This window comes from Schistocerca piceifrons, chromosome 2 (assembly GCF_021461385.2).
Source record: "Schistocerca piceifrons isolate TAMUIC-IGC-003096 chromosome 2, iqSchPice1.1, whole genome shotgun sequence".
Lineage (NCBI taxonomy): Eukaryota > Metazoa > Arthropoda > Insecta > Orthoptera > Acrididae > Schistocerca > Schistocerca piceifrons.
This window is the reverse complement of record NC_060139.1, coordinates 152,411,472-152,483,560: the sequence shown is the minus strand read 5'-3', so window position 1 is coordinate 152,483,560 and position 72,089 is coordinate 152,411,472. Positions and strand designations below refer to the sequence as shown.

Sequence of the window (72,089 nt, the reverse complement as noted above, 5' to 3'; positions counted from 1 at the left end):
CTGGAGGCCTCATATTAAGCTGTAAGAAGAGTTTCAATGAAAAGACAGAAAGCCTTAGCTTAAAACATTTCATGCAAAATTCGGGTGAATGCCCCATACAAAAGCATAACAATATTATGCCTTAAGGGCAAGAGAAGAAGATTAATTTAAGAGATATTAAAACTCGACTGAGGGCCGCACATCAACAAATAATTCAACGGCTTAAGACCTAGAAAGAAGAGTTTCAATTTCAAAAGGCAGAAGGCCGTATCTTAAAACATTTCATATAAAATTCAGCTTAAGGACCCTATAAAGAATAACAATGTCATGCCTTAAGGACAAGACGAAAATATTAATTTAAGAGATATTCATACTCGGCTGAAGGCCACACATCAAACAAATAACCAAAACCAAGACAGGGAAAGTACTATGTAACACACAAGGAACGGCGCTCAAAGGTAGAGTGTAGCACTAACGCCCGTTTAGGTGAGACAGGCAGCCTGTCCAACGACTTCTTAATCTGAAGGCAACCCTACCGACAGAGAGCCAACTGACCAATCAACAAAATCAGTTCCGCTGCACGCAACCAGCCAAACGCCCACAAGATTTCAATAGAACGACACACAGAATACTGGCGTTCACAACGACCAACAGCACCTCAGCTGTCGAACTACACGCCGCAGTGGACCGCAACAACACGACGAGGAAAATACACTGCCGAAAATTACGTCAACAACCAGGGCAGGTAACCGGAACGTCAACGGCCACAAGGCAGAAGATACCGCAGGTCAACTTCAATAGCGGAGAATAAATTACGTTAAACTCGACAGGAAGATGGCTGGAATCTTAGCTGACTTGAATTGACACACATTGTTGCTCGTGGGAATGTCCCAAACGCGACAACCAGGAACAAACGAAGAAATGTAAGCAGTTGAGGCTCGATAGTAGGTCAAGTGAGGACTCAACTTTCATGTCCAAGATCGGTGGGTGACGAACTTCGTAGCTCTCGCAAGCAGCACCTCACACTCCAACTGCTAATGCACACCGCCAGCGGCCCTGGCCAGAGTACGCGCAACGGAGACTTCCTTGCTGCTCCACGCCAACCGACCGACTTCCAGACCCGGAAGCGGTCAAAGGACCAAATATACGTCGGCCGATGAGACGACCAACCGAACGACCAACCAACGGTCGTCCCACTCCAATCTCCCTCCGTCGGAGAGTTCATGTGTGTCGTCAGCGGTCGGCGAGCACTGGCTGTCCGCGCCTCACCAGAGCTTGGTCCCCGACTTCACTGCTGCTGCGTCCCGACTACACTGCTGGTCCGTCTCCAACTGACTGCCAAACACACGATGACCCGGAAATACTATCGGTCGCTCCAGAGATGGTACGACAGTGCACTTGTCGATACGTGCTGCTGCTGCCACTCACGGGCAAGTAAGGCAGGAAGTCAGTGACGACAGTAAATGGAATAAGAAAACGAGGTGGCAGTACCGTAATAAAAGATCACAAACCAGAAATGGCATGAACACGAACCGTGCAAGGCTCAATAAGAACTTATGGGCGAGGGAAGAATGGTTGACACTATATGTCGGGTGACAGTAGTTGTATTGGTAGTCCTATGAGTAGTTATTTGTTATGATGCTAGTTAAGTCGAAATATTGTTTTTCCATCATGTTTACAGTTGAGGTAGTCTCACATTTGATGGATGGTTATCGCTAATTACTGAACACTGCCAGTTGTTAATGTTGTTGCTCAGTTATGTATAAGTTATTAGGGTAGGGGTTGGATTTTATGATTTTACTAAATGGAAGATATTTTTGTGTGGAGTGTCTTAAAACATACTAAAGGATCATTACAGGTATTGAGACGCCCGCTAAACCCGCTGGGCAGAACAAGTAATAGGATTGTGGAAAGGGCCAATGGTTGATGTCAGTTTCTGCTTCTAATTGTCATTTATTGTAATTTAGCAACTCTTTCACGGCTGAAGACCTCCAACAAGAAATCTTAACAAGATAATAATTCAATCAAGATAGCAATAAAATAATTCGAAAACAACATACTTAACTACAATACAACTGGCTGAGGACCACAATTAATTTCCAAAATTTTTGAATATATTACCGCAAATCTACAAAGGCAGAAGGCCAACAAGAACTCTTTAAAAAATCAAAATTCAATTAAGATAGCAAAAAAAATAATTCAAAACCAAAAAGGCAACATATGCAATGTGCGACACAAATGGTTTAGGGCCAAAAATTTCAAAACTTCAGAATATATTACCACAGACCTTTAAAGGCAGAAGGCATGTTTAACAACAAGAAATCTTAAAAATCAGCAAGATAAAAATCCAATTAAGATAGCAATAAAAAAAGAAGCAACATGTGCAAGGTGCAATACCAATGGCTGAGAGCCACAACTAAACTTCAAAATTTCAAAATATATTAACATAATCTTTAAAGGCAGAAGGCCGCAGTGTTTAAGCTTGAAAGATAAATTTAAAAATTAATTTTGCAAAATTTTAAGAAACAAAACAAATAACCATGATCCTAAAATTTAAAATAGCTGACAACAGACCGGTGGCACTCAGAAGGCCTCCAGGGAGGTCGTCCTGCCCTAGTTCACTTAGGTGAGACAGGTGGTCAGCCCAACTATACTTGATCCGTCGGAACCAACCAGGGGACAGCCACGGACCGACCGACACAACAACTTGCTTCCTGTCAATCAGTACATGAAACCCCAACCAGCAATGTTACAAACCCACAATGGAGTACGTATTAGCTGTCAAAACTACCCACCATGATGGACAGCGACAACAAGTGAGGAAAGGACGCTACCTGAAATTACGTTAGCGGCCAGGGCAGGCAACCGGAACACTAACGGCCACTTGGCAGAAAATTCCGCTGGTACACTTGAATTTGAAACACGGTAATACTTAACTCGCTCAAAATAATACTGCCTGAACTTACGTCAGTGCCCAGGGCAGGTAACCACAACACTAAGGGCCACAAGACAGAAAATTCCACCGGTGCACTCAAATCTGAGTCGACCAGAATAGGTAATTGCACCGCATGGCGGCTAAATCTCAGCAGTAGAACCACTCGGTGTTGCTCACCGGAAAACCTCCCGAACAGCAAACAACCGAAGCGAACCACCACAACATGAACAGACGTGGCTTGGGTAGTGGAAACCACTACTCAACTTTGACGTCCTGAGTCGGCGAACCACGAAACTCGCAGCGATCGGACAGCTCCACACACGCTCCGACACTGCGCAGGAACTGCCAGCGGCACCAGCCGACTGCACCGCGCGTAGATAACTTCCCTCGTCCGCAACAACCGACCGACTCACTCCAGACACCCTTGCCCGAAACTGTATGCACTAAATCAAAGATGGTACACGGCGCAAATATCGATACACATGGCTGCTGCCACACGTAGAAGGAAGAAGAACCACGACGTAACCGCGACAAGGGCGGGAAACCAAACACAGATAGACAGCGAAGTTCACGAAAACGCATAGTTGGGAGAGAGTACGGCTCAGGTATTATAAATATTTTTGTTTCCTGAAAGTGTATGTCTGTTTTGTAGACGTTAGCCTCCGCCCGAACACCACTTTATTCTAAATCCTAGGTTTCAATTCTTCCCATGCAACATTTGCGAATATAACAGGGAAGACACACACACCGATCGTTACCTACATAAGAATTCGAATCATCATCCTAGGCAGAAGAGAGGAGTCATAAAAACTTTAGTGGACAGAGCTAATAACATCTGCGAGCCAATTTACTTGCAAGATGAATTAAGCCATTTGCGAACAGCTTTCAAGACAAATGGGTACACTGACAAGGAAGTAGATCGAGCACTCCACCCTAGAAGAAAAGTGTCCGAAAATACACGAGAACAACAACCTGTCTGCTGGAAAAGATTTTCTTCCATTTATTCATAACATCACGGACCGTATTGGTAAAGTTTTGGCCAAGTTTCAAGTGGAGAAAATCTTTCGACCTACCAAGAAAATTAGTGAAAGTTTAAGATCGTTGAAAGACGCACGACACCCCTTAGCTACCCCAGGTGTGTATAAAATTCCGTGTAGCTGTGGCATGGTTTATACTGGAACAACTAAAAGGAGTGTTAATACCCGCCTAACGGAACACAAAAGGAACTGTAGATTGGGACAGATTGAGAAATCAGCTGTAGCGGAACACGTTTTCAAAGACGGTGATCACGAAATAAAATTTAGTGAGACAAACGTGATAGCTAGGACCTCACATTATTATTCTCGCATGTATAGAGAAGTTATAGAGATCTACAAGCACGGAAATAATTTCAATAGAAAAGAAGAAGGATTAAAACTAGACAAGATATGGCGTTCGACTTTGTATCAAGGAAGTGACAATAGATTACCTGTAATTGAGAGAGATGGCACTAGCCTAGCAGCCAGTCGCCGACTCACCTCAGAAGATGTTGCCCGCAACCGGCAACGAAACGTCAGGAAGGAGAAGAAGTTTTATATATGGACCACGGCAATTCAGCCCGGAAGTTTTAATTAATGAAGACGCCGGCAGTGAAAGCTTACATGCTATGAGAAGACGAGGGTGGGTTGGGCAGGGGGTGAGGGGGGAATCAGTGGAACCAGTAGTACCCTCGGCCACGCAATGCAAGGTGGCTCGCGCTGAGGCAGCCGTAGATACCTTCTCCTCAGAAAAGAAAAGAGGTGTCCCTGTAGGCAAGCACCTTTGCGCGCTCGTCTCTGGCCGGCGCCACCTGCGGGCCGAGGCGGCCGCCACGAGCCGTCGCGTTGGTCAGGAGTCGGCGCTCCGGCTAATGAGTTGGTCGGGCCGTAGCGGCCGGAGGAAGAAGAGGCGAGGCGAGGAGGCCGCGGAAGCAGCGGCACACAGCGAGGCGCCGCCGGCGCGCAATTAGGCGGTGGGCGGGACGCCCGGGGGCGGCGGGGGCTGCGGGGGCGGCAGCCGCGGCCGCCATTGGCCTCCCGCAAAGCGGCGCCCCCCCCCCCCCCGCCTCCGCGCCGCCGCCGCCTCAGCCGCCGCCGCCACCTTGCCTTCTCGGCGCCGCGTCCTCTCCGCCCGCTTCCGCGCGACCTGACGCCTCCCACCGCGTGGCCTCGGGGGAGGACCGCAATACCGCCAAATGCACCGACCCCGTCACAACGTTAAGCAGGCTCTCCGTGCGAATGAGCACATCGACGAAAATGTGTCTACGCATTTCAAATGCCTTAGACGCTACTTTCTGTTCCGTTACGCCGAAAGACCTACAGCCTTTTGGGACTGAACAAAATTTCCCGCGTCATCGTGATCATCATCATCATCATCATACCTGCTTTTGATCTGGACATCCTTGCCTGTTCCAATTTCAAGTTGTATGAAGGTGAACTTTCCATCTCTTCTTAAAACGCCCAACATTCCTTTTCTCTTGAGGTGTATGTTTGTGTATTACGAAACATCCGGTCTTACAAATTTCCTTTTTCTGACAGACACACGTCCAGATCGTCCACTCTCAGAACTCTGCCATCTCTGTCCCCACATCCACCACTGCTGGCAGCTCACCTCCAACTGCACAACGCTACACTCTCTTCACATCCAACTGCCCAACACTACAGTAGAGAATATTCCAACAACGCAAAACCGCCACTGGTTGCACACAGCACAGTCAGTGATTTTTATACAGAGCGCTACATGGCGTTACCAACATAAAAACGAAGATTCCAGGTTCGTATCCTGGCAGGGTCGCCATATGAAACATCCAGTCTTACAAATTTCCTTTTTCTGATGGACACACGTCCAGATTGTCTGCTCTCAAAACTCTGCCATCTCTCTCCCCACATCCACCACTGCTGGCGGCTCACCTCCAACTGCACAATGCTACATGCTGTTCATGTCCAACTGCCCAACACAACAATAGAGAATATTCCAACAATGCAAACCAGCCACACGTTGCACACAGCACAGTCAGCGATTTTCATACAAAGCGCTATGTGGCGTTACCAACATAAAAACCTAAACAGCCTACTTACAATTAATTTAGGTATTCGTTCTCTGAACATCCTCTGAACGTGCTGAGGCAATTTCTTTCTGTACTCCTCTGTTTTCTGAAGTATGCTTTTGACGCCCAGTCCATTCCTAATTTCACTATTTTTTATTCCATCTATGAATTTTTAACCAGCTAGAGTGTCATCTCTTCCGCCTCAACTCTCCTCTTTTGGGTGGCGGTTTACACTCCAAGTCTGTGAACCGTACATTAGAATTGGTACTGTCATCACATTATAAAGTTTTAGTTTTGTTTCTTTCCTAACTCTTTTGAGGAGAGTACGATTTATATAGTACCTGCCAACTTCTGGAATTTTTGCAGTTTGTATTCTTTCGTGTGATGTATGAGACCTCACATCTCAGGCTTTTAAAAGTATTTATTTGTTCTACGGGCTTATCATCTATTAGCTTAGTTTTATCTTCACATATTGTCGTATTGTAATCATTTGCTACCTTGTGCAATGCCCAAATTGATCTCTGTTATCTTCTGAGTCCGCTAAGATTATCTGATCATTTGCAAGCAGTAGTGTATTTATAACTCTTTGTTAAGCATATAATGGTGCACTGCTTTATTTCTGCCATGTCTTCATGATATCGTCTATACATATGTTGAATAATGTGGGTGATAAAGGACACCCTTGTCTCACTCCATGTCAGATGTTTCTCGTAAACGGATTTCCTTTTTGTACTTTGATTTTGTTGTGTTATGTACATACTTCGAATTACACTTACTAGATGCTGGGATATACCTATACCATTCTATTCTAAAATGTAACTCTTTCTAACTTTGTCAAAAGCTTTCTCAAAGTCAGTAAAGGATATACACTCCAGGAAATGGAAAAAAGAACACATTGACACCGGTGTGTCAGACCCACCATACTTGCTCCGGACACTGCGAGAGGGCTGTACAAGCAATGATCACACGCACGGCACAGCGGACACACCAGGAACAGCGGTGTTGGCCGTCGAATGGCGCTAGCTGCGCAGCATTTGTGCACCGCCGCCGTCAGTGTCAGCCAGTTTGCCGTGGAATACGGAGCTCCATCGCAGTCTTTAACACTGGTAGCATGCCGCGACAGCGTGGACGTGAACCGTATGTGCAGTTGACGGACTTTGAGCGAGGGCGTATAGTGGGCATGCGGGAGGCCGGGTGGACGTACCGCCGAATTGCTCAACACGTGGGGCGTGAGATTTCCACAGTACATCGATGTTGTCGCCAGTGGTCGGCGGAAGGTGCACGTGCCCGTCGACCTGGGACCGGACCGCAGCGACGCACGGATGCACGCCAAGACCGTTGGATCCTACGCAGTGCCGTAGGGGACCGCACCGCCACTTCCCAGCAAGTTAGGGACACTGTTGCTCCTGGGGTATCGGCGAGGACCATTCGCAACCGTCTCCATGAAGCTGGGCTACGGTCCCGCACACCGTTAGGCCGTCTTCCGCTCACGCCCCAACATCGTGCAGCCCGCTTCCAGTGGTGTCGCGACAGGCGTGAATGGAGGGACAAATGGAGACGTGTCGTCTTCAGCGATGAGAGTCGCTTCTGCCTTGGTGCCAATGATGGTCGTATGCGTGTTTGGCGCCGTGCAGGTGAGCGCCACAATCAGGACTGTATACGACCGAGGCACACAGGGCCAACACCCGGCATCATGGTGTGGGGAGCGATCTCCTACACTGGCCGTACACCACTGGTGATCGTCGAGGGGACACTGAATAGTGCACGGTACATGCTAACCGTCATCGAACCCATCGTTCTACCATTCCTAGACCGGCAAGGGAACTTGCTGTTCCAACAGGACAATGCACGTCCGCATGTATCCCGTGCCACCCAACGTGCTCTAGAAGGTGTAAGTCAACTACCCTGGCCAGCAAGATCTCCGGATCTGTCCCCCATTGAGCATGTTTGGGACTGGATGAAGCGTCGTCTCACGCGGTCTGCACGTCCAGCACGAACGCTGGTCCAACTGAGGCGCCAGGTGGAAATGGCATGGCAAGCCGTTGCACAGGACTACATCCAGCATCTCTACGATCGTCTCCATGGGAGAATAGCAGCCTGCATTGCTGCGAAAGGTGGATATACACTGTACTAGTGCCGACATTGTGCATGCTCTGTTGCCTGTGTCTATGTGCCTGTGGTTCTGTCAGTGTGATCATGTGATGTATCTGACCCCAGGAATGTGTCAATAAAGTTTCCCCTTCCTGGGACAATGAATTCACGGTGTTCTTATTTCAATTTTCAGGAGTGTATATGTGGACTGGTTGTATTCTTAGTGTTGTTCCATAATCTGGGATTGTGGAAAACGCCGAGTAAGCAAGACCTTCCCATCCGAAACCCATTCCGTTGGAAAGAATTGTTTCCGAAAACTACAATCTGTTTGTTATTAGCTTTCCATCTGTTTTGCATCCAGAGTTCTGAAGACTAATAGTGTGACAATGGCCACGACCAAACAGGATTGCCTCTTTTTGCCATTGTCAGGTGCTTATATTTGCAGCTCTTTCAGAACAGTGTGTCCCTGAAACATAGATGTCTCACTGATTGATACTGCCTGATGCTCACGAAGAGACTTGCACTCACGCTTAAGCACGTGGCCTGGTCGCGCCACCATATGTAAGGGCTTAGTGATTCATCTGTGCGTCCACATATGGCGACTATTTTTTTTCCTGTGAGTTTACTTTGAAAATAATGAAAAAACGTAAACACTACTCACGGATTAAGCCCCTACTCTGACAGGCAGATGCTGGCTACAAGGCAGTGCGAGGAGCGATATCTGATCGTCAGTCCCTCCTATCGTTATTAGCGTTATATATCCTGAGGACACCGCTGCTTCTTTATTCAAACGGCTTGTCGTTTGGACTCACAAGTAGACCCCTTAGCGGACTTCCCTACATCATAAATATCTGAGGAGTTATTCGGAACGCGGTTCCTTTAGCACCGAAGGCAACGACGCAGCCGGCCGCTGTGGCCGAGCGGTTCTATGCGCTTCAGTCCGGAACCGCGCGACCGCTACGGTCGCAGGTTCGAATCTTGCCTCGGGCATGGTTGTCTGTGACGTCCTTGGGTTAGTTAGGTTTAAGTAGTTCTAAGTTCTAGGCGACTGATGACCTCAGATGTTAAGTACAGTGCTCAGAGTCATTTGAACCATTTGAGCAACGACGCAAATTTCTTTTTTCCCCTCTCTGAGTTTCTCTGTTATTTTTATTTTTCTGTCAGATCGGTTGACGCGGAACTCACATGTCGTCTTCTCAACGTCTGTCGATGAAAGCTTGCAGACCCTCAACATTTCCATTCTCTCTTCTTTGCTAAGTACTGGCTAACTATCTGAGCTATTGATATTTGTACAGCTACTTTCCTTTTCTCCAAGGGTATCTTTACTTTTCACACAGGGGGTATCTATCTTTCCCCTAGTTATTCATACTTCTAAAGCTCTACATTTGTCCTGCAGCCATTCCTGTTTAGCCATATTGTTCTTTCTCTCAATCTAATTATTTAGACGACTGTATTCCCTTTCACCTGTTTCATTTGTTGAATTTTTGTACTGTCTCCTTTAATCAATTACCTTCAGTATCTTCTATGTCATACAGAGATTTCTGCTAGCCTTGCATTTTTATCAATGTGATTATCTGCAGCCATCCTGGTACCGTCCCTATTTCATCTGTCAAAGCTGTTCATTCGTCTTCTGTTGTATTAATTTCGCCTGTTTCATCCCAGTGTTACCTAATGCTCTCTCAGAAACTCTCAACAGTCTGTGATTCCTTCAGTTTATGCAGGCCCCATCTCCTTCTTGCCATTTATTCAGTTTTAATCTCTAATTCATAACTATTAAATTATAGTCAAAGTCCCCACCAGGCCCCGGAAATGTCTTATAGTTTAAAATCTGGTTTCGAAGCTTATGTCTTGTTATTATTTAACCGACGTGAAAGAGTCTCTCGTGATTCTTAAAGCGAATGTTAGCGATGATTGAATTATGATTGTGGAGAACTGCCAAATTGTACACATTCCCACAACTGCCAATTTTACAGGAGCTTGTCGTCAGGTCGTGAAGTCGAAAAATACATGGTTTCGAGAAAAAAGAGGACTGACCGAACAACAATAGTATGGGTGAAGCAACGAGCACACACTCAGTCCTTGCATATCAAACAATGCCGGACAAAATGGAAGGGCAACAAGTGGTGATTTCATGCGGTCCTAAGCAACCTTTTTGCGGAGGATAAACAATAAATTTTGTGATGCCTTATATGGTAGTCGTCTCGTGGGCAGATTTTTGTACATCTGTATATGTTACCAGTCAGTGTGGACGCATATTCCGCAACGTTGAAGGAGTTTTCCGTGGTGGGAAGGAATGGAATGGCGTTCAGTCGGCCTCGTGAGGACAAATGGGTCAAATGACTCTGAGCACTATGGGACTTAACTTCTGAGGTCATCAGTCCCCTAGAACTTAAAACTACTTAAACCTAACTAACCGAAGGACATCACACACATCCATGCCCGAGGCAGGATTCGAACCTGTGACCGTAGCTGGCGCGCGGTTCCAGACTGTAGCGCCTAGAACCGCTCGGCCACCCTCCTAGCGAGGACACCTGAATCGCTTCTTGAAGGAGAAATAGTGACTTCGGTTTGGGAAGTTTGAGATTAACGACCGAAAAAGTAAAGTACTACTCACAATTTGACTTCCAATGAGGATGAAACAGTCAGGGCCTGGTCGCAGAGTTATTATTAGGGTGATGTTGTTGAATGCTACTGTTGTAAACTGAGGCAAATTCTTGAAGGAACAGCAACTATTCGCAGTAATTTTCACATGCAACGTCTCTTCGTATTGGGGCTTAGAGCCAGGACATTCATCATCAACTGGTGAGTTTTGCTGTAGAGAACACATAAACCTTTTAAATGGACAATGAAGTTCGCACAGTCTCCTCCTTTTTGTGCAAAGAAATAATAGTGTTTAATGTAAAGTTATTTCTTATGATCGTATATAAATTATTATTGTAACAAAATTTACTGTTCTCCCAAAATGGATAAAAAAACCTGATATAGTGAGAAATTAGCTACAACTACAGAGGCTCCTCCATGGATCATAGCTTTACTTTCATTTATTTTATGTAACTGTTTCTGTTTTGTCCGTTAATAAAAATTTCGCGACGATCTGTTCTTTGCTTGGATGACACATACTCTTAAATTTCATCTTCTGACGATGAGCCTGCTAGGGCTTCGAAGCCAAGTAGTGGAGAAATAAAGGTTTCTTCAGAACGAATAAAAACAAGTTTCCGTTTCTGCAGTAATAATCCCCCACTTAGAAACATTTTATCTACTACTTCACTGAGCTGTGTTCTGTTCCTAATTGATTCATATTGTTACCAGATTCCACGAGGATGTAGACTACATTGAGCTGCACAGACTATTGTGTCAATTCTTACCATCTACAGTACTCATTTTTACTAACGTGCATAACGAGGGATGTTGCGATGTTTCTACAAGACAACTTCACGTATAACAGTCTTTTTAAAATGTAGGTCATTGGTTTTCAGACTGGTTTCATACGGCGTACTACTTTTTCCTGTCTTGTGGCAGTCTCTTCATCTCACAGTAGCACCTGCATCTAATCTCCGCGTTCACACTGACGGAAAAATACTGCAACTTCATAAAACATTAATTAATATAGAGTAATGAAATTTTGGGGATACATTTGTCCAGGTAACATTTGTAAGTGTTTAACATTGTAAGATCACAGATTAATGTAAGGGTGAGAGAAGTAATTTCAAATGTTAATTGCTTGTGCATTAATAACCGTCAGAATTCTGAATGCAAGCATGCAAACGAGCTGTTTGTGGGATGTACTTCCATGCCTGTTGCACTTGGTCTGTCAATTTAAGGACACCTAATGCTGGTTGTCGAAGGCGCTGGAGTTACCATTCATTGATGTCTCACGTGTGCTCGATTGGAGACAGATGTGGTGATCTAAAACGCCAAGGCAACATGTCGACACTCGGGGAGGGTGTTGGGCTACTACAGCGGTACGTGGGCGAGCGTTATCCTGTTGGAAAACATCCCATGGAATGCTGTTTAACTGCAGCACGACAGGTCTAAATACCAGACTGAAGTATAAATGTGGTCAGGGTGTGTGGTATAACCAAAAGAGTGCTCCTGCTCTCGTACGAAATCGCACCCCAGACGATAACTCCAGGTGTAGGTCCAGCGTGCCTAGCACCCAGACGGGCTGGTTGCAGGTTCTCAGCTGGCTTCCTTCAAACCAATACACGGTCATCACTGGAACCGAAGCAGAACCTACTTTCATCAGAAAATGCAGCAGGCCTCCACCCTGCTCTCCAATGAGCTCTCGCTTGACACCACTAAAGTCGCAAATGTCGGTAGTTTGGGGTAGTGGAATGCACTCTACAGGGCGTCTGGCGCGGTGGTGTCGCTTAACCGATTTGTAACAGTTCGTTGTGTCACTGTGGTGGCAACTGTTGCTCAAATTGCTGCTGGAGATGGAGTACGATGCACCAGAGCCATACGCTGAACGCGATGGTCTTCCCTCTCTGTAGTGCCACGTAGCCGTCCAGAGTCCGGTCTTATTACGGCCGTACATTCTCGTAACCACCGGTAAGAGCAGTCATGTACAGAGGCTACATTGCTACTAAGTGTTGTGACTTGGCAAGACAGCCAAGTCACTATGCGAGGAAGCCGAAAGGCACGCGTTTAAGCTCACGCAGGCTGGCGTGAGGTCTGGAACAGTTAAAGGATTTGAGTCTAGCAAATAAAGTACGTAGCTGCTGGAATACTTAACTTTAATCCATAATTGGTGAATATCGGTCTGACGGTACATGCATCACAAGATAAATAGCAAATGATAATGGCGCCTTGCTAGGTCGCAGCAAATGACGTAGCTGAAGGCTATGCTAACTATCGTCTCGGCAAATGAGAGCGTAATTTGTCAGTGAACCATCGCTAGCAAAGTCGGCTGTACAACTGGGGCGAGTGCTAGGACGTCTCTCTAGACCTGCCGTGTGGCGGCGCTCGGTCTGCAATCACTGATAGTGGCGACACGCGGGTCTGACGTATACTAGCGGACCGCGGCCGATTTAAAGGCTACCACCTAGCAAGTGTGGTGTCTGGCGGTGACACCACACTAAGCTTTCTGGAATATCGCAGAAGGAACATCCAGCTTCTCGTATCCGTATCACACGACCTCGTTCAAACTCAATGAGGTGTTGACAGTGGCGTCTTTGTCGCCTTAAAGGCATTCTTGACTTCCGTCAACTCACTACGTCCGTTGTCAAAGGTAACTAACTCTCACGACCGTTACAGAGTGTATTTTTAGCAGACCCGATTTTCATCCTCATACTGGCGTTACTAGCGCAACTCTTACGCAAATACAGCGAAATTTGGATAGAAATCACCTTTAAGATGTAGAAACACTCCTACCACCTTTCGTTTATGTCGCACAACTCCTTCCCGTTGTTGGGATTTTTCCCGCCTGTGTGTTTGTTCCACATAAATTAATCTCTATCCTCTTCGTCATTATGTTTTTACTTCGACAGCTCTCTCTAGTCCCACGTCCTACCATTCTGCCCGTTATTCTAGCTAGTGTTTTTCACATACACTATGTGATCAAAGGGATCCGGACACCTAGCCGAAAATGACTTACAAGTTCGTGGCGCCCTCCATCGGTAATGCTGGAATTCAGTATGATGTTGGACCATCCTTAGCCTTGATGACAGCTTCCACTCTCGCAGGTATATGTTCAATCAGGTGCTGGAAGGTTTCTTGGGGAATAGCAGCCCATTCTTCACGGAGTGCTGCACTGAGGAGAGGTATCAATGTCGGTTGGTGAGGCTTGGCACGAAGTCGGCGTTCCAAAACATCCCAAAAGTGTTCTATAGGATTCAGGCCAGGACTCTGTGCAGGCCATTTCATTACAGTGATGTTATTGTCGTGTAACCACTCCGCCACAGGCCGTGCATTATGAACAGGTGCTCGATCGTGTTGAAAGATGCAATCGCCATCCCCGAATTGCTCGTCAACAGTGGGAAGCAAGATGCTGTCTTAAAACGTCATTGTCGGCCTGTGCTGTGATAGTACCGCGCAAAACAACAAGGAGTGCAAGCTCCCTCCATGGAAAACACGACCACACCATAACATCACCGCCTCCGAATTTTATTGTTGGCACTACACACGCTGGCAGATGTTCACCGGGCATTGACCATACCCACACCCTGCCGTCGGATCGTCACATTGTGTACCATGATTCGTCACTCCACACAACGTTTTTCCACTGTTCAATCGTCCAGTGTTTGCGCTCCTTACACCAAGCGAGGCGTCGTTTGGCATTTACCGGCGTGATGTGTAGCTTATGAGCAGCCGCTCGACCATGAAACCCAAATTTTCTCACCTAGCATCTAACTGTCCTAGTATTTGCAGTTGATCTTGATGCTGTTTGGAATTCCTGTGTGATGGTCTGGGTAGATGTCTGCGTATTACACAGTACGACCTTCTTCAACTGTCGGCGGTCTCTGTCAGTCAACAGACGAGGTCGGCCTGTACGCTTTTGTGCTGTACGTGTCCCTTCACGCTTCCACTTCTCTATCACATCGGAAACAGTGGACCTATGGATGTATAGGAGTGTGGAAGTCTCTCGTACAGACGTATGACAAAAGTGACACCCAACCACCTGACCACGTTCGAAGTGAGTGTGTTCAGCGAAGCGCCCCCTTCTACTCTCTCACGATTTCTAATGACTTCTGTGGTCGCTGATATGGAGTACCTGGCAGTAGGTGGCAGCACAATGCACCTAATACGAGAAACGTATGTTCTTGGGGGTGTCCGGATAGTTTTGATCACAAGGTGTATTCAGTAAGAGGAGTGGGCCCCATGGGCATCATTTAAGAAAGGATTTTTCGATATTAAGATGGTAAATAGGGGATGGAAGATTTTTTGAAAATATGTTGCTATTAAGGCAATTTTGGAGCTAAAACTAAGAAAGCAGATATTTAATTTCTCGGTCAGAAAAAAAAGTGTTTCCACTTTTCAGCATTTATGGATATTTTACCCCTAAGAGGCTGAAGCGACCCTAAATAGGTGAAGTAGGAGATGAAAATCTTTCATTATGAACGCAGTTTTAAAGCTAAATCTATGAAAATTTATCTTTAACTTCTCCGTCAGAAATAAAATATACGTATTTGATCAGTGGTTTTGGAACTTCGACGACTAAGGGAGTGAAAGAGGAGATGAAGGTAGTTATGGAAATATTTCATTGTGAAAGCATTTTTGAATTTAAATCTATGAGATTTGTATTGGGCTTCTCCGTTAGAAAGAAAATGTTTCATTCTTTTTAGAAATTCAACCCCTATAGCGGTGAAATAGCGGATGAAAATTATTTCAAAAACGTATTGTCATATCAAATCATTTTTAAAATTAAATCTATGAAAACTGATATTTGACTTGTCTATTAGAAATAAAGATATATGTGTTAATTCGAAAGGCAGGATTAACGAAAACGCTTTTTGGTCAGAAGCAAATACGGAAAAGACTATGCTGCTATGACCTTCATTAGTGTGAAAAGTTTAGAAGGTTCTGCAATTTGTGAACTAAATCAAAGAAAGCTATTTAAGAGTCGGCACGACAGACTGGGTTTGTCAGAATTGCGTAGAAAGAGAAACGGTCCTTAATAAACAAATTTTTCAGCAGGTCTAATATGTGTTTATTAATTTTGTTGTAATTCAACTCAAACTAATCATTACTGATGACAAAAGAGCTGCCACGTTTAAATGCGATTTCTTGTACCCGTTTGAGATGTACAGGTGCACTATTTCTAGGTTGTTGATTTGTATGTGATCAGTATGAGTATGAATATGTAAATTCAATTAAATTAAAATATTGTGAAAACCTTATACGAAAATTGCTTTATTAAATTTTAATAACCTGTTAGGGGTTAGTTTGTGTAAATTAGGTACACTGTTGCTTAGTGTTTATATTTACGAATGAGGAATAGGCGTAACAATATAAAAACTCGATTAAAGAAAAAAATTAAAAAGCATGTGCAGACCATACGAGGAAGCAGCTGGCTTTAAGATATTTACTGATAAATCAAAACCATACCTTTCCTCGTTATTTTCTGTTTGGAACTGAAAATTTTGTAATGCGTTATGTATTATTTTTACCAGAAGGAGAAAACAAGGAAAATTTAAAGACTGAACCATACTTAATGCCATATCCTACATCAAATTCAGTCATTTGAGAGTATCCTATTCCTCAGGTCAGCTACGGCACAGAGGAACACTTGATTCCTGCCCGTAACTGGTTGTGGTTAAAGCATACATCCTCTTAAGTAGTTATGTAAATATCACTACTTTATTTAAGTACTTACAGGAAAATTTTATGAGGTTTCGATACAGGAGAAGCGGTACCAATAGGTAGAAATGCTGGTACAGCGTAATGGTTCATTCAAGGGCGAATAACTAAGTAACAACACGCTTCTCTCATAAAAAATCAACAAGTAACGCTTACGTCATTATTGCAAACAGACTGATGGGAGACAGTCACTGGAAAACATTTACAAGAGCCATTATGTCTGACATGTTAATTACAGAAGGTGATTCAAAAGTCAGGTCCCACACGAAACACACGGTGAACCAGAACGCCACGTACAAACATTCAGATATGGTATCATGGAAAAAAAAGAATGTCCATTAAACATGGGCTCTAACATTGGTGCGCATTCGCAACTGTGAAACACATCTGAATATGTGCACACTGCTCTTAAGGTATGCCCTTGAGGAATACAGAAATACAAGTCACTTAGTAATGAAAGTAACGGGGTGTTGAGGGAAGTTAAGACGAAATTAGTACCTGAAAAATGTAAAGAAATCGAAAAAGAAATTATTGTCGGAAGGACTGACTAAGCATATAGAAAAAACAAAACAACCTTCGGTGAAACTAAAAGCAAGGATGGTAACATTGATAGCGCAAAGGGAATTCCACTGTTAAATGCAGAGGAGAGAGTGGATAGGTGAAAATAGTACAGTGAGGGACTCTATGATGGGGAAGACTTGTCTAACGACATGATACAAGAAGAAACAGGAATCGATATAGAAGATTGGATTGGATTGTTTGGGGGAAGAGGCCAAACATCAAGGCCATCGGTCTCATCGTATTAGGGAAGGACAGGGAAGAAAGTCGGCCGTACCCTTTCAAAGGAACCATCCCGGCATTTGCCTGGAGCGATTTAGGACGATCGCGGAAAACCTAAATCAGTATGGCCGGACACTGGATTGAACTGTCGTCCTCCCGAATGCTAGTTGAGTGTGCTAACCACTGCGCCACCTCGCTCGGTGATGTAGAAGAGATAGGGGATCCGTTATTAGAATCAGAATTTAAAAGGGCTTTAGAAGACTTAAAGTTCAAATAAGGCTGAAGGGACAGATAAATTTTCATCAGAATTTCTAAAATCACTGGGGGAAGTGTCAACAAAACGACTATTCACGTTGGTATGTAGAATTCATGAGTCCGGCGATATACAATCCGACTTTGGAAAAAATATCATCCACACAATTTCGAAGATTGCAAAAGCTGACATGTGCGCAAATTATTGCAAAATCAACTTAATAGATCGTGCAGTTAACGGATTATACATGCAAGCTGCTAACAAGAATAATATGCAGAAGAATGGGAAAGAAGATTGGGGTCTGTTAGATGACTATCAGCTTAGCTTTAGGAAAGATAAAGGCATCAGAGAGGCAGTTCTGAGGTTGCGGTTGATAATGCAAGCAAGACTGAAGAAAAATTGCTGCACTTTCTTAGGAGTTCTCGAACTGAGTAAAGCGTACGACAATATAAAATAGTACAAGATACCCGGAACTTTGAGAAAAATAGGGGTAAGCGAAAGGGAAGGACGGATAATATGCAATATCTACAAGAGACGATAGGGAACAATCAGACTCGAAGATCAGAACCGAAGTGCTCGGATTAAGACAGGGTTCAAATGGCTCTGAGCACTATGGGACTTAAACTTCTGTCATCAGTCCCCTAGAACTTAGAACTACTTAAACCTAACCTAAGGACAGCGCCTAGAACCGCTCGGCCACCCCGGCCGGCATAGACAGTGATGTAGCGTTTCGCCCTACTGTGCAATCTATACATCGAATAAGCAATGACTGAAATAAAAGAAATTTTCAAGAGTGGAATCAAAAATTAAGGCGAAAAGTTATCAATGATAAGATTCACTGCCGACATTGCTATCCTGTGTGTAAGTGAAGAAGAATTGTAAGTTCTAATGAGCGGAATGAACAGTCTAATGAGAACAGAATATGGAGTGTGGGTAAATCTGAGAAATACGAAAGTGATGAGAAGTAGCAGAAATGAGAACAACGAGAAACTTAACATCAGCATCGTTGTTGACGAAGTGGATACAATTTAAGGAATCCTGCTGACTAAGCAGCAAAATAAATCGTGACGGGCGTAGCAAGGAGGACATAAAACGCAGACTAGCACTGGCAAAAAGTGCATTCCTTGTGGAGAGGGGTCTACTAGTATCAAACATAGGCCTTAATTTGAGGAAGAAATTTTTGAGAATGTTGTAAAACTGAACAGAAGAGAACTGAAGAACTGTAGAGAAAGAGATTGCAATACATCCAGTAAATAACTGACGATGCAAGTTGCAAGTGATAAGGCTGAAATTTCAGAACTATGTAGTTCAAGTTAACAGCAGCGGTTCTTCAAACAAAAAACAATTGGTTACTGAAGAACAGATTTAGTAGTACAACTGCAGTTGTGTCCAATGAAAACTGCCATAACGTTCAACTTTAACAATTAACCACTTTTAGGACCAGGCGTTATACACTTCTACACATACGGGAAAACGAAACAAATTTAGTGATACTCGCAGAACGTGAAAATTAGGCTAGTCAGCGCTGTATTCCATGCTAGGAAGCGCAGTTCACGGCTTATATCTCGTGATGGCATGCGCCACACAGAGAAGAAGGAAGGGTTGAACCCTCAGCGACAGCTAATTAGCCGCGAGAGGGCCTTTCTTGCGGAAAGGGCGTCAAGACGACATTTGGCGGCACGCCCTCAAAGGACACGACTGACGGCTGTTTGTGGCCCGTACTACCGCTGTGTGGGGACGCAGGCGGCGGACGAGCCAGCGTGCGGCTACGAAATACTCCCGATGATGCGTCAACAACGTCGAAACAGAAAACAATGCCCCCAATTCCGGAAATACACACACACACACACACACACACACACACACAGACACACACACACACACACACACACACACAGACACACACACAGCCACACACATACACACGCATACACATAGAGAGAGAGAGAGAGAGAGAGAGAGAGGGAGGGAGGGAGAGAGGGAGGGAGAGAGAGAGAGTGGAAGAGAGAGAAAGACGTGGGAGGAGAGAGAGAGAGAGAGAGAGAGAGAGAGAGAGAGAGAGAGAGAGAGAGATGGATACATGTTTCCTGTGATTTTCTTAATTTTTTTCAGGCCAATATCGTTGATAGTTTCTTAATCAGATTGCGGTTACATTCTTCCATTAAACTTCTTCGAAAAGAGATAGTTCTTTGCCTCTTACTACCCCGTTGTCGACAGAACGTTAAACTCTAACCCATGTGCCTTCTTCTAAACAATTTAAGGAGCACTCTCCCGTATGCTGACATTTCTCATAGACACAAACAATACTGCAACGATGGTGAAAAACGGTTTCATTATGAAGTGTTGATAGATTTGCCCATGAAAGAAATCATTTTTCTCGATATACATTTTAATTTCACAAAAAGCTCTAACTGCCTTTTCAAAGCTTCCACAGTTACAAGGCTACTCACAATCCGAATTATCTTTAAAAAATAAAAGTTTTTAAACGGTGATTTAGTTAAATGTGTATTTCGTAACTAAAGTTAGTGAATACTTTTGCTCTTAAACCCAATGAAACACGAAAAGCTAAAAATGTGATAAGAAACATTAATGCGGTAAGACTCTAAAGAAATAGCTTTCTTTCAAATTTCACTGAAAGATATTTGGTATGAACACGGCTTGACGGTATGCACTTAATTAATCAGAAAATTAAGCGCAGTATCGTCGTGACTTTTAAGAAACAGGAACTTCCAGATTACACTTCCGACTACTTCCACCTTGTGGAAAAATCTTAAACACTGTATTGTTTAAATATCTATATTTTATAAAAAAATGTGGGTATGTGTTTGTATATCTATGTTCAACATCTCCTCCTAAACTACTTTATAGATTTCAACCAAACGTGGTATGTGAAAGAAGCACTGTAAGGGTAAGAATCACCTGCCTCTCAAAGGGATGGGGGTGAAAAATAAGCGTAAAGCATCGAGTGCAAGTACCCATACTGTACTTATCCATTATTTGAGAATGAGAGTACGAAATGACTGCCAATAAACTTTACACGTAATTTCAAACCTACAGAACATTTTCTTGCTTGCATGCTTAACGTCAAATATTTAGCAGATTAACTGGCTTGTAAGATAAGCATCAGTTTGAGGTTATTTTATACAGGGTAGTTCTATTCTTTAAAGACTCGGGGTTTTACAGGTTACTTACTATCTGGAAAGAGGCACTTTGGCGTTAAGAACCTCCTGCATCCCGTATAGGCGAGAGTGAAAATGGGGTGACACTGTAGCATAATCCAGGAACATTTGGAACAATTTCAACCTTATTTCTTTGTGACGTGACATTATTTGTATAAAAAATCATGTGGCAATAGGATATCTCATTGCCAATAGGGATGGAGTGTGGATGAGGAGGTATGGCGTAAAAATGTTCGAAAATTCCCGTTGGTATTTAATTTCTACACTTGGTTTACTCGGAAAACTTTCGAAAGTATTAAGTGCAATTTCTCTCTTATCCGTACTGTTCAGTGTGTCAACCATACCGTCAGAAAGAGCACTGCAGCGAGTCAATAATTTTGTCAACGTCCTCGGGAACTAACATCAACCCACACGGCTGAATACCAGAGCTGAATTTAACGGCCTCTCTGGAGTGGTGTGGCCTAAAACAGTAGAGAATCAGTCATAGATGTGGGAAATATGCGTCACATATACATCTCGCTCCTCGGCAAGAACAGTGACACAACTAAAAATGCAGTACTGGAGAACAATCTACTTAAAGAATTCTTTAATACTTATACTGAAATAGTATAAGCTTCCCTTTAAATTTCAGGTAAGTATTTCTTGCAAAAAATTCCGTTACAGTCCATACAACAGTAATATGGTCATGTAGTCCCTTTTTGATCGAATGTGGGGTGTTACCAGGTAATTATTGATTAGTTCTTTGAGTTGTGTCACTTTTAATGCCTACCTAAAAACTCTTCTTTTTGTTATGACTCCTCACGTAAAAATTTTGACACTTTCCCACCCGAAATATTTCTTTTTTACTTACCAGTACTATAATATAATGCATTTGAATCTTCATCGGGGAAAATTAACGCTTAAGTTAGAACAGAAAAGGAAAGACAAGTTGACATCTTTTATTAGAAAAACATAAAATGCAAAATTATAATTTATGATAACTGATACAATTCAGTAAGCAACATCAATTAGGTACAAATGAAGGTCAGGATTTACCGACAACATAGAATAGTAAATGGGCTCATTTAATGTAGAAATCCTTGTCGCCAAGAAAAGAGATTCTGTACGGACCTTCTTTACAGAAGAAATTTCCATTTTTTCCCCTTGTACGGTGCAATGCACAAAATTTCATAATACTTACAACGGCTGTAATGGTCAAAACAGTTTCGTCCTTCAGACATGCATGCATGTCAACGCTCAACAGACACTATCCTTGCCGCGGCGAAACAGAAAGTTGGCTACAACAAAACTGACACAACTGCCCCGAAGTGGAGAAATAGCGCGATGGAAATGCGATGTTTTTCGTGCAGTTTGGGGTACCTCACACATATCTGTCAGTGGCATCCACTCAGACACACACACACACACACACACACACACACACACACACACAAAGACCACACACACACATACAGAGACACACACACACACACACACACACAGAGAGAGAGAGAGAGGGACAGTAGGTGGGCAGAGACCGGGGAGGTCAGGACAAGGAGAGGCAGAGTGGTGGAGGGAGGAGATGGACAGAGACAGAGAGCAGGATAGAGAGAGAGAGAGAGAAAGGAAGAGGTGGACAGAGAGAGGGAGAGAGAGAGAGAAGATAAAGGAGGAGATTGACAGAAAGAGTAGACAGGAATAGTTGGGACTAATAGGAGACTAGAATAAGTAAATAGCTGGGCAACATCGGGATTCTCAGCTATTTTATTATAAAAATGGAATCATCGGGTGCGGACGGCAAAGAGAGCACCCAGCGCCCTCTGGGCATAAATACTGGACAAGATCCTCCAATACGGCAGTCTCGGATAGCACCGAAATATTGTGCCAGAGCGACACAAACATCCGGCAGTAGACCCGATTATTCCACATGTCAAGATCTCGCCGGGAAAGCCTGAAGAGTTACAGGATGCAAAATGGTTAGCTTTGCTCAGGCCATCACATAAGGGATGGTTATCACGCTATGTCTCTGTATTTGCCGGTGACGTGTGAGTGTATCTTGGTCTCGAGTCTGCAAAAAAGATAGGTACCTGCGATGAGATTCTCGAAAGTGAAGTGAGGCTTGTGTGGGGGAAGGTGTGGCGGTGAGGATAATCGCAATTTGGTTCCGTGCGTGTGTTGTATATTCCTGTATGGTTGGCGGAGATAGCGCCTTGACAGCGCACTCTGGCAGATGCAACTAATTGAGTCGTCGAAAGTCGCGGCTCAAATTCAGTTTTCTTATTTGTACTTATAGTTTTTCACACTACCTTGAAGCACTTTACAGTCTTTCTGGTTGTCCATCATTTCTAGATTATCGTTCGTCAACGGAAGGGAAACCAAATTCTTGGTGAATTTTATCAACGTAAAATTACCGTGTACCAAATAAATCTCCTTTACTTCACGTCTATGGTCACAAACTTTTTGTCATCATACTACCGGTTTCGGTCTATAATGACCATCTTCAGATCTGTTTTATAAAAACATGTCCTAATACGAGGCGTGTTTTTTAAGTAAGTAACGTTTTGAAATTAAAAGAAAAAGACGTGCTAAGATATCGCAATAATTTTATTTTTACATGAAAGCCTGTACCTTAATATAATCACTGACGCCATTACAGTCTGATTCTTCCTTGTTTACGTTGTGTACTGAGTGTTAAGATGCCTCCGATAATCGTGAGTCACGCCGACTGTGAAGTGCGGGTTGTTATAAGATTTCTTAGTGCTAAAGGCACAAAAGCGATCGATATTCATCGTGAGATCTGTGCAGTTTACGGAGAAAACATTAGGAGTGATGGAATGGTAAGAAAGTGGGTGAGAGCATTTAAAGATAGTCGCACAAATGTGCTAGATGAACAACGGAATGGGCTTCCTTCGGTCGTTAATGAAAGTTTGGTGCAGGAAGTGGACAATAAGGTGAGAGAAAGCAGACGTTTTACGATTTCCTATTTGCGGGATGACTTTCCTAATGTTTCTCGTAGTGTTTTCTATGGCATTGTGACCGAGCACTTGAATTACCGAAAACTGTGCGCACGTTGGGTACCGAAAATGTTAACGGATGTACACAAAACCAAACAAGTAGACAGTGTATTGACTTTCCTTGAGCGGTACCACAACGACGGTGATGACTTCTTAAGCCAAATTGTTACAGGCGCTGAAAGATGGGTGGCATACGTCACACCAGAATCAAAGCAACAGTCTATGTAAGTTGAAAAGGGCATCGTTTTGCTGCAAGACAATGCCCGTCCGCATGTGGCGAATCAGACCAAAGATCTCATCACATCTTTTCGATGGGAAATTCCAGATCATCCTCCATACAGCCCCGACTACCATCTGATCCTGCACTTGAAGAAACACCTGGGCGGTCAGCATCTTCAACACGATGACGAAGTCAAAACAGTTGTGACGCAGTGGTTAACAAGTCAGGCGGCAGACTTCTATGAGGAGGGTATTCAAAACATGGTACATCGTTATGACAAATGCCTCAATATTGACGGAAATTACGTAGAAAAGTAGATTAAGATACAGGCTTTCATGTAAAAATAAAATTATTGAGATATCTTAGCACGTCTTTTTTTTAATTTCAAAACAGTACTTACTTAAAAAAGATGCATCGTATAATGGAGCAATAGTGGATTTTGTGTTTAACATTTGACGATGCCACTGTGTCCCCAATATTTTAGGACATGTTTTTGTCAAAGAGATCAGGAGATGGTCATTGCAGACCGAAACCGGTAATCTGGTGACAAAAAGTTTGTGACCATAGACGTGAAGTAAAGAATTTTTCTTCTGTATTCGGGTCACTGTTCAATTCGCGACCATGTCGCAGCTTGTGATACCGTTTATGTGTTCCTATAGGCAATAACTGTGTAGAATTACTGTTTGACGTTAGTGAGTATCAAAGAAGGAAGATTAGTGTTTAATGTCCAGTCGCCAGCGAGGTCATTAGAGACGGATCACCATCTCAGAGTGTTTCAATGATGAGGAACGAAATCGACCGTGCCCTTTCCGAAGGATGCATCCCGGCATTTGCCAGGGCGATTTAGCAAAATCACGGAAAATCAAAATCTGGAAGAGCGGATGGGGATTTCAACCGCCGTCCTCCCGTTTGCAAGTCTCACTTGATTAATTAATCGTATTAATTACATGTTTACTTTATAACCACATCAAGAATATATAATTCACCACTTGACACAGCAATGTAATAATCCTACAATTCTTGCACAGATCGTGGTTTTTCATCTCTTGTCACTTTTTAATCCCTGTGATTCACAGAACCACGTAAACTGAACTTGTTCAAGGTTTTACAGGATAATATTCGTACGAGTTTGGCTGTGTATCATTAGTAATCCTACCTTAAATACAAGTGAGCGAGATGTGAATTCGTGGATTAACTACCATTCTTCTGTCAAATAAACCCTGTATCTTTTACACTTACTTCAGTTAGTACTGTCAAAGCCTGTTGAGTCACGTGATGTTTTATACTTTTGTGGCGATTTAAATTGGAATAGCATTACTGCACTGTTTTTGTACACATGTGTTAAACGTAGCATTGCGTTTACCTATGTGCCTCCGACAGATCCTTTCTTAAATTTGACTTCCCCAAAAGTCTCATTTTCAAGTTTCATAATTTCCTAAACATGTGGAAATTTAATTTGTCGCTGTTTAAATGGAAAGATGTCAATGATTCCTTCATATTTTCGTATGTTAAACGTACAACTGAATATACTACTGCTTTCTTTTTAACGTGCAACGAGACATCAATTCCGAAAGGTAGGATGTTTATTTGAAAACTACGCTATATTTGTACACTACTGGCCATTAAAATTGCTACACCACAAAGATAACGTGCTACAGACGTGAAATTTAACCGACAGGAAGAATATGCTGTGATACGCAAATGATAAGCTTTTCAGAGCATTCACACAAGGTTGGCGCCAATGGCGATACCTACAACGTGCTAACATGAGGAAAGTTTCCAATCTATTTCTCATACAAAAAAAGCAGTTGACCGGCGTTGCCTGGTGAAACATTGTTGTGATGCCTCGTGTAAGGAGGAGAAATGCTAACCACCATGTTTCCGACTTTGCTATAGGTCGGATTGTAGCCTATCGCGATTGCGGTTTATCGCATCGCGACATTGATGCTCGCGTTGGCTGAGATCCAATGAGTGTTCGCAAAATATGGAATCGGTGGGTTCAGGAGGGTAACACGGAACGCCGTGCTGGGTCCCAATGGCCTCGTATCACTAGCAGTCGAGATGACAGGCATCTTATCCGCATGGCTGTACCGGATCGTGCAGCCACGTCTCGATCCCTGGGTCAACAGATGGGGACTTTTGCAAGACAACAACCATCTGCACGAACAATTCGACGACGGTTGCAGCAGCATGGACTATCAGCTCAGAGACCAAAGCTGCGATTACCCTTGACGTTGCATGACAGACAGGAGCGCCTGCGATGGTGTACTCAACGACAAACCTGGGTACACCAATGTAAAACGTCAATTTTTCGGATGAATCCAGGTTCTGTTTACAGCATCATGATGGTCGCATCCGTGTTTGGTGACATCGCGGTGAACGCACATTGGAAGCGTGTATTCGTCATCGCCATGCTGGCGTATCACCCGGCGTGATGGTATGGGGTGCCATTGGTTACAGTCTCGGTCACCTCTTGTTCACACTGAGGGCACTTTGAACAGTGGACGTTACATTTCAGATGTGTTACGGCCCGTGGCTCTACCCTTCATTCGATCCCTGCGAAACCCTACATTTCAGCAGGATAATGCACGACGACATGTTGCAGGTCGTGTACGGGCCTTTCTGGACACAGAAAATGTTCGACTGCTGCCCTGGTCAGCACTTTCTCCAGATCTCTCACCAACTGAAAACGTGTGGTCAATGGTCGCCGAGCATCGGGCTCGTCACAATACGCCAGTCACTACTCTTGTTGAACTGTGGTATCGTGTTGAAGATGCATGGGCAGCTGTACCTGTACACGCCATCCTAGCTCTGTTTGACTCAATGTCCAGGCGTATCAAGGCCGTTATTACGGCCAGAGGTGTTTGATCTGGGTACCGATTTTTCAGGATCTATGCACCCAAATTGCGTGAAAATGTAATCAGATGTCAGTTCTAGTATAATATATTTGTCCATTGAATATCCGCTTATCACTGCATTTCTTCTTGGTGTAGCAGTTTTAATGGCCAGTAGTGTAATATTGAAGGCTTCTAAATTGTGTACAGAAGGCTACGGCATTCTGCTGCACTGAAAAATAGTATATTTCTTCATCCCGGATCCTTGCAGTGTAAATACTCCTTGTAAGAGGAGTTTCTGGTTACTCGTTTTGAATGCCACTACGTCTAAGACCGGACTAAAGTGACGCTGTGGTAATGGCGCACTGTATCGCTGTGGGCACCACAGGTCCAAGTATAGTGCCGTGTGGCACACTTTTGTTTACCCGACGTTACATTTAAATTCGCGCGTGGAGTAGCGTGTAGCGACGCGTGCGCGTGTTGCAGGCCTGGCGCACCACCTGGGCATGGAGACGGGGCCGTGGGCGCTGGGCCGGGGTCCCGCCTACCCGCACCCCTACCTGGGGGCGCCGTGCGCCGCGCCGCCGCCCGGCCTCCACCCGCCGCACTTCCCGCACGTGCTGGCGCTCACCGCCCCCGACCACCTCTCGCCGTCGCGGCTCGCCGCAGGTAAGCACCACTTCTCACTACAGATGTCTACTGGCTGTTCTGACTATTGTAACTAACCTGTTACTGCGGGTTATTACGTTATTATTGGGAAAGGAAATACTTGTTGCTTGTGAAATTAAAGTGAGAAGATTAGGGTCGCCACCGACTCCAACCACACATTAATCAAAGGTTTGGCCGAGTCGAAAAATAAATTAATTTTATCACAGACCAAAAACTCATAAAAATGCATACGTTGGGATATCGCTCATAGGGGATGCGACGTAATTAATAGTATTTCCCGTGCACTGTCCACGAGAATCAACCATTTAAAATAAAACAGCGCGTTCATGAACACAGTGCAGAAGATCAGCTCCCAGCAACACATCTGAAAATAAGACTTGATCTAAAGCATTTGTTTTAAAATAAAAGGGGAAACTAGTCACTGGACCTGTGCGTAAGGAAACGCGTTGGATGTGCTGACAGGAAAGCTACGAGGTGAGTGGCTTAGGTGCAAAAACGTAACCTCGGAATGCAAGAGAAAACTGTGTATAAAATCATTTATTCCTAAGATATGAATGTGAGGCATGTACACAATTCCAGGTAACATTAATTCCTAAAACATTAAAGAAAAGCATCGATACATACACCGTTATAATCTACAACTAAAATCATTGGTGTGAATCGTACAACTGCCGTTGCCTGATAACTGATCGCAATAACTCGTGAAACGGTACACGTTTCGCAGTACACCCACGTGCCCAAGTGGTTTGTGGAGATGCAATTTCTAGGTATCGTGGCCAAGTTGCAACAATATCACATCACACAATCATGAACAGTTAACATTCTTTAAAACAAACATGAGACCGGACAGTTAGCGGTGACGGTAGCCCAACAAACTCTAATGCTCAACCACGTGGTCGGCTCCCCACGGACGAAAGATACCTAAAACAAGGAAAATTTACGAGAAGGCAAAGCTATTAATATTTAGAAAAATGAAATCTTATACAGGCACAGCTGAAGGCAAACAGACATTTATACAGAAGCGAGTGCTCACTTCTTATCGACGCCTTTGTGTGGCGCTCTTCCGGTGGATCCAAGTCTGCTATAGAAATTTACTAAAAGAAAAATCTGCCAAAGTTTTGCATTTCTTGCTGCGACAACGCAAAGCAGTCTTTCAGAGTTGAAAAGCGAGACCAAAAGCTAACAGCTCTCCCCTCGCCAAGTAACAACGCGCCACGCGGTCAGTCTAACTCACCATTCTTCGACTGCAGCACAGCTGTGGACGCTTCCCGTACCAGCGGCAGACTGCCTCCCTTTTACTTCTCCAGCCTCTTTCACGCTCCGCGTGGCCCAGAAAACCCAAAGATGCCATTTCCGCCACCAACCTAACGCAGGTGGATTTCTCACAAGTAGAGCAAACCTCTTTTCCTACTTGACCACTACGAGAGTTGGCTATTCTGTACAACTGCTGCTGAATCTGTATGACTATCGCAGACTTTCTGCAGCAGACTACGCCACCGTCTGGAAACGTGACACACAACCACATTCATTCAATCGCACCATTATGAGAGTTATGAGCAAAGAGAAACAAGGAAAAGAAGGAGAAATGCTAGTGAAAATGGGTTACCGGGCTAATGAAAGGTGGCTACAGGACCCTTTCACTATCTTGTAGTCAACTTTTGGTGTAGTTTTATGTTGTGGTGGGTTCATACTAGCCAACAAAGTTTTACTTTCTGTCTGTAACTGGCATGATAGCAACAAATATTTATGTTTTCAGAGTTCTGATGATGGAAATGATAATGCAAATGCAAGACTAGCTCTCTTTTTTAAAGATGTGATACCTTCGCGTTATTCCCTATATACGAGCGTTATTCGGAAGTAAGGAACCATCGGTCGCGAAACGAGAACCATAGTGAAAATCCGCTGAAGTTTTTCACAGGTGTCTTGGGCAGTGCCCATAGATCGCATTGCGTCATTCTTTTTAGTTCTGAGCACACATAGAGCACATAAAGATACCTAGAACAATAGTGCCTCCCGCCAAGTACGAGGGCCTGGTGAGAAATTTCGCCTGAAGCTATGCAGCCAACATTACATAACTGTCGTGCGTTTTCTTCTTCAAGACAATTCTCAGCCGCATTCTGCAGGAGAAGTGAATATGCTCCTGCATCGCTTTCAATTGGAAATGTTTGATTACCCACAATACAACCCGTAATAGTCTCCCTCTGAGTTTCATCTCTGCTCACATGAACCGCTGGCTATAAAGACAACGTTTTGGCTCAGACAACAAGCTGTAGGCCAACGTAGAGAATTGGCGGAAAGTATTGGCGGCTGCCTTCTGTAACGAGGGTACTGGAAAGCTGGTACAACGCTTCGACAAACGTCTAAGTGGGATCGGTGACTATGGAGATAAGTAGCTGGAAGTTGTAACTAATTGTTGCAAATCAAACAGTTTTGATTTTCACTTTCGTGACCTATCGTTCCTTACTTTCCGAATAGCGCTCTTACAATGAAGAGCCAAAGAAACTGGTACACCAGCCTAGCTAGTATCGTGCAGGCCCATCATGAGCAAGCAGAAGTGCCGCAAGTCGACGTGGCATGGACTCGACTAATACCCGGAGGGAACTAACACCATGAATCCTGCAGGGACCATGAGTCCTGCAGTGCTGTCCATAAATCCGTATGAGGGGATGGAGATCTCCTCTGAAAACCACGTTGCAAGCCATCCCAGGTGCGTTCAATAATGTTCATGTCTGGGAAGTCTGGTGGCCAGTGGAAGTTGTTAAACTCTGACGAGTATTCCTGGAGACACTCTGTAGCAATTCTGGACGTTTGGGGTGTCACATTGGCCTGCTGGAATTTCCCAGGTCCGTCGGAATGCACAATGGACTTGAATGGATGCAGATAATCAGACAGGATGCTTACCTACGTGTCACCTGACAGAGTCGTACCTTGACTTACCAGGGGTCCAATATCCCTCCAACTGCACACCCCACACCATTACAGAGCCTCCAGCATCTTGAACAGTTCCCTGCCGACATGCAGCCTCCAAGGATTCATTAGGTTGTCTCCATATCCGTACACGTCCATACAATTTGAAACGAGACTTGTCCGACCAGGCAATATGTTTCTTGTCATCAACAGTTCGATGTCGGTGTTGACAGATCGAGGCGAGGCGTAGAGATTTGTTTTGTGCAGTCATCAAGGGTACACGGGTGGGCTTTCAGCTCCGAAATCCCATGTCGATGATGTTTCGTTGAATGGTTCGCACGCTGACACTTGCTGATGGCCCAGCACTGAGATCTGCAACAATATGCGGAAGGGTTGTACTTCCATCAGGTTGAATTATTCTCCTCAGTCGTCGTTCGTCCCGTTCTTGCAGGATCTTTTTCCGACCGCAACGATGTCGGAGATTTGATGTTTTAGCGGATTGCTGATATTCACGGTACACTCGTAAAATGGTCGTACGGGAAAATCCCCACTTCATCGCTAACTCGAAGATGCTGTGTCCCATCGCTCGTGTGGCGTCTGTAACACCACGTTCAAACTCACTTAAATCTTGATAAACTGCCATTGTAGCAGCAGGAACCGATCTAACAACAGCGCTTGTCACTTGTCTTATATAGGGCTTACCGACCTCAGCGCCGTGTTCTGCCTTTTTACATATCTCTGTATCTGAATACGCATGCGTATACCAGTTTCTTTGGCGCTTCAGTGTATAACCTTATGATGTTATCCCTCGGAGGAAAGTCACTGAAGGCACAACCACTTTGTCTTACGTTTGTAGTTGTCTGTCGGTGATATCCTGATTAATGTCCAGCAGTAAACGGACAACTCTGATCCACTTTCCGTGGTAACTCATGTCTATGTCCGAAATCTGCTAATGGAAACGTTTAACGTGCACGTCGGTTGCACCTCACACAGTTGTCAGGAAAGAAGGGCAAGTGGGACTCTAGGAAACGTAACTATAAAGACATATAGCATTCCATTGTAGCAGTGCAGTAGATTTTCCACAAGATGTTTATAGGTTTCAGCCCTTTTATTTCCTAGAACGTTTGCTGATACTGAACAAAGCCATCAAATGCTAACTTTTCGTCACCTGTCAGGATGGTGTGAAAATGTTCATATTTATAAAGTTTGCGTATCTGAGGACCCACACCCAAAATCCCATCTATTATTTTCCCTTCAATAAGACTGAAATTTCTCGTGAATATGGAGAAATGCTTCCCCCGTATTGTCCATGATTTTAGTTAAATATTTCATTAGATCCAATTTTATATGAAGACCAGAGAGAATTATGTTCTTGGATTCGACAAGTATTTCCTGCTTAACATTGTAAGATCCTGGTTCAAGTGATGGCCGCGTAGGCTAATCTTTCTTTTTATAGTGAAGTGCTTTGGCGCTGCTATATCAGAGGCACAGGAAACAGCAGAATCTGGTTTAGCCATGTTCTAGTCCAAGTAATATGCTATGACTTTAAGACGGCCTGAAATATGCCATTTAAACTTATCATAGTTTAATCGAAATAACAGTTGTTTCATTTTACCATATCTCTGTACACTCATGAATTAGGGTCTTTCCAAGAACCGGGTTTTGAAGGCGATTGTGCAGTTTTACTACCGCCCTCTATCACAATCAGGTGGGACATGCAATCCGTCTCAGTGAGGCACTGGTCGCGTGGTCGACCGTGTATTAGGATATGTCATGGAGGACTCTTTCTTCTTGGAAATACCATGCGTTAATGGACTTGTCACACAAAAGTTGCAATCATTTACATGGATTGTGGGTATAGCATAGCCATGGAAGATCTTTTACGATTCAACCACGAATGAAGACTCCAGACACAAGTTATCCAACACGCATGAGGAGTGCAGGGCTTGTCCTGGACCCGATTTTACAGCCATAGTCCAGTCTATACACCTTCCTGATATATGGCTTCGTTGCCTTCCTTTGCAAATTCAATGTAGCCTGTCCGAAAACGTAGCAAAAATTGTCAGTACTGTTTAAGCATTTACGAGGCACATTGAATCATAGGAATTACAATGGCCACACGAATTAACTACACTTCTGTAACACGTTCTTCCAGCACACGAACGGATGACAGTTTATAACAGACTGAAACTTCGCTTAAACGAAATATGCTCCGTTTCTCGCTTCTTCTTGCCCGAGTCCGGGCTAAAATTAACTACAAAATACACACTGCTGTTGTTGCCTGAAACTTTATCTTTCTTCCTTCCATCAGCGGGATTTCGAAGCCTTTGTGAGAAGGGATTGATAATGAATGCTAATAAAATATCATTATAATTACATGCACTCTCTTCAACTTGGAAACGAGAGCTAATTCGAATTTTCGTTTTCGTTATCCTAATTACAGTTCATTGTCGACAAGTGTTCTTACACCGCGGTGGACTTATTTATTGTATCGTCTTCTATAATTCAATATTTTTGTTATAATTGTTGAACGTCTCTGGTAAAGAGATTTTGAATCCCAAGCCGTGAAACCCATCTCCGGTGCCTCTGAGATGGGATCTTTTTCCGACCAAAATTCTGACGACTTGTTTCGTGGCCACGTGTGTTACAGCGCTGCTTCTAGACACGTTGAACGATCCGCCGCTTAACACCAACAAACCCATAAACTTGGTATATTGTAGGCAAACTGGCCCTGTCAAACACGATTGCCCCTTTTTGTAACTCTGTCACGTCATTACATTTACGCATGCTTACGTACAAAGTCCGCTTCAAACATTAATGTTTCACTGATCGCTACTTCCTTATGCTCACATAGAGGCAGTGCGCATGCGGATGAACACATTACTCCATCAATGCGCCATATGTAAAGATTTAACAACCCATGCGTGCATGCAAACCGGTGTGACTAATGTTTTGTTCGCGTTTGAGATTTATTAACATGGGTCCACACACGATCCGATTGTTTCAGAGCCACATAATCTGTCTTTAACCATGGCGTCCAAAGTCAGACAAAATGAAGAAAAACACTGCACACTTGACTGAATAATTATTTGTCGTGGCGAATTACTATACGGTCGTTTTCTGACTTGGAACTCCGTTCTTACGCTGTGACTTGCTAGTAGCAGTGGACGAGGAGTTTAGCTTAAGCGGGATATTGCTCTTCACCAGAATACGCCGGTTATGAAATTTTTCAACAATGGAGCGAGACTGATGCAGCACATTTATGATCTCACCAAAACCGTTAAACTAGTCTTTGTCTCTTTTAAAATAAGCCCAATTTGGTCCTGATTCGTCGAAATATGGAGCCGTTGGATAAGCGTCTTCCTGATACAGATTTAAAAATTTTATTGCCTCAGTAACGTGCCCGGGCTGGACGGGGCTAGAGACTCGTACGTCTTGTGTACTGTACGTACACTGTGATCTGGGCGAGATGTAACACAGCACTGTCAACAACATTGTTAACACCGAAAGAAATTCAGATAGCATAATTCGTACAATGCAGCAGTTCTGCCTGCTGACAACACCCCCCCCCCTTCCCTCCCCCGACCACCACCCCACCTACCCAGCCACACACACACACACACACACACACGCATGCGGAAGATAGAGGGAGACACAGGACACACACGCACGCACACACACACAGACACACACACACACACACACACACACGCAGAGAGAGAGAGAGAGAGAGAGAGAGAGAGAGAGAGAGAGAGAGATATTGAGTGAGGGAGGAGGTATAATAAGATTCTGTTTTATTCCGTTTCTTTGTGCTTCGGAGATAGTGCAAACATATATTCATAAGAAGTTCGAGTATTAATGTAATGTATTTCAAAATACGAGAATTTTTATATTTTTTGAATTCCACAGATCTTGAATTTCAGGCGTCGCAACCATGCAACAACATTAAAGAAAACGTAACAGCGCAACCCACTTTTTGTTGTTTTGGTTAAAGCTTCTTCATACCAAATGTTTGATGGAATAATAAAATGTGGCAGTAAGCAAATAAAGGTTTAAATGGAAACGGTGTCACCAAGAAGAAAAAAAAAAAACGACGTTGACTGTAAAACTATCCTTTTCTCGCAGGTAGCGTCAAAGCAACGCCTTACCACGAGAACCCTATGCCCTAAATGAGAATTGTATTTTGAACGAACTCGATTTTACGTGTGTCAGTGTGATATAGGGGACATCAAATAACCCTGAACTCACCTGATTACGTCGAAAGATGACTAAGTCCTCGAAGAGAACAAATTAGTCTTTAGATTGTATTTTTCTTTCCGAAACCTGTGGCTGCTGAGGAGATGCCTACTAGAAGGCAGAACTGTGTCTACAGGAAAGTCGAAAGATGTACTCTCTTCGGAGAATGGGCTACTCTTGTAGCGCAATGCTATTAGCGTTGGACGAAATGAGTAACTTACATTCTGAAGCCCCTACATACGTCATACTTAAATGTATGATTTTTTGTTCATCGCTCATTTAACATACTATGTACATCCTGATTAATGGAATTTTAATATTAGCATTTACTCTTCATTTCATCAGTATTATGTTTCCAAATATACAACATAACAGATTTAAGTTTTCCGTGGTTTCCATAAATCACTTAAGGATGGTTCCTTTGAAAAGGACACACACGACTTCTTTCCCCATACATGTCCAAATCTGAGCTTGTGCTCCATCTATGATCTCGAGACAGACGGCCGGAGTGGCCGAGTGGTTCTAGGCGCTTCAGTCTGGAACCGCGCGACCGCTACGGTCGGATGTTCGACTCCTGCTTCGGGCATGGATGTGTGTGATGTCCTTAGGTTAGTTAGGTTTAAGTAGTTCTAAGTTCTAGGGGACTGATGACCTCAGATGTTAAGTCCCATAGTGCTCAGAGCCATTTGAACAATTTTTTATATTGACCTCGTTGTCGACGGCACGTTATACCCTAATCCACCTCTTTTGCAACATATTTGTTGATAAAAATAAGCCGAACGGAGACGACACGATCATGAAAATGGAAGAGAGTTATCGAAAATATCTCTACAAACCTCCCGAGAAGTTTATCGATATAATTTTCTTGCAGCATATCTAGATTACCCAATTTTGTCGAGTTGTGCAAGTGTAGTGGTAGCCGTCAGTAGTTTAATAATTAAAAAAAAAAGCCTTAATCGCAAACTAGGCAGATAATTCTATGCTTATAGTTCCTGAAAGTTCCGGTTAGTGAGTAAGGAGTTTTCTACTAGCAGACTGTCCGTGAGAACCCCTTCTTGCAACTTCGACGCTCCACAAACGAAGTGCTCCCCGAGCTGGGAGGCATCGATTTCCCGTTCACCTGAGCCACAAACACCCACTGGGTAATTAGCAACGGGGGCAGGGCTTCCGCTCTAGGTATCGAGTGAGCGCAGATCGGATGACCTCTGGAAGACGGCCGTGGAAGATCAGTCAAAGACACCCACTAACGTTTCCCACAGAGATTATGACTCGCTTGAATGTCAGTTGCTCGGACCGAATGCTTGTGCAGGGAGTGACCTGCACTCCACACTTTTCCAAAAATACTGTTTCTCTTCTTTGGATGGAAATTAATGACCTATGGTAAGAGCTTCGGTACTCGTCCATGGTATTAGCATTCAGGATCCAAATGATATTACAAAAATCCTTTTTTGTCTGTTGACAGTTCCACACATTCGCCTATTTAAACTGTTTAAGTGTCGTCAGATAGCTCATAGGAGCGGTAATACAGGAACCAATTTATGGCATTGATACCACGCAAATGTGTTCTGAAGTAACAGGCGAAGACACCCGTTAACCGTCTCAAGCTTTTCATCTCAAAATAGCACTTCCAAAAAAAAAAAAAAAAAAAAAAAAAAAAAAAAAAAAAAAAAAGGCTCTGAGCACTATGGGACTTAACATCTGAGGTCATCAGTCCCCTAGAGCTTAGAACTACTTAAACGTAACTAACCTAAGGACATCACACACATTCATACCCGAGGCAGGATTCAAACCTGCGACCGTAGCGGTCTCGTGGTTCCAGACTGTAGCGCCTAGAACCACTCGGCCACTCCGGCCGGCAGCACTTGCAGTTTACACCCTAAATTATTAACTGTATGTATTCCGATCTCTGTCTTCTTCTACAGTACAGTTTTTACCCTCAGCAGCTCCCTCTACTACTATGAAAATTATTCCCTGATGTTTTAACGGATGTCCTATCTTCCTGTCCTTTCATATTGTCAGTATTTTCCATACATTCCTTTCATTTCCGATTATGCAGAGAACCTCCTCATTCCTCAACTCATGAGTCCTCAACTTTTCAACATGCTACTCTAGCACTACATCTCAATTGGTTCGATTCTCCTCCGTTCTTGTTTTCTTACGGTCCACGTTTCATTACCGTGCAATACTGTGCTCCAACCGTAAAATCTCAGAAATTTCTTCCTCAAATTAAGGCCTATGTTTGATAATAGTGGACTTTTCTTGGCAAGAAACGTCCTTTTTGCCAACACTAGTCTGCTTTTTATTTCCTCCTTGCTCCGTCCATCATGATTATTTTGTTTCCTAGGTAGCACACTTCCTAACTACGGCTGCTTAGAGATCTCCAATTCTGATAAGTTTATCTCTGTTCTCATTTCGACTACTTTTCATTACTTTCGTCTTTCTTCGATTGACTCTCGATCCACATTCCGTGCCGTGGATCTTTGCTGATTCTTCGGCCTTTTATGGGGCAGTTTCCCTCCCTAAAGGCAAGAGAATGCACAGAACCTCTGTCCGCTCCTCTTACTTCTTTGATAAGGTCGTTGGCAGAAAGAGGGTGTCTTGTGCCGAAAGTCTTCAGCCACGTTGCTGCAATTTTGGTTCAAAATTTAAGGAGTGGTGGGGCTCGAAACATGGACCGAGAACGTTTCGGTTACTAGTCGAACTCGCTACCCCTCGCTGTTTATCTCGAAATCTACCGCAACATACATACGCACAATGTTCACTGTACAAGTAATGACGAGTTAACATTATGGTAAGTTATCGTCTCAAATTCTCAATCCATTTAACCCTGTTTAATCGCTGTACGTTGTTTAAACCAGATACCAGACTAACAGCATCTCTACACGCATACTACGATCATAATCCATCACCTTTACTTGATGTACGTCTCGAAGTCCCAGATGAAGTTAACACTATTCATAAGAAAAAGCTAGAAAGCTAACAACTAGAACCCTTCATGTAACTTGCAACCATCGCAGAGCTGGCTAAGCACCGTTTCACTTTACATTTCTATTAAAAGAGTCAGAGCTCGCACATCACTTTTTTATACAGGAATGCTAACTGTCTAACGAAAGCCCGAATCTGAAATCAGAACGTAGTACGTTTTTCTCCAGATAAGTCTAACAGGAAATTATCGAAAGATTGGTCATTGTAGTTTCAAATAACGTTCTGATTTCTAGATAGTTTGATGGTGGTTTCTATGTTGTGTCTGAAGCTTACAAATTTCTTCAGTTGCTTTACAAAACAGTGGGCAGTGTAGAAGACAATGTATTGCTATAATATGGAGCTCACGTTCGAAGATGTGCCGTGTTTGTGCTACAGTAACGCTGATGCAACAAACTGTTTCACACTTCGTCGCATCTGACGAGCTGAAGAACAGTGGCGATTTATTGTGACTAACGAAGCAAACTACTACTGTAACTAACTAGTTAATTTAAAATTATGCAACTGAAACTACTGTAGTAGAGTGAAACGAGACACATAGAAACTGTGACAGAAGGAAGAACGAGCATGTACTACGCGACTCGAATACCAGATCTGCCTCACGATTGTAGATGTCTGCAAAATATTTAGCTTGTTATAGTTGAACTACTTGTGGGGGATGCGATAAATTACGGTGGTTCTTTCATTCAATAAATGTGAGACACAAGAACACACACTGTTTAACGTTTTTGTTAACGTAGCATGAAAACGGTTCGTCTTCAGCTATGGAATCCTATTCATATTATTACCTACTCCATTCCGTTTTCACGTCCGAAGGCTACTAATTTGGGAACAACATCGTAAGCTGCGTACTATGCTAAGGAACTGATCTACTATGAGGCGTGATTCTGTGGAGCTATGTTCTGTTGTATGAATGTTCATGACCCAGTATTGAATTTGTAAATGCTATCTGACTACAGTTTATCACAGTAACGCATACATAAATCTGCGCAATGGGAAACGGATACGCGCAGCTTACGTAATTGAACGTCAAACAGTAGGTAATCACTAATACAGTCCTACCAATCTTGTATAGTGAGGATGCAGTCTGCTTACAGCGAAAAGCTGTGCGCTGAGTATGTTTCATCTTGACTATAATTACGAAACTGCGATTCGGAAATTGCTCTGAAACACCTCATCCAAGCAACTGAATCATATGGCAGCAAATCTGCATGTACTATTGAAGAAGGGGAAAGATATTACTACAACATCCTACGCAAAATGTCATGTTGGTATGAGAAAATACATGCTGAAAACTCCGTCACAGAAATCTGAATTTCGTAAACAGCATCCAAACTCATATTTCTGCAGATACTGGACTATTTATTGCTATTGAAGTCTAGAGCTGTATTGGACTGAACTGTGCAGCTATTCGTATACTGATTCTTTACTGAAGAGACAAAACGGTGTCTTGGCAACACGTGATAAGAAGATGGCATCACACAAAACTTGCATCTAATTTTACGTACAAGAATTAAAGGGAAGACTGGGGAGAGCAGAAATAACCAGCAGTAATACTGAATTCCAAGTTTATTCTCACTCAAATTTCTAAGACCAACAACATAAACCACATGGTGTTTGTAGTAAACATGATATGAACTGAAGTCCTAGTAAATCTATTGCTGTGCACATCTTGAAGTGTAGCACTGAATTATTTAAAGTGCAAAAGAGAATGAGATGATTGAGTGCATAACGTATCGTGTTGAGTAAATACTACCCGATTCCTTTATGAACTTCCAGTGTACGAAAAACGAGCGAATCTGAACCTTTGTAATGCTTCACACCTGATAACAAAACACGTTACAACTGGGGTCTTTTAGGATTTCTCAGCACGTTTGATTAATAGTTGCTTCCAGATGTTCTGCTGGGTTGTTTTTTTCCATTTTATGAACAATATTTTTACGACCGACCCAACAGTTGTTCAGGTGCTGCGAGTTTTGCTATTATGCGTAATCTCTGCCTAGAGTCCTACCAGATGTTGGGAGTTTAAACATCAATGTTTCAATATTGATACTGAAGACTTTGAACATCTTAACGTCGATGGAGACAAAGTATCGATCTTCGATATTTGTCTAGGCATGTAATACTAACAAGTATGAAAGAATAGACACTGTTGACGAGCCACAGGAGGGGACACGAAAGTAACAACATTGATCTCGAATCCTCTTTGTCTCGTTCTCCCTGTTGCGGGAATCCAAGTAATGTTGCGAGAATTAGGTGATGAATTCAGTGGAGTTTGATATAGGATGCAGATAGTGTGCATATAGAGATTTGGGCCGGTCTGGGGAGCGTGCATGAATACTCGAAGTTGTCAGGGCGACAACACGAGATAACTGGGAGTTCCGGGTTCGAGTCCTGGTCCGGCCCAAATTCTAAAGAGTCACTGTTGTAGATCTATACACAATACAGCTGTTAATGTATTGGCATTCAGCGAATTAATTTCGAATTTTTTCGTCATCAAATGTATCTCTTTCTGCACATGTCAGATAAAGACACCAGTGCAACTCAAATGCGAACTGTCAAATATGGCCTTGGGAATGTGGGCGGAAGGGGGGGGGGGGGGGGAAATCCGGCAATATTTGTGATCGATCTGAGGCCAGAACAATGGCTACTGTTCTAGATAAGGGTAGACTTAAGCTTTTCACTGTTCATTCAGTTCAAGCTCTCTCCATTTCGAATAGCGTGGGAATGCGGGAAAACAGAGAAGCCAAATTTGATTTATGGAATAAACATTATAAGATAGGAAAAGAAACGAATTATTTGCAAACTACAACAGAAACGGACCTAGATCTGTTATTATCTGAAATATTACCTTCTAGATACAAAATAAGCTCCAATACAAATAAGGAAATACATCATGACATTACCTACGCAAAGCTACAAAACTACAAAAAAAATGAAATGCATAGTCATATACTCAGACTCTGCCAAAAGGTTCTCAAAAGCAAGCTGTGCTCTCTGTCAACAACGCAACTAGCGAATGGGGAATTTCTTTCAAATATGCTATTTTTAAAATGTATAGACACGAAAGATGTGGTATATGTAATTTTAACATTTGCTGCAGCTTTGTGCACCCTTTTTGTGCTAAAGACTACCTTCACATGTAGTAGGGAATGTAAGTTTTCCTTCTGGTACTGTAATTATGCACATCGTTGACCCTTTTCAATTCTAGTGTATTATTAGCAACGAACTTCACGAGGGAATAAATATATACTGTCAAACAGTAGTCAGAATGCCCAACTCCATAAACAGATATCTACAAGGTGATGGTGGGTGAGTATATTATTCTTAGAGCACGTTTTTTCGCAATGAAGTATTTCTTTCTTAAAGAGGAGTCACCCCAGAATATTATACCATACGACATTATAGACTCTAAATATACAATATATGTCAACTTACTGATTTGTCTCTCCCCAATGCAATGATTCTAAACGTAAATGTTGCTGAACTAAGTTGTATAGGAATTCCAAAATGGGTTTTCCCCAATTTAAATTTCATCGATACGGACCGCTAAGAGTGTTGAAGTTTCCACCCTATTTATTATTTCCTCATCATGTGTTACACTTACCGTTAGTGTAACACCTCTAGATGTACAGAAATGAATGTGTTGGGGCTTTCTAAAATTGAGGGTCAGATCGTACGCAGAAAACCAGTCGATGATACCTTTAAGAACTTCGTTTACCATTTCTTCTGTTTCTGTATGTATGCGTGGACTGATTAAATACTGGCGTCAGCTGCAAAATAGGACTAATTCTGCTTGTTGTATACTAGACGGAAGATAACAACTCTGAAGAAAAGTATACGAGCTTAGACTGAACCTTGGGGAACCCCATCATGATTTCTCCCTAGTCCGAAATACGTCCTTTGACTATATTAGTTGAGTTACTAAGCAGAACTTTCTGCATTCTTTTGGTCCGATACGACATTATCCCTTGGCTATACCATCAAGCCTATAAAGCCCCAATTTATTTTGGAGAATACTCTGAGCCGGCCACTGTGGCCGAGCTATTGTAGGCGTTTCAGTCCGAAACTGCGCTGCTGCTACGGTCCCAGGTTCGAATCCTGCCTCGCGCATGAATGTGTATGATGTCCTTAGGTTACTTAGGTTTAAGTAATTCCAAGTCTAGGGGACTGATTACCTCAGTTGTTAAGTCCCATAGTGCTTGGAGCCATCTGAACCATTTTAGAATACTCTGATTCACATAGTTAAAGGCCTCAGAGAGGTCGCAGAAAATTCCAGCTGGCACTATTTTATTACTTAAAGCTTGTTGAAGCTGGTAAGAGAACGTGTAAATGGCATTCTCAGCAGGGCAACCTTTTTGAAACCCATACCGTTATCTGCTAAGGATACTATTGTTGCCAAGGTGAGATATTTTTCTAGGATACATCACCTTCTCAAAAATTTTGGAGAATGACGCAGCAGTGAAATAGGTCGGTAGTTATTGACATCTCTCTTATCACCCTTCTTAAAGGTGGTTTAACAAAGGCATATTGCACTCCTTCTGGAAAAATTCCTTTAGGTAGTGATGCAGCATTACGTATTTCAGATAAGACTGGGGTTATTATATGGAAACAAATTTATATTACTCAATTGGAAACACTGTCAAAACTAGATAAGCTTTTATTTTTGAGGGAATGTACAATTTTCTTAATTTCAGAAGGAGAAGTTGGTGATACATTCATATGCCTGAATTTTATGAAAGCTATATTTTCAACATAGGGCTGCGCTTTTGCTCTTGATGCGTTTCTCCCCATGCTTCCTACTATATTTAAGAAATAGTTATGATAATGTATGTTACCTGTAACCCTTCCATTCATTTCAATAGTGATATTGTCTTGTTCTGTGGCTGGTTGTCCTACCTCTGTTTTCACTATATTCCATATAGCTTTGTTCTTTGACTTTTTTATTAACCTGTCATAGCAGTTTTGAGTAGTTTTTGTAGTGTACAACTACCGCAGGATCCCTATTTGTTCTTGCTGAAAGATGCATTTGCCTTTTCCTTTCACAGGATTCTTTGATCCTAGTGATTTAAAGTTTTTTGCCTTGCTGTTTCATCTCCTTTTTGATTAACATATCTCCGTAAGTTCTTCCTCGATTGCTTTGAATGCTTTGATATTTTGAGACAACCTTGCATTAATATATACGCAAATTTTCGTTCAAATGCGTACGTGTTTTTATACCCCTACTTAAGCGGTACTAAAAACACGCGCGTTGAATGCAACGTCGCATTATAATTTCAGAGTGTTTCATGAAGAACTTACGGAGATTTACGATTTTGTACAAACGAGCATTTTAATCTGCCGCGCGTGATTAGCCGAGCGGTCTGAAGCGCTGCAGTCATGGACTGTTCGGCTGGTTCCGGCGGAGGTTCGAGTCCTCCCTCGGGCATGGGTGTGTGTGTTTGTCCTTAGGATAATTTAGGTTAAGTAGTGTGTAAGCTTAGGCACTGATGACCTTAGCAGTTAAGTCCCATAAGATTTCAGACAAATTTGGACATTTGGACATTTTCATCTATATAAATAGAAATATAAATGAAATTTAAATGAAATACAAACATCAGCTGTGTACATGGCGTTGATAGAATCAACGGGGAGAGTTGAAAATTTGTGCCCGACTGGGATTCGAAAACGAAAATTTTACTATCTAAGCAGGCGCTCTAAATCCTAAGCCACCGAAGATGCACGAATTTACGAAAGCAGTGCTCCATGCACATTAATCTCAATGCTCTTGGAAAGACCTATTCCCGCATGAGTTCGAGTGTATGTGTGCAACCGCACAGAAATGATCCTTAGCCGTAATTATATGTGTATTGTGTCTTTTCTTTCGGACATGACCGAAAGAACAGACACCATGGGGATCGTGACAGCCGTGAAGAATGAAATTTCAATGTACTGCAAACATCAGCTGTGTACGGAAGATCCGAATATATCGAAAATTTCTTGATCAATTTACTTTCGATTTTACACAGTACTCTAATGAACATTTTATCGGACATAGAGATATAAACGTTGTTAGCAAACAGGAATGTTGTATTTATGGCTTATCGGCTTAAGATTTAAATACTACTGTAGAATCTGAATATGCAATAACAGCAAACAAGACTCATTGTCAGAGAGAGAGAGAGAAAGATAAAGGGGGGGGGGAGATAATATAGTCAGAGGGGTGAGAGAAAACAAAGGAGGAGGAGATGGAAAAAGAGAGAGGAGTACGAGTTGGGCAGAGACAGGACGTATATTCAATTCTCTCACATATTAGAATCGTGTGCTCTTTCTGTTCTGTCTTTTCCGTTAAGCAGACGGAGCCATAGCAACGAGTGGCCAGGAACATCGAGTTGATTAATAGATATATCGTTTGATATATTTGTATGTTACTTTTTTCGCAACTGTGTAAACTCACCAACTAACATCGACGTTAAATAGGACGATGTCTGAAGGTCGATTAGTACTGATGTCTCCAAGCACGTCACTGACCAGGTCCCACGATGTTTCAGTGTCCGAAGCGGCTGCGGCGTCGCGAGAGCTGGGTCCGATCAGCGTGTCGGTGCCAGGAGGCGGTGGCGGTGGCGGAGTCGGCGTGGGCGGCAAGGGCAGCCCCAGGGCGGCGGCCAGCCCCACGGTGGGACTGCTGGCCGTGGCGCCCAGCACGCAGCCGCCCCTGCCGCCCCCGCAGCAGCTGCCCGCGCCACCGCCGCGCAGGCCGTCGCACCAGCCGCCGCCCCAGCCGCCCCCCGCCAGGACGCCTCCAACCGAAGACGCACCGCGGCCTCCGCCTCCACCGCCGCCCCCGACGTCGTCTTCGTCGTCGGCTTCTGCCTGTGGTTCTCCACCGTCGCCCGCCCCCGCGCCTGCGCCAGCGCACCAGCCGCAGCCGCCACCCCCACCCCCGCCTCCGGTCACGCTGCCGCCCCACCCGCTGCTGCATCCACATCACCCGCAGGTAAGTCACTTACTTCTGGAAGAACGGGGTTGCCCCTCCTGATTCACTGCCTGACAATACGTGGCTTAACTGTAAAATGTAAACTTCACAGCCGGAAATGTCACACTTATTCAAGTATTTAGGGTTAATATGTGGTGATGAGGTAATTTTATTGCTGAAACACAAAGTTACGTCCCGATGTGCGGGGTACATCGAGGGGGATTGTAGCTCGTAAGAAGGTGCGACACATGTTCTACTTCGCTATTAGACTAACTGGAGTATCATTCAGTTTCCACGTCCTCCTGTGCAGAGACGTGACGTTGCTTGTTGGAAGACTGTCGTACGCTACTGCTATATTACCCCATGGTGAGGCGCAGAGGCCATAGACATTTATGGAGCCCCAATAATTTTAATCGCAATGAGGAGGGTGTGAAACTGAACAGCATGTCGATTTCGGTTTTCTAGGTACCATCCAACATGGATAGCAGTAGCGGATGACAGCAATCGACAGTGGCCAGTGGCTCTTGAATTTTCAAAACATGTGACGTCACACCTCTTCATGGGAGCATGCGAAAACTGAATTTCACTTCAGTCAGTGGCGTGCCATGATCTCATAGGAGCTTCGGAAAAGGTACAACTGCCTTGAAGGAGGCCTCCGCAGATGGGAAAGAAACCTTGCCTGTTTACGAAACCTTACGCCACGAAAATCATCTCGTCGTTATTCTTGAAATTCCCAACACCCAATAGTTTCTTCATACGAGGAAGAGGCGATGGTCCTATGTCAGGAGAACAGGGAAATACCAAGGAGAGCGAGAACAGAGGATGGAGGTGGGAGAGACAAAATTTGAGCTTTCAAATCAGTTAGTACAAACAACAAAGTACCTTAGAGTATACTCATCAGTGGAAATCAGTTAGGATACATGACTCCAGGACAAATGTTGTAAAGAACAGTTCACAAGAACTGACCTGGGATGAAATTGCAAACACTAATAAAATTTAGTGTACAGCTTGATAAATTCATATCACTATTTGAAAACAGCTGTCAGCAGAAACAGATCAGAAAGGTCATTAAACAGACATTTAAAAAATAAAAAAAAAAAGATTTTAAAAAACATGGATCACTAAAGGTGTTCATGTATCAGTGAAAGAAAAAGGGAAATGTATCTGTTGGCAAGAGATACTACAAGAACTACTCAGAATTACTAAGAAAGATTATTAAAAATCAAGAAACATGCACATAATGTCAGAAAACAGTACTTCCGTACTTCCTACAACATACCTAATTCCATGCAGTATGCAGTGAAAAGACACACAGGGTGACCAGCCACAGAACAGGATACACACTTCTGAACTGAAAGGCTATAAATGATGAGTCATAGATAGCAATGTTTTTTTTAATAATCGCTACTTAGATATAGTGGAAAACATAGGGGCAGCAGTTCCAGAGAAAAATCACAGCAGTCTGTGGAAAATCTCTCATAAAATTCAGTCATATGAATGTGACGGCGGCTCCTCATTCAGAAATGAAAAAAAAAATCTGTACATTCTCTCGAAAATAAGAGCTCATCTGGTTTTGGTGGCGTACTAAAGATTTATTCCCATACGATAAGCCCTACTTGATCTTCAAAATGTAATGTATCACAATTTCGAGGCACTTTTCCAAAGAGACTGAAATATGCCTTTGTTAAAACTCTCTGTAAGAAAGGTTATAACAGAAATGTCAACAACTACCGACCTGTTTCACTGCTGACATAATTTTCCAGACTCTTTGAGTAGGTGATGTACTCTAGAAGAGTATCTCACCTTAGTAACAGTAATATTGTCAGAAAATCACAGTTTCGGTTTCGGAAAATACGCTCCACAGAGAATCCATTTATATTTTCAATCAAATGTTACAAGCATTAGACAATAAAATAGCACTGGTTGATTTTTCTGCGACCTGTGTAAAACATTTGACTATATGAATCACGGTTTTCTCCAAGATAAATTGGTGTTTTGTGGGATTGATGGTATAGCCAACCTATGGACATGTCGTATCCAATCAAAAGTATGAAGATAGGTATACCTTGTAAATCAGCCAATATAATCCGGGGACGTAATTCTGACTAGGGAGAAATTATGTATGGTGTTCCCTAAGGTTCAATCTTATGTTGACTGTGGTTCCTCACATATTTAAACGATCTTGAGTCTAATTACATCAAGCAGAACGAGACGATGCTACTACAGTAGTCAATCAAAGCATAATACAGAAACAGAAGAAATGGTAACAAAGTTGACTAGTTTCGTGCGAATAGTCTCTCTTCAATTTTAAAAAGACACAATGTATTCACTTCAGCACGTCTGGGGGTACGACACCAATTATAAATGTAACACATAGTGAGGAAATAATAAACATAGTGGAAATTTCAAAAATCTTCGGTGTGCACGTCGGTGATAATTTAAACTTGAAAAAGTTTTCGAACTCCTGAAACAACTTAGTCCCAGCAACAATTGCGCTTAGAATCATTGCAAATCTTGGGGAGAATCAGTAAGTTGTCGTGTTTTGCACATTTTTATATTTTCATTCGTTAATGTCATACGGAATAATTTTTGGGGTGACTCATCTTTAAGAAGGAAAGTCTTCGTTTCACAAAAACATACTGTACGTATAATATATGGCGCTAATCCACAATCACCCTGTAGATGTTTGTTTAAGGAGTTGGACATTCTGACTACAGCTCCAAGGCATATTCATTCCCTTCTGAAGTTTGTTGTAAATAATGCACTGCATTTTGAAGGGAACCACGATGTACGTAATTACAATAGCAGAAGGAAAACTATCATGTTGTTGTCTTTAGCAGAAAAAGGGGTGCACAATGCCGCAACAATAATTTTTGATCACTTACCCAGAGACATAAAATGTGTGACAGACTGCAAAGTAAAATTTGGAAATAAACTGAAAAAATTTCTCCTTGACAACTTCTTCCATTCCGTAGACGAATTTGTATAGTCATATTGTAAAGTCAAAAAGATGGTGGATAGAACCTGCTATCTCTCATCTGTGTATTAAAAAAATTAAATTAAAATAAAAACTGGAAAAACACCTAATAAATGTTCAGCATGTAACCATACTTACAATTTAGACTGAGATGTGAATATAAAGTGACTCGTTTCCATGATTACAATTTATCGTGCAACGATCCATCCAACATGAAACTAAGTTTGTGTGACTGAGTCCCATGCATAATGAGCCGCTGTGTTACGGTGGACCAGAAACGCTGTCTTGATTAGCTTCCCGTGATTCTCCGTCATTGCAGCCTCATGTAACCTCGCCAAGAGTTTCGGTATTATATTCTTTATTGTGGCACTCGTGAAATACGCTCAGCCTCGCTTTGCCCGGTAATGGTTGGTCTTTTTCGGCGGTGGTGAGTCCGTACGATCCCACTGCTTTCTTTGCTCTTTTATCTCAAGATCGTACTGATACATCCAGCATTCGTTCGTAGAGATTGGGTGGCTAAAGAAGCTGAATGGAATGCCCTGGCGCAAATGCAACGCATCTACTGTTGCATCGGTTCGGAGAGTTTTTTGAATTGGATTGAGCAGTCAGGCAACCTTGGCCATCGTCATTCATACTTGATTGATCACACGAAGTGTCTATGCCATCTGACCATAGTGTCATATAATGGCTCATACTTGCCGCCTTAAGCTTTCACCGGCTCAGCTTGAATTGTTGCAGGATTTTTCCCCTTCAACTGCAGGACTCTCCACAGTATTATTAGACTGCACCAATTTATTTTGGCTACTACGGTAATTTGGTGCAGGAACGTAATGTATGCAAGGACTTCAAATAAACGAAAAATTATCAAACGTTAATTTTTCGAAATCTTAACCATGGCTGCGAAACAGCAACTGTGTAATTGAGAAGAGTTTGACAAATAAGCGAGCCAGTTGCAAATAGAGGTTTATTATCTCTTGACGATGATTTCGATATTTGTAAAAATATCTTCTTCAGAAGCATTGGCCCTAAAAATGAATACACCAGTTACAAAATAGTTTTTCTTCTACACGAACGAATGGCAAAACGTCATTTTTTCGGATGAATCCAGGTTCTGTTTACAGCATTACGATGGTCGTATCCGCGTTTGGCGACATCACGGTGAACGCACATTGGAAGCGTAGAGTCGTCATCGCCATACTGGCGTATCACCCGGCGTGATGGTATGGGGTGCCATTGATTACACGTCTCGGTCACCTCTTGTTCGCATTGACGGCACTTTGAACAGTGGACGTCACATTTCAGATGTATTACGACCCTTGGCTCTACCACTCATTCGATCTCTGCGAAACTCTACATTTCAGCATGATAATGCACGACCGCATGTTGCAGATCCTGTACGGGCCTTTCTGGATACAGAAAATGTTCGACTGCTGCCCTGGCCAGCACATTCTCCAGATCTCTCACCAATAGAAAACGTGTGGTGAATGGTGGCCGAGCAACTGGGTCGTCACAATACGCCAGTCACTATTCTTGATGAACTATGGTATCGTGTTGAACCTGCATGGGCAGCTGTACCTGTACACGCCATCCTAGCTCTGTTTGACTCAATGTCCAGGCGTATCAAGGCCGTTATTACGGTCAGAGGTGGTTGTTCTGGGTACTGATTTCTCAGTATCTATGCAACCAAATTGGGTGATAATGTAATCACATGTCATTTCTAGTATAATATATTTGTCCAATGATTACCCGTTTATCATTTGCATTTCTTCGTGGTGTAGCAATTTTAATGGCCAGTAGTGTATGTTGCATCCGGATGCTGTTTTATGAACTGCTTCAACGTTTTATTGTGTGTGTGTGTGTGTGTCAGAGCTTAGTGGAGACGGTGTGACGTTGCAGGCATGGGCGGCGGCGGCGTTGTTCCTGCACGCGCCGCTGCTGCCGCCGTCGTCGCAGCACTGGCTGTACCAGCAGCTGTACGCGCCGCGCGCCCTGCTGCCCCTGGACGCCGCCAGGCGGCAGCTGCGGCACCACCACCAGCACGGCCCGCAGCAGCACGCGCACCAGCCGACGGCCTCCGACGACGGCGACAAGGCGGGCGCCGTCCCCGGCGCCAAGACGCCTTCCGCGGGCTCCTCGTCAGCCTCCGCCGGCGCCGTCTCGCCGGCCGCCGCCAGCACCGTCACCGCCAAGAGCTCCGGCAGGCACTCCGACGTCTGGAGGCCCTACTGAGCAGTCACTGCAGAGCCAGCTCTCCACTGCCACCCGTCTCGCGTTACGCACGAACACTGGCGACTTACCGCAAGTGCACGAGTACTATAGCGGACGTCACTTCTGAGTCCTCTCTACAGATACTTTTGTGTGCGGACCATTGTAACTGTTATTTCCGGCCTGTCATCGCTAATGTTGTCTTGACATGGACTGAAGACGTGTGTGTGGTTGCGTGTATTAAGCAGTACCGAAACCCATCAGTTGTGAACTTCCGTGTCCGATGACTATGTCAACCGCAAGCAACTCAAACTAAATGGGTGCATGGTCGCAAACTACACTTTCTTCGGCTATCAGACGCAGCTCTGGTCAAAGGAGCAAATCGACGTCATTCCATGCTATGCCATTCAGAAATAACAAGTGGCTAAGTGACTTGTTGCACCGCGTATCCAGCTTCAAGGGAAAGCTATAGTTGTGGGCAAAGGAATAAGACGAGACCATTGGATGACTATGTAAGAACAACGCTCATCTAGAATGAGTGTCCGCTGATATGAAACTTCCTGGTAGATTAAAACTAGGTGCCGGACCGCCGGCCGGTGTGGCCGTGCGGTTAAAGGCGGGCAAAGGTCCCGAGTTCGAGTCTTGGTCCGGCACACAGTTTTAATCTGCCAGGAAGTTTCATATCAGCGCACACTCCGCTGCAGAGTGAAAATCTCATTCTGGAAACATCCCCCAGGCTGTGGCTAAGCGATGTCTCCGCAATATCCTATCTTTCAGGAGTGCTAGTTCTGCAAGGATCGCAGGAGAGCTTCTGTAAAGTTTGGAAGGTAGGAGACGAGGTACTGGCAGAAGTAAAGCTGTGAGGACGTGGCGTGAGTCGTGCTTGGGTACCTCAGTTGGTAGTGCACTTGCACGCGGAAGGCAAAGGTCCCGATTTCGAGTCTCGGTACGGCACACAGTTTTAATCTGCCAGGAAGTTTCAACGCTCATCTGTATGAATGTTTGCTACTCTCCCTCAGGTGCGTGGAGCTTAGCTGTGGCCAAAGGAGTATGCCTAAATAATCTCACCTCATGCTACGGTATATAAGCGTAACGTCTGGGTAAATGAATGAACGTAACTCGCAACTAGGTTCGAGGATGAGATACAGCTGTGGAAAAACGAGTGTACCGACACCACTGGATGTTCTGCTGTGTAGGAATAATGATTGTCTCTATGAATGGTTGTCGTTTGCACTCAAGTTAGTGGAGCAAACACAGGTATGATTAAAGGAGTAAGCTGAGACCACTGGTCCTGTGCCACGAAAGAACATAAATGCTTGCTACTTGCAATCATGTGCGAGCAACAGGTGGAGCTGTTGACAAAGGAGTTTCCCGAGACAATTTCATTGAACATCATGAACAGATAGTGCTTGGCAACCCTCAATACACTCCTGGGGAACGGGATACTTGGCGTTCCACATCATCTGCATTTCTCGCTAACGCTGCTGGCTGGTCCTAGACGTGGCCCCAAATCGGGACAGCCCAAGAATGATACGGTTATCATTAGCGTCACTATTACAAAATCACTTTGTGGGCTTACTTCTACAATTAATCATCGCTAACAGATAACAAATTTGAACTAAAATTAATTTTACTTTAACGATACAATGAAACTTCGAATATATTCATTTTAAGCGAAAGAAGAAAGTGTTAGGTTTTAATTATGACAGTTACGTTTTTCGATAGTAAATAATGCGTTACATATTTTCAATAATATCAACTTAACGATTATGTTATGAGTGGATACACGATATTTACATCCTCGTTTCGTGCTTCCATTACATCGCACAGCTGTCTATGTCTATGGTTTCCAAATTTCAGCCCAACACTCTTCTAATTTCTTAATCTTTCACGATTGCAACCATCACATTAAGATAAAATGAAGTCTGGTGGAAAGTAAATGATATCAGTGCTTCGAGAAAGCGATTACTTCGAGTCTGTTGTGCAACGAATTATATGATAATAGTGCCTGTGAGACAGAAGAAAATCAACTACAGCGATTCTCTTTAAAAAATTTTGAAGTATAAATCTGTGTACTTTCGGAAAAACGGGTTTCCATCTCTTTTTGCCGAACGCAGTAGAATGCGCTGCTGCCGATGGCCAATAGCGAGTGCAATGAAAAGAACAATCGACTGTGTATTCGAGCTTTACAACCGAAATTTTAATATGTAAGATGATATGAATGTGATGGCATCGACATTTCTTTTGTGAAACGCAAGACATTGTTTTGTGCACCAACATGTATACTAAAAAAATGCAAAAAAGACATAAGACATTCTGCGCAGCGTCAGCATCGATGAGAAGATGAAATTAGTACCTTTGCGCCGATTAATCGTACACTGTACAATTTTACGAGGACCTCTCCGATGGTAGTTTTTCAGGAGATAATTCTGTTTTTACAACCGAAAAGTTTTAAGTGTATTTTTGCGATAATTCAAGTGCGTAGAAGATTATTTTGCATTTTATAATCACTCTGGATGTCTCTCTTTAAAATGTTCAATTCTCGTAAAAAATGTGATTAAATACTTCAGATCTTTAGACTTCGGACTTTTTGCGTTTCTGTCTACAAAACGGGAATCAAAATTTTGGACTCCAAACGTTTTCAACACTTCATAGTTACTTGTACCATTTCACTTAAAACTTGAACAGTTAAGAGATTCAGGTTTGTAAAAAGCTCTGGTCAAACATTCATAATGGAAGCAAATAAATGCGATCAAATGTAAAATATCACTGTAATATTTCCCAAACTGTACATTAAATGTTTTGTTGTTACACAGTCTATCAAATTATTCATTTCCTGTAAATAAATTCTAATAAACTGGTGTTCTGTAACACAACTGCTTCTTGAATTATATGAAATATACTTTTACATTTATGTGACGTTCCTGCAGTCAGCTGACTCTGAAGAAATGTTCTCAGTTACCACTTCTTCGAATGCAGCATCTAGAAACTCACATATTACTGAATGATACTGGATGTGAGATCTGTCTACATAATATTTACACATGTGATTTTTTTTTATTATGGCTAATACGAAACACTCAGTAAACGAGTATTCCGACTTGCATGAGGAACTCACCTATGATCTGAAATTACCAAAAATAGAATATATATTATATTATGCAAGCAATACACAGCTCTGCTGCTACAACTGAACTAAAGTTGAGACAGTTGGCATTTTCATACTAATAATTGGGAGTATTTGTCAACCAAACACAGTTACTCATTTACTCGGAGTCCATGTACCTATATTCAGACTTACTGAGTGTCCTGCGTTACCTGGGCATGTATTTATCCCAGTTCTATAGTCCGTTCCTCCTTCCCCCTCTTCTTGTCCATCTCCCCCACCATCCTCTCTGTGTGCACGTAGGCGTCCAAATGCGTAGGCTTTTTTGTCCATGTAGGCTTTTTGTTCATAAAATAATGAATTAATTTATTAACACAACCAGTTTAGGAGGTGTTTATTCATCTTCAAGTGTATATGCTACGCCCTATTGCGCTAGGCCTTTGCTCAAAAATTGTAAAAGTGTTTATAAGTGCGCATGCGTATGTATATATGTATGTACGTATGTTTGTTCCACACCTTCTCCTGTCAAAACCAATTAACTGTTACGAGCATTTCCAGTGTCATTAGGTTATCATCAGATTTAATGATAAGGGACGCCAGTCGTAGTAATACGCTTGTCCTTCAGTTTTTTATCTGAAAATGACTTAATTTGGCCGAAACAAAGCATAGAAGTTAATGAAACGTGATGTAGATCCTTTTTTATGATCACTGGCATTACTTGCTATATAGTGCCATTTTTGGGTGGTAATTTCAGGTACAGCAGTGGTGGTGTGTTGAAAACGTACTGCAAGTGATAAATTGCTGCCGTGACGCCTCCCCCCTTGGCATGGAAGGAAGAAAAAATACAGCCAAAACAGTTCCTTATAACCTTGTAGTCTTACACCAGCGGTTTCACCCAGTATTTGTTAATGAATGACGTCGTGCCTAAAGGGATATATACTGCTCTCCTTTTCTATATCATGAATTGATCCTAAGGGCAGTGATTACCAAATCTGGTTCGTGTCTTCAAAAGCATAGGTCACAGAGCCAGGAAAATTTCTCTTGTTTTTTCATTGAAAAGTTATTTATAATTTCATGTGCCACTCTGGACGGCCTTTCATTGCTTATAATCACAAATATAATTGTATATCACATAATCTGTATTACAGAAAAATCTCCAATAAGACAAAAGCTGTAAAATTTTTACCCATAAACGTTTTATTTCTCTTTGATTTGTAGTACAATATATTTAAATGGCTACATGGGTTACAAACAATAATTCTGCATTCAAATTCTGTTACGTTTTAACATTTAAAAAATGAAAAAAATGATATTGCAGCTTATCCAGTCACTATAAAATACATACTCTGATGGTGCACAACGCAGTTGGTGTTCAACAATCTATGCAGGGATACAAAAGATCACCCCGGAAATCAGTTCTTCATGCTGACGATCTCAAAACTGATTTTCGAAAAGAGAATTACCAAAAAAAATTAATAAATGAATTTAGTAACCCATATCGAAAGTAATATTAAAACATTGTCTCTGAAAGCATTCTCTTTCTGAGTCGGTAATCCTGTTGAACTGAATCGTAAATAATAAAATACTACCTTTTTCTTATCTGGGATTTGAAAACTTATGATTGTGGCAAGAACATGCAAAGCAAACAAACCTGAAATAATATGCGAAGAAATAATTTTTTTAATCAACAGTCGAATGATTTGATGCTGTTCTCAGTATTATCCTGTGTTAACTTTTCCAGCTATCAACAAAAACGAGACATAGTTGAAAGAAATGAGCTATGCTTCATAACAGAAAACACAAGGGACATTATCAGACTGCGAGAAGAATTTTTGAGAGCTGTTAATTCACCCTGTAAGACGCAACAATTAGAAATTTTTAATAATAGAAAAAGAATACTTGTGTACTCAGCTTGCAAGAAAAACTGGAAAGTGTAGGAGGAGATGCAACAAACACCTACGAAAAACGGAATCAAAGTGCTGTCAATTACACCAAAAAGTTTTGAACCATCCACATAGACTGAGGAAAAACTGATGACTGCAACAAGATGCTTAACGTGGGTACAGAAGGCAAGTGAATATACACACCAAACCTAACTGTATGCAGAAACATTTCTATTGAGTGCATCATTATTCACTGTTAGCACACAATAAAAAGAGGCGTATAACACAATCACAATAAATTGTTTGTTGAAACCAAATAAAAAAATCTCTTGTTTTACTGCTTCTAGACTGTCGAAAGAGACCACTGCTGGAAAAAATTATTTTTAAATCCTTATCACCATAACCAGCTGAGACCCGCCACATTAGCCGAGAGCGCTAATGCGCTGCTTCCTGGACTCGGGTAGGCGCGCCGGCCCGGATCGAATCCGCCCGGCGGATTAACGACGACGGTCGTTGTGCCGGTCAGCCTGGATGTGGATTTTAGGCGGTTTTCCACATCCCCCTACCCACGTCCCACCTCAGTTACATGGCTCGCAGACATCTGAACACTTTCGCATTATTCCATGGAGTACACTAGTCGCAGACAGTTGGGGTACACTAATTCCGTCCTGGGGGATACGGGGTGGCGGCAGGAAGGGCATCCGGCCACCCCTTAATCTAACATTGCCAAATCAGACTAACCATGCTGACCCTGCGTACCTGCGGGACAAAGGCACAAGCGAAAGAAGAAAGAAGAATCACCATAACCAGCTGAGATCGGCGTACCAACGGTGAGACTATACGTCTAGGCCGCGTCCTACGTAAGAAAAGAAGCGACCGACAGCGCGACAGTTTCAGGCGACAAAACACAACCGCGGGTATAGTTACGGAACTGTCCTACGTGAGCGACATCTGTGTCGCTGCCTGTCTCCCGCTGCAACTGGCGACGTTTGAATTCAAACGTGTTTGAATCTTGTCGCTGCAGCACGCAGCACAGAGCGACAGCCACGTGTCTTCTCGGCAAAGCAGTGGAGCGCACGCGACGGCAGCTATGAAATACTTATCATCCGATTTTGATCCCAAGAAGGTTTGCCATTCAAATCTTTTACGAATTCCTGTTTAAATCTTACGTTTGGAGTATAGATAGACCATAGATAACACTTTCATGATTATAACGATATATTTAGTACAAAAAAATGGACGTTCAGAAAATGGAACAGTGGGAACGGGAGGGTACAGTGGGAAGAGGAGGGTACTGGTACCGTGCATATAATGTCGAGAGAAACTATTGTAAATTTTTCCTGTTTACGTTCATTTTTCTCACTACGTATTTAGGCAGCTCATTTACAGATTATACAAAATGTGAATACATAACCCAAAAAGGAATAAACGAGATTACACTGCGTTTTAGTGAGCTCAGTTTAAACTTTAGTTTGGATGAAACTGTGCAAAACAATTTGTATGCAAAGGAGTTTTATATTTCTTACATTGTTTTGTCGTGTTCTTCTTGCGCTGGCCACAAGGTTGTTTGCCTAATGATAGAATCAGATGATCTTGTCCATCGTAGTTTACATCATTGAGAACGCTTTTATGTGAGGCTTTTGGATTTCGCATTGGATGGGCTGATGGCTGTCGTGAGCTGTACTTTTGAAAGTAGCAGTTGACCACATACTCTGTGAAGCCAAGAAGATCGAGTGGATTGCCCTTATACTGTATTGTTTGTCTATACTGCAATCAAGCATTGTTTATTGATGCATTCAGCGGAAAAGCAAGAAGTTGGTAGTATCATTTCCTCGTTCTGAAACTAATCCTGTATTTTCCAACATATTCATCAAGTCTGTCCACTTCTCCGGTGTATACGTTGTAGCTAACAACTGCAGCAGGAGTAATTACATCAATAAACTTTCTCTCACTCCTAATATATCCTTTGCATTGTCCAGTTGGTTGAACTTCACTTCTATTTGAGGCGGTGGTAACAATGCTGTTGTCATGGCAGCGAATCAATCAATCCAGATTTATTATAGGTCCCTGTCCTATTTGAGCGAACTGTTCCTGTTCCAGTGCAGTCCTTTTCTTTTAGTGCATCCAAAATTGGCAATGAAGTAAAAAAGTTATCAAAAAAGGAATCATATGTCTGTTCATTCTCAAACGGAACTTTTGATACTAAGTCTAACACAACTGGACCACCTACACCAAGCTCAGGTCTTGTGTTTACTGTTGCAGCACCTAGGTATGGTTTAGTTTGAACTAGGTATCCTAGTCTTGTGCAAAGACACCAAAGCTTATAACCAAACCTAATCGGTTTACCTGCCATATGTTGCTTTGTTCCATGTCTACCATAATACAGAATCATGGCCTCATCAATAAGTAGCAGTCTTTCGTTACTGAAAGCTCTTAGCCACCTATCATTCAAGAGTTTACAAAGTGATCTCACTTTTGAAAATCAGCCATCTTTGGAGAGACTGTTGTTATCACAGGCATGTATATATTTCACAATTTTTTTCAAGTCTTCACTTTGACAATGCTTTTGACACAGCTAGATTATGGCAATCCTCACTCATTTCCCAGTACATTCTATATCTTGAAAAAGGGTTGTATCCTGTCAGATGAAATATGGCCAATAATACTCTTATCTCTCCACAAGACACATTGAATGTTGTATCTCCCTGCTGATGAGCGTAAATATTTGTGTAATTTGCTAGCATGTCCACAATAATGTCATCATAAAACAGTTCAAATAGCTGTACTGGTAACAGTTCTTCAGTCAACAATTCTGCAAGGGTCTATGTCTTCATCTGTACTTCATTTATATCACTCTGAGTCCATCAGTCCTCTCTCTTCTGCTGGTAACAGGAATAGTATTTGATGTAGAACATTACGGACTGAGAACACTATCAATATGGGTGGCACCAGAAGTTGAACACGATGGCTCATTAGACTCCCTAGGACCTATCTGTAATATAAAACTTCAACTTTGAAGAAACCATGAATAAAATTTATGTAGTTACAAATCAATAACTCAGAAAATTCTAGGAAGAGTATTTCCTAATCAAAATCTTCAATTCACAGTATTGTCTAATATTTACCCCTTGGGCAATAATTTCCCCATCACATTATTTTGTAACTTTTGCTTCTGCAACATATCATAGATGCTTACCATTTAGATGATTTATATCACTTTCACACTCATCACCTGAATCTTCATATGACCACCATGGGTCATCAGGTGGATTTATGTATAAATCAGCATCATAAAAATCTATATCCTCTTCCAATAATGCTATAATTTCTTCGGCAGTCAACCTAAACTGCAAGTGCTCTACTGTTATTTCAATGCATCCATTCAATCCCACTGTTCCAAAAATGGAACACTCAGCTACAATACATTATAACCCGTTGCTGAGAACAGATATGAACAAATAACATAAACACATTATCCAGTTTGTTTTCATACGTCATATTTAGAAATTATAATACCGCTGTCCACTGTCAAATATAGTAAAGCTTACTTACCCTTTCCTTGTAGTAATTTTTCCATAAACAGCAATTACTCCTGCACCAACAATGTTGGTATGCGGGATGCTCCAGCGCAACTGGCAGTTTTGTGTAAAAGCAAAGAGCATGTAGAAAGCAGCAGTGTGACAAACTTACCAAATACCAGAATCCCTGTGCACAAAAAAATTACAAACTTTAGTTCCAAAAATGGAACAGTGGGATAAAATGGGTTAAGAAAACTATTTGGTGAAAAAATTTGATTCTTCCGCATCTTATAGCTCGATATCTTTAAACGATAAAGGTCTGAATTTACGTTCGTTATTCCTCATTGTTACTGTGCTGCACGAAATTTTTAAAAATTTGGAGAGGTAAAATCACATTGTGTAGACTTTCCGTATAGGCCATACATTGTTGCATCTGAAATGTAACCAATGTACGTAAATTGTATTTAAAGTTGAGACCGGAATGATATCTCTCTTCATTCTTGAGATATTGGTTGTTATATCCGCTGACGGGTCGTTCGCGGCGCGTCCGAACCTTTCTTGCGCTTCGGGAATCAAGTGGTCACAAAAACCGTCATATCTCATAAACGTTTCAAGATATCGAAAGGATGATTTTTGGAAATGACAGCACGCAAGAGGACTATTTTGTCGCATGATTAACATTCGATACGTTTGTAAGGTGTCAGGCAAATCCAACACCTTCCACGAAAACCCTGACATGATAAGCAAATCCAGTAGTATGTCACATAGCTCCAAATAAATCGTGACATTAAATTAACCAAAGTAATACGAGTAACGAGTGAGCAGATGGAATACCACAGACTAACACAAGAATGCCTAAATGCATGTCATACCTTCCCACCGTGAGACAGACGCAGTTCTGAGGGGAGAAACGAGAATAGAAGCTGAGAGCAGAACCGTATTAAGCGAGAAGGCCCTACGAGAAGGGACGGACGGACACCCACGTCGCCAGCTAACTGCTAGGACCACACCACCCGCAAGTTTTTAGCATGAGACTTTTTCGCGTCTCTGTTACATTAGGACCACCCCCCAGCCCATGTTAAAAGCTAGAGCCCTCCAGAAGAACAGTATAGATCTTACGATAACACAAAAAGGGCTACACCACCCGCAAGTTTTAGCGTGAGACTTTTTCGCGCCTCTGTTACGTTAGGACCACCCCCCAGCCCATGTTAAAAGATAGAGTCCTCCACAAGAACAGTACAGATCTTACGATAACGCTAAAAGGACCACACCAGCTGCAAGTTTTAGCGTGAGACTTTTTCGCGTCTCTGTTACGTTGCAAACTTTAAAAACATTGCCCCACCACGAAAAGTATAACGTTTCTCATTGGATAGACAGAATTTTTGTGGGTGGAGCTTAAGGTTAACATTGAGACCCTGATTGGTCAGATGAAAACACAGCCAGATAGTTTTTTTTAAACCAACTTCGGTAAATTGTAGTAAGGAGAAGTTAGAAGAGAGTTACTTCCGAGACGGCGAGGTGAGCGGAGCTTTGCTGCCCGCCGCCCCCTGACGAACACCGACAAGGTAATGAACGCGCGCGATGCCGCATAACAGCGCATAAAGCTTCTCTCAGAACTGCCGAAGTCTCAACTGTTACATCCCCTTTTTGCGTAATACGAGTTTCGATCGTCAATTAAAGCTCATGGTGTTCACATCTGCCACTTGAAGTAAAAATCTGAAACGTGATGATTTTTCTGTTATATAGTTATTGAGAAGATAATTAGATCAGAACAGGAAATGAGGTGCCCAAATGTTTCCCTAATTATTTTTATTTCATAGTTTCAGACAAACCATTACACAAAACGTTTGACTTTCTTTTCAAAAATTTCGTATGCTTTGCTTTTACAGACTATTTAGAGTAATTGAAACGGTTGGCCTTAACACTGACTGCTGATGAATTACGTTCGCATCATCAAATATCTGTGAAATTTCATGGTTCATTGTAATTTATTAGGAATTTAATGCGTGATTTACAGGGATAGGTGTGTGTACACTTAAAGATCAATTTCTTTGGCAGAACCTTAAAAATATACTTAGCAATGCTGTGTCAACAGTATACATAAAATTTAACATACAGAGTTGTAACTGAATCACTTAAAATGTAATAAGTATCCCGAGTAGAACCCTGGACCGTCTCGCAGCACTGAATCACGAGACTCTAACGCAACCTCTACCCCACAGCTTGCTGTTACTCTGTGATGTCAATCTATGTATTTATGTAAATATTTATAGTAGTTAGTCATGTAGTCAGTCATTCTTCCGCATTTATTGGCTGCTAAAAGTTCTTGATGATGTAAAAAACATTCGTATTTAACTTATTGAGGAGATAGTCGAGTGCTCCACTGCTCAGTCACGTGTATTCGAAGAATTTGCCTACTGATCTTCGTAGTTGATGATATTTATGAAATTCTCCATGGAGATTCCTCCCTTTGCAAATTTCACTCACAGCCCTCCTTTTCGATTTATTTTCTTAAGTAAATCTAATTTTGTAGCCTTACTCTCCGGCTACAGTATTCTACAGTTCAGAGGCACCGTTTTGTAGAAACAGTTTGTTATCTTGCTGTGTGACATGGTCGCTCGCACGCAGAACACCCGAGCATTTCGCCCGATGCAGCTGCTTGTCGCTGGAGTGTCGCGTATCCAGAAGTCGCTCGCTGTCGGTCGCTTCTGTCACTCACGTAGGACACGGCCTTATACGGTGCATGGAAACAGCGGTGACAGCCACTTGTATCTCGGAGTGATTCACTCGCACCTGTCGCTAGCACGACCGTGGGAACGCTACTTGTGTCAGCTCCAGCAACAGAATATTCAAGCCCTTAAGAATCTAAATAAACTACTGTAAATATAATATAATCTTGTTCAAACTTGGTATATGACTGTTATTCAGGAGACGATTGTATAAAAATTTCAATGTTGTAACTATCACAGTCACGAAGATAAAGAAAATTACTTAGAGAGTCAGAAGCCGACACTTGGGGTATTAAATTCAGTTAGGAACTATAATAGTTTATCTTTTGGTACTATTTGAAAACATAAAAAGAATTAATTAATTGAGATTTTCATATTCAAACTTTAGTTTTCATTTTCGTAATATACAACTCAGACAAAATTATTATTTGTGCCTTATGTTGTTGTGGGAGTAAATGAGAGTGAGTGTGAAGGTGTATGTGGGACATACGTTAAGTGTCAAGATCAAGTTTATGTAATGCATTAAGCAAGATGCAATGCATTGCAAGATAACCGTGGGAAAGATGTTTGTATCAACATTGCTGATGACGTATGTCCAAGCGTAGTTGTTTTTGTAAGAAGGTAGCCAGAATAGTTATTGGAAGAGTAATGTTTTTCTAAAGTTATTTCAAGATTAGTTTTCCTTTCGTTTCGTTTGGTGGAACAGTTTATTAATATTTACAGCATGAAATAACGTAAATGCATCGTGAATATTGACTGGAGTAAAACAGTTTAGGCGCGAATATGATCTAGAAAGATTGATCTGATTGGCTGGTGATTTTGATCAACCAATCAGAGTGAAGACTTTCCCGCGCTCTATCAACTACACTCCTGGAAATTGAAATAAGAACACCGTGAATTCATTGTCCCAGGAAGGGGAAACTTTATTGACACATTCCTGGGGTCAGATACATCACATGATCACACTGACAGAACCACAGGCACATAGACACAGGCAACAGAGCATGCACAATGTCGGCACTAGTACAGTGTATATCCACCTTTCGCAGCAATGCAGGCTGCTATTCTCCCATGGAGACGATCGTAGAGATGCTGGATGTAGTCCTGTGGAACGGCTTGCCATGCCATTTCCACCTGGCGCCTCAGTTGGACCAGCGTTCGTGCTGGACGTATAGACCGCGTGAGACGACGCTTCATCCAGTCCCAAACATGCTCAATGGGGGACAGATCCGGAGATCTTGCTGGCCAGGGTAGTTGACTTACACCTTCTAGAGCACGTTGGGTGGCACGGGATACATGCGGACGTGCATTGTCCTGTTGGAACAGCAAGTTCCCTTGCCTGTCTAGGAATGGTAGAACGATGGGTTCGATGACGGTTTGGATGTACCGTGCACTATTCAGTGTCCCCTCGACGATCACCAGTGGTGTACGGCCAGTGTAGGAGATCGCTCCCCACACCATGATGCCGGGTGTTGGCCCTGTGTGCCTCGGTCGTATGCAGTCCTGATTGTGGCGCTCACCTGCACGGTGCCAAACACGCATACGACCATCATTGGCACCAAGGCAGAAGCGACTCTCATCGCTGAAGACGACACGTCTCCATTCGTCCCTCCATTCACGCCTGTCGCGACACCACTGGAGGCGGGCTGCACGATGTTGGGGCGTGAGCGGAAGACGGCCTAACGGTGTGCGGGACCGTAGCCCAGCTTCATGGAGACGGTTGTGAATGGTCCTCGCCGATACCCCAGGAGCAACAGTGTCCCTAATTTGCTGGGAAGTGGCGGTGCGGTCCCCTACGGCACTGCGTAGGATCCTACGGTCTTGGCGTGCATCCGTGCGTCGCTGCGGTCCGGTCCCAGGTCGACGGGCACGTGCACCTTCCGCCGACCACTGGCGACAACATCGATGTACTGTGGAGACCTCACGCCCCACGTGTTGAGCAATTCGGCTGTACGTCCACCCGGCCTCCCGCATGCCCACTATACGCCATCGCTCAAAGTCCGTCAACTGCACATACGGTTCACGTCCACGCTGTCGCGGCATGCTACCAGTGTTAAAGACTGCGATGGAGCTCCGTATGCCACGGCAAACTGGCTGACACTGACGGCGGCGGTGCACAAATGCTGCGCAGCTAGCGCCATTCGACGGCCAACACCGCGGTTCCTGGTGTGTCCGCTGTGCCGTGCGTGTGATCATTGCTTGTACAGCCCTCTCGCAGTGTCCGGAGCAAGTATGGTGGGTCTGACACACCGGTGTCAATGTGTTCTTTTTTCCATTTCCAGGAGTGTATTATACGTGCTCTGAGCAACGGCATTGAGGCAGTCGTAGGCTCGCTGTCGGATGCGCAGGTCATGTTGAATGTGTCCGAAAGAGTTATATGTAAAATGAAGAAGGTATTGTTATTTCGCGTTCGATTTATATAGCCGTGAAAGAAAATGCATTTACGGACAGATCGTGAAAATTTGAGCATTGAGAAGTAATTTGTTGGTGAGATAAACGCGTGTGAACTCTTGGTCTTTGTGTAGTGAAATTCTGCGTTGCATGTTCAGCATTCAATTACGGAACATTTTTGGCGAGCAATTTCCGTTAAAGAAATCCACTAAAAAGGACTGAGTGTGAAACTCACAAGTTGTAGCAGAGTATTGACTGTAAAATCGCGTAATAATTCGTCTTGGACTTCAGCACATTTCTGGCTGTCCTGCATGTGTACTAAATGGGGTGAACTGTGAGACGAGTGCAGTGCTATTAGCTGTTAGTTTAAAATACGGGCTGATGGCACCTGTTTAGTTTTGCTTCTAAAGGCAATAAAGAATTCCTTGTCGTATTTTGACGTTTTTTTTTTCTAAAAAGATGAAGCAGTCGCCCTCTTCCCGAATTTTGTTATAAGAGATTACAGGACATTTACCTACAGAGGTAATGCGGAATGTGCTAACGTAAGTATTGACGATGTTTTTCTTCAACGCTGCTTTTAACATAGTCTGGACAGTATCTACGTTGCAGAGAAGCGGGTTGGTCACCACACGCTGTGGTGAGGTAGGTGGAACATTTGTTAGCCAGTTATGCAGTACGGAGTGACGCGAAATTTTAACCCAGCAACGCCACACAGCGTTTCGAATCCTGCAGCAATCTAAAAAACTAACGTGCTCTAGTGGGGGAGAGTCAAAATCTGTAAACGAATTGAACGACTTTTTCGTAACAGCACTCAGCTTTCAAGCTGTAATAAATTACACCACAACATAACATCTGTTCGACAGACATGTTTTTCCGAAGACAGTTTCTACATAGCACTGAAAACAATTATGAGAATCTCTTTTGAGACAGGATGTATGATGGAATGACCCTAAGTATGATTAAATATTTTGTTGGTACATAAATTGGTACCGTTTTTCCATAAATTACACACACACACACACACACACACACACACACAACAGAGATGTGCATTTTCAACTTCTCGCGGCGTAATGAATAATCCACTAAATTTCGGGAATGCAGCCGCGCAAATAAAATTTCCTCTACTGATATTTTGGCCGCGTATCGTCCGGCCATCTTCAAAGCGAGTCACAAGACTGAAGACAAGGTGTTTTTTTTTGTTTTTTTTCTTTATTGTTATTTTTAAACCTGTTTACAGGCAGGCCAGCAGCAGCATACTACGCCGCTCTTTGGCCTCAGAGAAACACAAAAGATACAAATGAAGACATTTAGAGAAAAAAGCATGGTGGACATAGAAACGGAGAGTGTGACACGTGAACGTAGGTGCACAAAGCGAATAACACTGAACCACTGCACAAAACGACGGCACACACAGAAACACGAGGCGTTGATCTCCGGCGCGCGAAAGTTCACTAACCGTGTACGAGTCCGGGGACCTGCTAAGAAAGGAGGAGGGGAGTGGGAGAGGGAGAGGGGAGAGCAGATGCCATGGGCAAGGGAGATAGGGAGAAGGGAAGAAGGGGGATGGGAAGCCCGAGGGAAGAGGGGTGGAGGAAGGGGACGAGGGAAAAGGAAAGAGAAGCGAGGGAGGGTGGCTACAGGAAAGGACACAGGAAGTGGGGGAGGGAGGATCAAAGTTGATAAGAGGGGTAGATGGAGGGGAGGAGGACATCATCAGGGAGGGGGAGCTGGCGGAAGCCACCTTGGGAGAGGGTAAGGAGGGTGGAGAGATGGAGACCGGGTGGGACGTGGGAATACAGGAGCGGCAGCAGGCGGGGGTGGGAGAGGATGGGTGAGACAAGCGGGTGAGGAGGATCGAGTTTGCAGGTGGTGTACAGGATCCGTATACTTTCAAGGAAAAGGAGGAGGTGGGGGAAGAGGATGAGATCGTACAGGATCCGTGTGGGGGAGGGAAGACGGATGCGATAGGCGAGGCGGAGAGCATGGCGTTCAAGGATTTGGAGGGATTTATAAAAGGTAGGGGGGGCCCGAGATCCAGGCCTGATGGGCGTAACAAAGGACAGGGCGGATGAGGGATTTATAGGTGTGGAGGATGGTGGAGGGGTCCAGACCCCACGTGCGGCCGGAATGGAGCTTGAGAAGACGGAGTCGGGAGCGTGCCGTGGCTTGGATTGTCTGGAGATGGGGAGTCCAGGAGAGGCGGCGGTCGAGGATGATGCCAAGTTACTTAAGGGTGGGAGTGAGGGCAATAGGACGGCCATAGATGGTGAGATAGGAATCAAGGAGGCGGAAGGAAGGGGTGGTTTTGCCTACAATGATCGCCTGGGTTTTGGAGGGATTGACCTTGAGCAACCACTGGTTGCACCAAGCAGTGTACCAGTCAAGATGGGATTGGAGAATGTGTTGGGAGCGCTGCAGGGTGGGGGCAAGGGGAAGGAAGGCGGTGTCATCGGCAAACTGGAGAAGGTGGACGGGGGGTGACGGCGGCGGCATGTCCGCCATGTACAAAAGGTACAGAAGGGGGGAGAGGACGGAGCCTTGGGGCACACTGGCGGAGGGGAAAACGGTGTAGGAATCCGTGTTATGGATGGTGACGTAGGAAGGACGGTGGGAGAGAAAGGAGCCGATCAGACGGACGTAGTTAATGGGAAGGGCGAAGGTTTTGAGCTTGAAGAGGAGAACGGTATGCCATACGCGGTCATAAGCACGTTCGAGGTCCAGGGAGAGCAAGATTGAGGAGCAACGGGAATTAAGCTGGTCGGAAAGGAGATGAGTGAGGTGAAGGAGAAGGTCGTCAGAAGAGAAGGACGGCCCAAAGCCACACTGGGTAACGGGAAGGAGGCGGTGCTGGCGGAGATGCTGGTGGATGCATCGGGTGAGGATAGATTCCAGGACCTTGCTGAAGACTGAGGTAAGGCTGATGGGACGGTAGGAGGAGATGGCGGACGGCGGTTGGCTAGGTTTAAGGAACATCAGGATATGGGAGGTTTTCCACAGGTTGGGGTAGTAACCGGTGCACAGGACTACATTGTAGAGCCTGGCCAGAGTGGAGAGGAAAGAGACAGGAGCTTCACAAAGGTGACGGTAGGTGACATGATCGTGACCAGGAACGGTGTTGCGTTTTGTGCGGAGTGTAGCAATGAGATCCTGTTTAGTGATAGGGGCATTGAGTTCCGTGTGTGCAATGTTGTCCAAGTACTGGAAACCAGGTGCGAGGGGAGGGACAGAGGTGTCAGTTCGATCGCGGACATCTGGGAAGAGGGAGTAATCGAACTGGGGATCATCGAGGATGGAAAACACATCGGAGAGGTAGGAGGCAAAGTGATTGGCCTTACTAAGGGTGTCAGGGAAGGGGTGATCATCATGGAGAAGAGGATAGTATGGGGAGGGTTTAGTCCCGGTAAGGCGACGGAAGGCTGACCAGAACTTGGACGAGTTGATAGGTAGGGTAGAATTTAAACGGGTGCATGTCTGTCGCCAGTCTCGGCGTTTCTTAGACGCGAGCAAATTACGAATGTGTCGCTGGAGTTGCCAGTGGTGTCGTAGTGTGTCCGGGTCACGCATGTGGAGGAAGGCACGGTAGAGACGGCGGGATTCACAGAGGAGGAGGATGGCCTGTGGGGGTAAGGGAGGATGGTAGGGGTGGATGGCGACAGTAGGGTCTTGGGCCCGTATTGATACGGGTCATTCAATGAATTACAGTGATGTGAAGATTTTAACATCCACCTCATCTTTTTGGGAAGCTGTATTCAAAGAAGCTATAGAAATTCGATTAGGCAACAATTTAATAAACAGAGATAATGGTTTTAATTTAGACAAAGCATGGAATCCGGCTCTTGGGGTAATTAATCTGCACAGAAGTCGTCATCGTGTCACCGCCGTCGATCAACATCGATAAGCGAATCTAATGTCTGTACGCCTTCGCCACAGGCGGCGCATGTGTAAGCGTATGTCTCTGCCGCCGACCAGCATCTGTGACCCGCATGCGCAGTACCGCCGCGGTGGAGCATATAAGGCCGCGCTTGGCACCTTGTCTTCAGTCTTGTGACTCGCTCTGATGATGGCCGGACGATACGCGGCCGAAATATCAGTAGAGGAAATTTTATTTGCGCGGCTGCATGCCCGAAATTTAATGGATTATACGTAACAGAGCGTTCCGCCATCAGTAAAATTTTCTCCTTCACTATTTACAACAGTCTGGGGTAACTTTTAGATTCAGTGACTGTACAAATTACGTGATACTGAGGGGAAGAACTCATTCAGACATGTTTGAAGCACATTTTCACCCAGAAACGAGGTTCCTTGAAGGCTGTTTGACAGAGAACTTAAAAGGTGGAAATCTCAGGGTTCATATCAGGCGAATAAGGTGGGTACAGAATGACTTTCCAACCCAAGCCCTGCATAGTGTTTTTTATCAGTCTAGCAGAATGCGGGTGGGCAATACCTTGGAGTAGCATCACTTCACGCAACCTTCCTGGTCGTTATTAACGGTCTGCGTCTGCAATACGTCTCATCTACATCTACACGGATCGCATTTAAGTGCCTGGAAGAGGGTCTCTCAGATCTTGACAATAAATGTCAACAGTGATGTTTGCATCTCGGAGAAGCAATCCGTAGTACACCACAACTCACTGTTCCACCAGATGCATAACACTATCTTTTGTGGATGCGCGAAAGTCTTTGACCGAGGAGTTGCTGCTTTGTTTGGGCTCAACCAATCCTTTCATTACCTTATGTTAGCATATGGACACCATTTCTCGTCACCAGTAACGATACAGGATAGAAATGGTCGGTGTCGTTCACGAGCCAATTGATAATGAGCAACCAGAGATGCACTTATCTCCACGAGCAGATTTTTGTGATTTTGGCTTCGAGCATGATGTCACACGATGGTGTAATGATCACAGTTCATCGTATTTGCCAGTACACTGACGTAGATTATAATGGATTAATGCGTTTAAACGATCTTCATCAAACCTCCAAGGTCATTCTGAACATAGAGAGTCGCTACTATCAAAACGTCCACCTTAATTAGAGAAAACCGTTTTCTTGCCATGATCTGTCCATTGGCATTATCCCCATACATGGCTTCGAGCATGCTGTCACACGATGGTGTAATGATCACAGTTCATCGTATTTGCCAGTACACTCACGTAGATTATAATGGATTAATGCGTTTAAACGATCTTCATCAAACCTCCAAGGTCATTCTGAACGTAGAGAGTCGCTACTATCAAAACGTCCACCTTAATTAGAGAAAACCGTTTTCTTGCCATGATCTGTCCATTGGCATTATCCCCATACATGGCTTCGAGCATGCTGTCACACGATGGTGTAATGATCACAGTTCATCGTATTTGCCAGTACACTCACGTAGATTATAATGGATTAATGCGTTTAAACGATCTTCATCAAACCCCCAAGGTCATTCTGAACGTAGAGAGTCGCTACTATCACAACGTCCTCCTTAAATAGAGAAAACCGTTTTCTTGCCGTGTTCTGTCCATTGGCATTATCCCCATACATGGCAAAAATATCCTGGATGCCTCAGCTACTATGACCCCTCTACTGAACTGAAACAGAAGAACATGTCGGAAAGGTTCCGATTTCTTCACTTGGCACTTCATTTTCCAGCGGCCACAGCTGCATTCACTGTCTCCAAATGAGGATATAAAAACCTACTGGTGCAGTGAACTCCAAAAAAGTGACAATCGATAAATAAACCCGTAGCAAGCGGAATACCGACATGCAAACAAAAATGCTATGAAACTGTGTACCAATCTAATACATTACTGATATTATTATTCCAATGTTCAATGATATCTTCAATCACTCACTTGTTAGTTGAACATGGTAAACGTGGAAGCAAAGTTTAATTTACCCATCACGCAAGGACGATAACCAAAAGTCACCACGTGACCATAGGTTAGTCAACATATAAGTCACAGTATCTAAACCCTAGCAGCATGTTATTCACAAACACCTGATGTATTACAAAGGGTGATCACAAGGGCTATATTCGAGGGGTTGTCACCTGCCATAGAGAAATTAGTAGAGGGGGTAATTTTGATAAATGCGGTTGGTAACTCTGCAGAGTTTCAGTCACCCACAAATGGCGACTCGTTTGGTAAACTGGTCTCGCGAAGAAATCCGCTTAGTTACCCATTCAGTTACTCGAGTTCAACGATCGAAACACGTAACTGCAGCTAAAATTCACCGTCAGCTGGTCGAGGTTTACGAAGCGACTGTAATGTCTCTTCAGCATGTAGCAGAATAGCATCGAAAATTCGTGGGCTATAGAAAGAAAGACACTAACGACGACCGCAGTGGCCGACCCAGCACGGCATCAACAGGTTTTTACACACTTCGCATGGAAGAGCTGACTCAGGACAGCTGGAGGACCATCTTATGACATGTAACGTTGGAACTGAGAATCTCGTTCGGAAGCTGTCGTCATATTGTTCACGTGGCTGAATACGGAAGAATAGAATTTTTACCAGAAAAGTGTATACAACTCATTCCCCGAAGAGATACGTGCCTTAAGCGATACGGAGACTACGTCAAAAAAATAATACACTGCAGGCTTTGTAATCTTAGTTTCCGACCATTCATCGCAGGTTAAAACCTACGATATCCAAGATAAACATCAATCATGCTTCCGCAGACACCATAACACCGCAAATGTGTTAATACACTGCCAAAAAATCCCAACACCAAAAAGTAATTAATGCAGAGTAATGAAATTTCGGGAATACATTTGTCTAGGTAATATGTTGAAAGGGTACAGTACCGCCCGACATTGAAAATGGGTACAACATACTTCATTATTTTTGTCAGAACAACACATTTTTTTTGTAAAATAACTCAATTTCAATTAATACATCGAGGCTGGATACCAGTGTGGGAAAGAATGACAATTTATTTATTTAATTGATCACATGTGCACTCCCACAAAATAAATCCCTACATCCAGTTTGGTGAGATCTGTGAAAAGAATGGTCGTCTGCTAACCGCAGATAGTGAATGTGAAAATATGATCATCTTTGAGACGATCCTTTGGCCACCTTTGGTGGGACCAAAGAGATGAAATTTACCTGAGCTTTGAGCGCCTGAAATGTGGCTGACCAATACGGTAGCAAGGTGCTCCCCCATTTCAGCACAGGTGCAAGAGGACCTGAAGAACGGCCATGTTTCGGCACTCTGCCGCTGGATCTTGTGCTGTTAAGACCTGTCTTAGTTGTGCTCCGTAAAGACAAAAGAGTGGAGACATGGTATGCATGTGGAATATTTAAGAGTAGTTTGAAATAATAATTTCTCTATTTCAGGAACTTTTGTGGGGAGAATTAAATGTCAGGCAGGTAATATTAATGGGATCGTAGTAATCTTCGGAAGTGACCAACGGTCACAATGAAACCACGTGTAGCAATAAGTTGAAATACTTCCGTGTGCTTAAGTTAAGCTGAATTACTAGCGTGTGTACAATAAGTTGAAATATTTAAGAAATAGCGTGTGTACCATAAGTTGAAATATTTAAGAAATGGCTTGTCCAGGACTTGAAATTAGAGGCGAGTAATTCCACGTGGTGAGTACAGTGTGAGTCTCAATCTGTGTATGAGACAAAGGATAAAGTGAAGTACTCGTCCATGATATCAGTTGAGGACTCGCGTGTGTGATGAATATGTTCTTAATATTACTTTGCGTGATATGATTCCGTGTGACGCTAGATTCAAACTCTGAGAGAGAAGCAAGGTGAGTCGGCCGTCTATCCAGCAACGCCACTTGGCTTGAATTGCACAGGAAGACGTGCATATATCTCCAGAGTTCATAGTAGGAACGTAGAATTACAAAGTGGGGCAGTGTCGTGTGAAACTGGGATAAATACTAATTGAAATGGGAAAGCTGAAAATGATAGTGTTGTGACTATTTATTGTATTGTATTCCATGTTGTAGTGTGGTGTATGTCATGTAATGTGGGTATGTGTGGTTTGCATGGGAGAGTAGCAAGATAGTTTCAAAAGATTAGTGGGTTATGCTTGTTCCTTCGGTACCGCTCGGTCTGGAGGAAAGTTCAGTGATGATGATTGTGAGAGTCGAAGTGTGAGGTATAATAAAAGATCCACCATCCTATCCAGAAAGTGCACTGTAGCGTTAAATAAGTACGAGACCATAAGATAGAGATTCACCAATGTAAAGCCATGCCCACTGGGCGGAATTTCTCATGTGTTATTGTTGTAGGTTATAGAATTTGTGTGTTTAGGTTATAGAATGTATCGGAATAAATAAGATAGGGAAAAGAAAAAGATTGTTGGCCTTTTCCTTCGAATTGTATGTTGTCATGACATCCAGAAATTATAATGTGTGCGCCACTCATATTCAGTGCGATGACCACGTGTTGATAAAAGCCGTTAAATAAAAAAAAAAGACAAAAAGAAAATGTGGTATTGCCAGTGTGTAGTGAACAGTCAGAGATTGGTAAATTACTGATAGTCAGAAGCGTGTTTTTGTTGCGTATTATTCATACAGGAGGATAATTTGTAACTTAATTGTGAGTACGAGAGTTCATGTTACTCGATAAATAAGAATGAATCCACTCGGTTGGCAGACCACTCATCTTGCAAGGCCTGACTGCTTGATGCCACAGTATGAGCAAGGCATGTGGGTGCCTCTCATAATTTCGACCCTGCCAGGATATTTTGCCAGGATAATTTTGCCAGGATATATTTTTTGCCAGGATAATTTTGCCGGGTTATATTTTGCCAGGATACTTTGCAGGATATTTTGCTGTTACGGTGTGCTATTAAGATTTTTTTTTTTGATGGAATATATTGTGATAGCGGTAAGAAGTAAAATTTTGTTTGTTTGCAATTTCTTTCTGGATTGGTGAGGATCTTTTATTTTTTTA

The 72,089-nt window shown here is 43.2% G+C and overlaps 1 protein-coding gene across 1 annotated transcript; it reads left to right on the top strand.

Moving 5' to 3' along the window:
* Positions 1–26,983: 26,983 nt before the first annotated feature.
* On the top strand, positions 26,984–49,581 carry LOC124775210 (anther-specific proline-rich protein APG-like). The gene is made up of 4 exons (XM_047250049.1): positions 26,984–27,020; positions 27,113–27,197; positions 44,057–44,396; positions 49,249–49,581. The coding sequence occupies exons 1-4, from the start codon at positions 26,984–26,986 to the stop codon at positions 49,579–49,581; spliced, it is 795 nt and encodes a 264-aa protein (XP_047106005.1).
* Positions 49,582–72,089: the final 22,508 nt, after the last annotated feature.

Coding starts and splice junctions, on each gene's coding strand:
- LOC124775210 (XM_047250049.1), top strand. CDS start 26,984: ATGGCGCACTGTATCGCTGTGGGCACCACAGGTCCAA. Junction 27,021..27,112: donor TGTGGGCACCACAGGTCCAA/GTATAGTGCCGT, acceptor CGCGTGTTGCAG/GCCTGGCGCACCACCTGGGC. Junction 27,198..44,056: donor CACCCCTACCTGGGGGCGCC/GTGCGCCGCGCC, acceptor GGGCAGCCCCAG/GGCGGCGGCCAGCCCCACGG.